At 40.5% G+C, this 70,675-nt stretch overlaps 4 protein-coding genes and 1 non-coding gene across 13 annotated transcripts; 2 read left to right on the plus strand and 3 right to left on the minus strand.

Moving 5' to 3' along the window:
• Window positions 1-2,647: 2,647 nt before the first annotated feature.
• LOC121193448 (deoxynucleoside triphosphate triphosphohydrolase SAMHD1-like) lies at window positions 2,648-23,027 on the plus strand. 4 transcript variants are annotated; one of them, XM_041055821.1, is made up of 17 exons: window positions 2,648-3,590; window positions 4,188-4,343; window positions 6,078-6,105; window positions 6,468-6,628; window positions 6,925-7,040; window positions 7,255-7,328; window positions 7,903-8,061; window positions 8,157-8,257; window positions 8,438-8,546; window positions 8,642-8,733; window positions 8,882-8,997; window positions 9,810-9,937; window positions 10,514-10,570; window positions 11,211-11,264; window positions 21,484-21,588; window positions 21,726-21,857; window positions 22,268-23,027. In XM_041055821.1, exons 1-17 carry the CDS (start codon window positions 3,505-3,507, stop codon window positions 22,271-22,273), a joined length of 1,680 nt encoding a protein of 559 aa, XP_040911755.1. In that variant the 5' UTR covers window positions 2,648-3,504; the 3' UTR covers window positions 22,274-23,027. The 4 variants fall into 4 exon arrangements, with proteins under 4 accessions (XP_040911755.1, XP_040911747.1, XP_040911761.1 ...); XM_041055813.1 differs by lacking the exon at window positions 11,211-11,264 and adding an exon at window positions 21,290-21,343; XM_041055827.1 differs by lacking the exon at window positions 11,211-11,264 and adding an exon at window positions 21,290-21,343 and having other exon boundaries at window positions 10,517-10,570.
• A 325-nt stretch (window positions 23,028-23,352) lies between these two features.
• On the plus strand, window positions 23,353-32,682 carry samhd1 (SAM domain and HD domain 1). The gene is made up of 16 exons (XM_041058651.1): window positions 23,353-23,645; window positions 23,822-23,888; window positions 24,121-24,193; window positions 24,782-24,942; window positions 25,456-25,571; window positions 25,729-25,799; window positions 26,809-26,967; window positions 27,516-27,616; window positions 28,552-28,660; window positions 28,753-28,844; window positions 28,953-29,068; window positions 29,311-29,450; window positions 29,825-29,920; window positions 30,058-30,162; window positions 30,335-30,472; window positions 31,222-32,682. Exons 1-16 carry the CDS (start codon window positions 23,465-23,467, stop codon window positions 31,348-31,350), a joined length of 1,854 nt encoding a protein of 617 aa, XP_040914585.1. The 5' UTR covers window positions 23,353-23,464; the 3' UTR covers window positions 31,351-32,682.
• Window positions 32,683-32,838: 156 nt separating this feature from the next.
• Window positions 32,839-44,336, minus strand: LOC121189239 (NACHT, LRR and PYD domains-containing protein 12-like). 5 transcript variants are annotated; one of them, XM_041049188.1, is made up of 12 exons: window positions 44,137-44,336; window positions 42,230-42,374; window positions 41,091-41,189; window positions 40,018-40,192; window positions 37,944-39,744; window positions 37,427-37,603; window positions 36,392-36,568; window positions 36,107-36,280; window positions 35,348-35,521; window positions 34,631-34,804; window positions 34,270-34,443; window positions 32,839-34,091 (listed from the first exon to the last, which is right to left on the minus strand). In XM_041049188.1, the coding sequence occupies exons 3-12, from the start codon at window positions 41,118-41,120 to the stop codon at window positions 34,073-34,075; spliced, it is 3,075 nt and encodes a 1,024-aa protein (XP_040905122.1). In that variant the 5' UTR covers window positions 41,121-41,189; window positions 42,230-42,374; window positions 44,137-44,336; the 3' UTR covers window positions 32,839-34,072. The 5 variants fall into 5 exon arrangements, with proteins under 5 accessions (XP_040905122.1, XP_040905114.1, XP_040905107.1 ...); XM_041049180.1 differs by lacking the exon at window positions 41,091-41,189 and having other exon boundaries at window positions 34,270-34,414; window positions 34,779-34,804; window positions 40,018-40,253; XM_041049173.1 differs by lacking the exon at window positions 41,091-41,189 and having other exon boundaries at window positions 40,018-40,253.
• A 14,756-nt stretch (window positions 44,337-59,092) lies between these two features.
• Window positions 59,093-61,566, minus strand: snai1b (snail family zinc finger 1b). Of its 2 annotated transcripts, none has more exons than XM_041056490.1 (3): window positions 61,331-61,566; window positions 60,441-60,995; window positions 59,093-60,088 (listed from the first exon to the last, which is right to left on the minus strand). In XM_041056490.1, the coding sequence occupies exons 1-3, from the start codon at window positions 61,410-61,412 to the stop codon at window positions 59,907-59,909; spliced, it is 819 nt and encodes a 272-aa protein (XP_040912424.1). In that variant the 5' UTR covers window positions 61,413-61,566; the 3' UTR covers window positions 59,093-59,906. The 2 variants fall into 2 exon arrangements, with proteins under 2 accessions (XP_040912424.1, XP_040912415.1); XM_041056481.1 differs by having other exon boundaries at window positions 60,441-60,998.
• An 8,548-nt stretch (window positions 61,567-70,114) lies between these two features.
• On the minus strand, window positions 70,115-70,186 carry trnaa-ugc. The gene has a single exon. It is a non-coding gene; the product is annotated as a tRNA-Ala (tRNA).
• Window positions 70,187-70,675: the final 489 nt, after the last annotated feature.

Genomic DNA, 70,675 nt, shown 5'->3' on the forward strand with positions numbered 1-70,675 from the left:
CCCAAACACTGGTAAGATTGCAGATTGTAGAAAAGGAGCTAAAGACTTTACTGACCTGATAGGCTGAACGGATTCTGCATACATGGTATCAAATCATCAGCATAAGGATGTATTTAAAGGATATGTTCGCATTTTTTAAAGTTGTTACTAAAACATTAGCAGAGTGTTTTAAATGTAAGTGATCAGGAACAAATCCATAGTCCTCTGCCTTTGTAAAAATGTACTCTAAACTTCACCTGAAGACAAAATGAGGCTCCAGCAGTGTGTCCCCTGAAGTGGCAGCACTAAGCTGGAGGTTACAAAAAGGTACAACGCCCTAATAAAGGTTTTGCATATCTTTTTTTTCTCTTTTCAACTTAAGCTTTACTATACCTGTTTTTTTTTTTCAGTTTCTCTAGACATCTTGAAGACCATGTGGAACGAACTTGTGCTGGATCACAGAACACGGCAAGGTAATAGAACATGTACCAGATTAACCCTCACCCTAAACAGGAATGATGAAGAGTAAAGAGCTAGGGAGTGAGAGAAAATACCATCCTCGGTTAATGAACTTTCACAACCACATAACCAGGACTGTGTCTCTGCTGTGAAGTCTATTGCAAAACAAAAAGGGAAAAAATGAGAATGAGGTGAGAAATGCAGACCAACTCGTTCCCTGATCACTCAGGAGATATGTTTTTGGATCATTAATAGATTGGGTGCGTCTGTTTTATTTTTCTACCAGGTGCTTATTGATTCCACAGCTGGGTTTTTAAGCCACTCCTGTGTTATGCTTGGGCTCATTATGTCTCATGCAAGAAAATTTTCATATTCTTACTGTTGCAGCCACAGACTCAGGTCAATGCGGAACTGTCATCGAACAGGCAGTAAGTTTATTTTTTTAGTACTCTCAATTCACAATCATACAGCAGTCTACACTGCTACAGTCTACTAGATTGCTTACATTCACTGCACAGGCACAAATGCAGTTTCTACTAAACTCACAAGAAGTTTCTACTAAATTTCACAAGAAAATACATGGGGGGGGGGGGGGGGGGGGGTGTCTATGTCAACAGTTTGGAATGCCCACCATAACCATTACATAACCTCTCACATTATCCTAAATCTATTTTAATTTTTCCTGTGAGATTTGCTCTTACACAGGTTCACCACTTACCTGGACCTTTCGGATAAAGATGTATTTATACTACAGTTAGTTAAAACAGCTACACTGAGTATTGTGCCTCATGCAAAAAACTTTTCAAATTCTTATCCTAAATCTTTGTTACTTTCTTCTATGAGGTTTGCTCCTATGAGTGTTCCAAGCCTTCTTGACGGCACAAACTTTTTAGAAATTTATTCGTGTTTGTGAGCATGACATGTTACCAAAAAAGAAAAAGAAAAACTTCATACAGCAGGAACATTGATTCCTGCTGGTGAAAATCAAATTTAGCACCATGTTACAAGTCATATTGACCTGAAACAAGTATAAAATATTAATAAAGCCAAAGATGCGTCATTAGAGCAGAACTGTACAATGACAGAAAGGATGGATGGTTTGACCTGAAGCTAGTTGTTGTATTGTTAAAGATGGAAAGAATCTGGTATGAGACAGACACAGAGACATTGCTGTTATAAATAGGTTTATGCATTATCACTGCCAAGTCAAAATGTTGATATTGAACATATTTGCAAAATACTCAATATATTTAATTTGGTTTGTCCTGGCTGGTAATTATAGAACAAAATGAGAACCCCAGTCCTCATGTGCTTTCAGAGACACAGCAGGCCTAACATCCCCAAACACTGTTAAGATTGCAGATTGCAGAAAAGGAGCTAAAGACTTTACTGACCTGATAGGCTGAACAGATTCTGCATACATGGTATCAAATCATCAGCATAAGGATGTATTTAAAGAATATGTTCGCATTTTTTCAAGTTGTTTTTCCATAGTCCTTTGCCTTTGTAAAAATGTACTCTAAACTTCTCAAGACAATATGAGGCTCCAGCAGTGTGTCCCCTGAAGTGGCAGCACTAAGCTGGAAGCTACAAAAAAAAAAAGATACAACACCCTAATAAAAGTTTTGCATATCTTTTTTTCTCTTTTCAACTAAAGCTTTACTATACCTGTTAATTTTTTTTCACAGTTTCTCTAGACATCAGAAGACCATGTGAAATGAAGTTGTGCTGGATCACAGAACAAGACAAGGTAATAGAACATGTACCAGATTAACCCTCACCCTAAACAGGAATGATGAAGAGTAAAGAGTGATTCCACAGCTGTGTTTTTAAGTCACTCCTGTGTTATGCTTGGGCTCATTATGTCTCCTGCAAGACAATAAATCTCTGTTTCTTTCTTCCGTGAGGTTTGCTCCTATAGGTGTTTCAAAACCCTCTTGAAAGCACAAACTTATTGTAGATTGTCAGTTTGGTCATGTTTGTGAGTGTGTTTTATTCACAGACGTTACCCAAAAATAAAAACTTCATACAGCAGAAACATTGATTCCTGCGGGTGAAAATCAAATTTAGCACCATGTTACAAATAATATTGACCTGAAACAAGTATAAAATATGAACATAGCCAAAGATGTGTCATTAGAGCAGAACTGTATAGTGACAGAAAAAAAACATACTCTAATTTAAATTTAAATGTAATTTAAAAGACAAAAGTACCCTTCTCAAAATTTAGAGATTTGTTTTTTGGGGAGGTTTGTTGATTGTTAGTTTTTATCTCTTTGCTGTTGTAAACTGGTTTATATGGCAACATAACCTTTGCCAAACCAAGAAACAAATGAGAATGAGAAAGATTGCAATATGACTTGCATACATGAAACTGGTTCCCTGGTGACTCAGGTTAATTGGGGTTTTGTTTTTTGTTTTGGTGCTATGGGTCCTATGGGGGTAGTTATAAGCCACTCCTCTGTTATGGTTGGTGATTCTCTGGTCATGTTTGTGAGCGTGTTTTATTCACATACATGTTAAATCCACGTCTGGAACAGTCCTTTCAGCTTGTGGATAGAACTCCTGAGCTGTGGGGTTGGACACAGGTGGACTTTGGGGTTCCGCTGGAGACCAGGTGACTGTCACTGCAGGAAATTCCTCATCAAATTGGGTGCGTCTGTTTTTATTGTTCTATCAGGTGCTTATTGATTCCACAGGTGGGTTTTAAGCCACTCCTGTGTTATGTTTGGGCTCATTATGTCTCATGCAAAAAAGAGTTTATTTTTGAGTATAGTCATACAGCAGTCTGCCACTATATTGCCTTTGCTGCTTAAAAACGACATATGTACACGTCTTTTCTGCTCTAGAACCTACTAGATTGCTGACACTCATGGGACAGACACATGCTTAAGCAGTTTTCTAATGAATTAATTTGATGAACTAAATTACACAAGAAAATACATTAGGGGGGTCTATGTTAACAGTTTGGAATGCCCACCATAACCATTACATGACTGCTCACTTTATCGTGGTTTAGAGTTCGATTCAGATTAAGATTCAGAGAACTTTATTGTCATTCACTTTATGTCCCAAGTACATATAATGAATGGGATTTCATTTTACAGGCTCGGAAGATCACAGAAGTTAAAGGCAAAGAAAAACACAATAAGGTACAATAAACTAGAATAAGGAATGGACTGAGAATAAAGAAGGAAAAATAAATTACCGTAAGATAAAATAAAATAAAATAAAATGAAATAAAATAAAATAAAATACAAAAGTGCACCTGTGCTCTTTTTCAACAAAAACTGTGTATGCCTGATATTGGAGGTTGAGGATGTCAGAATACAAATATAATATACAGTTGGCCATTAATATTGCACTGTACCGGTGGTGCTTGTGATATATTATTGAAACTACGAAAGTATAAAAATACAGTACAATGTGGTATGCTGCACTTAGGGTATGGCAGATATGGATAGATAGATATAGATATGGTGTGCCCATATATACACAATTATAAAATTATTATTATTATAGATACTATAACTGTATTATATACAGTTATGGTTATGTTATACTGTATATATATTATAATAACTGCACATGCCAGACATGAACTAAATAAATATAAATATAAAAATATAGTTCCTGAGAGATGACAACAGAGTATTGCAGAGCATTGTATGGAGCAGCTGTACAGATAAGTATAACAATGTAAAATGTAAGTACCAGGTAATGACAAGGTGGCCATTTTTTTATTGCAGTGTTACAGTGTCCTTGTCGAAAGGCTACAAAGCATTCAAGAGCCTGATAGCCTGGCTTAAAAACACAGCCCGTTTCCAGTGTCCTGGACCGAAGGAAGAGATGATTTTCTCCAATGCCCTCACCACCTTCTGGAGGCTCTTCCAGTGTGCAGCTGAGTAAGTACGCTCTCTATGGTGCTTCTGTAGAAGGCGATGAGGATGGGAGGGGGGAGGTGTGCTCTCCTCATCCTGTGGAGGAAGTGTAAACGCTGCTGTGCTTGTTTCACCAGAGACATGGTGTTGTCAGTCCAGGTTAGTTTGTCATTAGGTGCACCCCCAAGAACTTGGTGCTCCCCACCACCTCCACTGCTGTGTTGTCAATTAGCAGTGGGTGACAGGGCTTGTTCTTCCGGTAGTCCACAATCATCTCCTTCGTTTTATCAGCGTTGAGGATTAGACTGTTTCTTCTGCACCAGTCCACCAGCTGCTCCACCTCCTGTCTGTACACTCTGTCATCGTTGTTATCGATGAGGCTCACTACTGTTGTATCATCCGCATACTTGATGATGTGGTTGGTAGTGGACCTGGAGACGCAGTCGTGGATCATCCTGAGTGGAGCCAGTGCTCAGCTTGATGACTGAGGAGGTGTTCTTCCCCATACGGACAGACTGGGAACAGTCGGTGAGGAAGTCTAACAGCCAGTTGCACAGGGTGGTGTTGAAAGGGGAGTCAATATGCTCACCATCTTCTGGGTGATCGTGTTGAATGCTGAGCTGAAGTCCATGAACAGCATTCTCACGTGGGTGTTTTTCTCCTCTAGATGTTGTAAGCTCAGGTAGAGTGCCAGGGAGATGGCGTCCTCTGTGGAATGGTTAGCAAACTGACAGGGGTTGAAAGTGGGAGGGAGTTTGGCAACCATATGCTGGCTGATGAGCCTCTCAAAGCACTTCATCATGATGGGGGTGAGTGCGATGGGGCTACAGTCATTTAAACAGGAAACTGGGTTTTTTTTTTTTTGGTACTGGCACGATGGTGGCTGTTTTGAAGCATGATAGCACAATTCGCTGGTTCAGGGAGGTGTTGAAGATGTCTGTCAGAACCGGGGCCAGCTGGTCTGCGCACTCCTTAAGCAGCCAACCAGGTATCTTGTCTGGCCCCGCTGCCTTCCGGGGGTTAATATTTTTTAAAGACCTGCGGACTGCCACTGCTTCAAGCTTCAAGTGCCTGCTCATCTGGGTGAGGCACTGCCTTCTGTGCTGGTGTCATATTCAGTGGCTCAAACCTGCCGAAATGTTTGTTCAGTTCATTGAGGAAGTCAGTGTCATCCTTATAGGGCGTCTGGGCTGCCCTGTAGTTTGTGATGGCCCAGATACCCTTCCACATATTCCTGGTGTTGGTGGAGTTGTGAAAACATTCCTGAATTTTCCGTCCATGTGCGTGCTTTGCTGCCCTGATGGCTCAGTTGAGGTTGGCTCTGGCTGTTCTGAGAGCTGTTGAATTTAAAAGCATTCCGTGCTCTCAGCATAAGGCACACCTCTGTGGTGATGTTTCTGATGACTCTGACGTCCTCCATGCACTTCTGTATGGACCTGCACCTTCCATATAAAATGTATTTATAGTACAGTTAGTTAAAACAGCTACAATGAGCATTGTGCCTCAATCAAAAAAATGCTTATCCTAAATCTCTGTTACTTTCTTCTATGTGGTTTCCTCCGGTGAGTGTGAGGACTGCACAAACTTTTTGTAAATGTATTCATCATGTTTGTGAGAATGTTTTTTTCAAAGACATGTTACCCAATGTTTCAGCTAACTTCACTTTTCTCACCTAATCTCATTCCCTAATATGTTTTTCTGTGTTTTCTTGTTTTTTGTCATTTTGCAACTTGGTGACCATCTGAAAATCCTGTGCAGTTTCAATAAGCCAAAAAATGAAAGCAAGGTAGGTAATGTACCTAATTATAGTCAGCACTACACAGTGATGAGACTAAACAGAGAAAAGATGAAGAAAAAATAATTGTTGAATAAACAAGAATGGAGTGTATAAGATGCTTTGGTACGAATGAATAAACCTTCACAACCACATAGTTAAGATTGGGCGTGGTTACTCTCTGTTGCTGAGTCAGTTGTCCATCTACAGAAAAAGAGACATGGAAGGCTGAAGAAAATGAAAATGAGAAAGATAGAGAAATGAAGACTAGGTCACAGAACTCTTAAGAGAAATTGAGGTGTGTTACTAGTACTCTATTGAACTGGACTGGACTGAATGTCCAATTTGTTTAAATTTCCATTGTCTTTTGCCAGGTGTTTAATGATCCCATTCATGGGCATATGGAGTTACACCCACTTCTCGTCAGAATCATAGACACACCTCAGTTCCAGAGACTGCGAAACATAAAGCAGCTTGGAGGAGCCTACTTTGTTTTCCCTGGAGCCTCCCACAAGCGCTTTGAACACTCGATTGGGTATGTCTGCATGTTTTCAGATAGGCCAAGTTATGTGTCTAACAGTAATCACAATCCATATTAATAGGGAAACTGATTTGCACGTAATAAAACAATAAAAGTAAACACATTGCTTGCTACAGTAGAGGTATAATAACAGCTCATATATTCAGTGTTGCAGTTGTATCCTTAAACAGTGATTATAGAATCACTTTTCTGTGTGTGTGTGTGTGTGTGTGTGTGTGTGTGTGTGTGTGTGTGTGTGTGTGTGTGTGTGTGTGTGTGTGTGTGTGTGTGTGATGTATGTGGTGATACAGGGTGGCATACTTAGCAGGAGAGCTTGCGAAAGCTCTGCAAACAAGGCAGCCCGAACTCAACATCACTGATGAAGACATCCTTTGTGTGCAGATTGCAGGACTTTGCCATGACCTGGGTGAGTGACACACACCTGTCCACTATTACATGTACCAGGTTTGAAATGGTAATTTCTGGATGTAATTATCCATAGACTGTCAAATAAATGCTGCTGCTGATAAAACGACGTTTCAAACAAAACACGTCTCATAAGATATAATCACAAATGGCTCAGTCTGCAGTTTGCACACAGTCATGATAACGTTACTTTATATTTACTCCTCCATATTTAGGACATGGGCCCTTTTCTCATCTGTTTGATGGAATGTTCATCCGCAAAGCACGAAAAGATAGAAATAAGTGGAAGGTAAGAAATAACTGAAATAATTCTATTGTTCTTGATAAATGGCATAATAACAACCACAAAAATGACTGCAAAGCCATCACAACATGACATCAGAAATATGTTCTCTGGCACTTAAACCAGAGTTTGTGCAGATTTTGGAGGGAAACAGTCTTAGAGTCTCTGTTGCTTTTTGGTTTTATGGCAGAGGCATGTGACCAAGGGATGCTTTTGAAGCCAGACTCTTAATGTAAAATAAATCATCCAAAAAGAGGTTTGTGTGTGTCATCGCCTTTCACACACACCAACATCCTTTGGGTCACTATCAAGTGTACAGTATAGGAATGCTGACAGAAGTGAAGAGGTTAGATGTCAGGTTTAGGGAGCAGCAGGCCATATGAACTACACGGCACATGGTCATTATGTTATGTTCTGTTATGGCCACAGAATTATCACCTGGCAAACATGAGAGACAAGAACTCACATTCTGTGTATCCTTCCATGTTTTGTAAAAGATAAACTCATATTCACTTTGAAAATGTGACCATGTACATTCTCATATTAACTCGCTACTGTAATGAGTCTGTGTGTCTTGCAGCATGAGCAGGCTTCTCTGGACATGTTTGAACACCTGGTAAAATCTAGGGGTCTGAAAGACGTGATGAGGCACTATGGCCTGAAGCTGCCAGAGGACATGGACTTCATCAAGGAGCTGATTGAACGACCTCTGGACACTACTGAAGCTAAAGAAAAGAAGGTACCACTCAGTCCTGCCTATTGTGAAGTCAGCCAATATCATCATTACTACAGAAGCCAGTGTCTAATGCCACAATTGTGCTCTCATCTCCACAGTGGCCATACAGAGGTCGCAAACAGGAAAAGTCCTTTCTCTATGACATTGTGTCCAACAAAAGAAACGGCATTGATGTGGACAAGTTTGACTACTTAGCTCGGTGGGGCTTGTTGAACAGCTACTGTAGAATGACTCATTTTTTGATGTAGAGTGATGAAGTACTAAGTATTATTTCCCCTGAACAATTGCAGTACTCTCCTGATTATCTTAACATCGTGCACCATTTTCTGGGGTGATTTGATTCCTTCTCCACATATTTCCTCTCTCTGTCTCTTCTCAGGGACTGCTACCACCTGGGAATCAAGAACAACTTTGACCATCGTCGCTTCTTTGTGTTTGCCAGAGTGTGTGAGGTGGACGGGGTGAAGCAAATCTGCTCAAGAGAGAAGGTGGAGACAATGCTTTTGCTTTTAGTTTTTGTTTTAAATAACATTTTAAACAGCAATCCATTTATTTGATTGGTTGTGGCTAATACTCTCAATAGGAGGTGCACAATCTGTATGAGATGTTCCATGCAAGGAATTTTCTCCACAGAAGAGCCTACCAGCACAAAGTGAACAAGATCATTGAGGTTATGTAAGTACCAACCCTTCATATGTTGGTACTCTTCAACATTTAGCTTGGTCTAAATAAGCTCTGATGTAGCTTATTTCCATTTCCATTCATGGTTTACTCTTTTGCATGGTATACAGCAAGTGGTAATATGTGTGGTGTGTGTGTACAGGATCACAGATGCCTTCTTAAAAGCGGATCCATACATCCAGATTGAAGGCTCAGGAGGGAGGATGTTCACTCTCTCCACCTCCATAGATGACATGGAGGCCTACACCAAGCTGACAGGTCAGCAGATACAACTGTGTGCTGGAAAGGATACAGGAATGAATGGGCAGGATACAGTCAAGCCTCTAACAGTCATTGTACTGCAGCAGAAAACACACAAGTTTTTGACCCCTTATGTCGACCATAAGCCCAGTTTTATTCATGCACTTTAGTTGCAGTTTAGTCACAACAATAAAAGTACAGCTAACTAGCTAACAACTAACAAACTGCATGTACAAATGCATGAGAAAGTTGACTGATGCGTGAGACAAATATTGTCTCTATGGGCTCTCTTTTACCATTCATCCAAGTTGGAGAGATGTAAGTAAAAAAACAGCCTTATTCTTGCTGGTCCTTACATATGATAAGGACGACTGTAACATCAGACTGGTGTCACAGTCATGACTGCTAAATGTCAAAGCTCGACAGAAGTGAAAAGTCCATGAGGGAGCTTATACATGTGTATAATAACAGCAGATGCCAGGTGTGCGTGAACATTGTTTGAACTCGTGGAGAGATTCAGGCATTGACACACTTTCTGTGTCTAGTTACAGTTGCTAAGCTATGACTGGACATTTGCTTTTTTATTATATATTATAAATTGTCAACAATGAGAACAAGCAACGTGTTGATCTTTAGAAGGCACCTGTTTTTGATTTTGTAATCACAAAAAGTTTTTATCTTTAAGAAAAAAATTAACAAAAAGAAATTTATCACAACTCTGTTTTTCATTATGTATTATGACACAGTGTCAATTATTTGCTTGTGAAACACTGAATGAATTTGGTTTGTTCTGACTGACCTGTCTTCCACTCTGTCTGTTTTTCCTGTAGATGGAGTGTTTGAACAAATACTCAACTCTTCCTCCCCAAAGCTCCAAGATGCCGGGCAGATTCTCAACAGGATCGGAACTCGAGAGCTCTACGAGTGTCTGGGCAAAATGACCAACATTTTCACAGAGGTGTGCACTAACATCTTTGTGTTCCTGTTCTGCATTATACATCTGTCAATGTCTGTCTTCTCTATCTATGACTGGCGTGTGTATGATAACAGTGAATATTCAGACAATACAGCGAGAATGAAATGGCTGTGGCTCAGGCTGCATAGCAGGGTTGGTAGTTTGATCCCTGGCACGCAGACAGGTTGAAAGAGTGCTGACAAACACACAGTAAAAGTGCAGACCTATCATTTTGCAAAAGCTCTTTAAATGTATTGGCTTAATGTGGACAGATATCCAGTGTCTGTATCTCTAATCTCTAGTCCAGAGGTCTTCAACAGGGGGTCCGTGACCCCTAGGGAGGTCCGCGGAGGTACTGCAGGGGGGTCGTGAAATTTTTGGTTGATTTGGCAAGTTTTTATATATGTTTTTTTTCCTCCATTTTTTCCCACAAATTTAAATGTCTCTTAAAACACATTAACATGCATCCAACATAGGCTTTTAGTGAATGGATAAATGGAAGCAGAAGATATTATCTTAGATGGATCTAGTCCATTTCACTTCGCTCCCTTTCTCCTCTTCCATCATGGGCTAATTCAGGAGTCGAAAAAAAAATTGGCTGAAAAAGGGCTGACAGAAGAGAACTTGGAAGAAAAGGTAAGTTTTTAGTCTAATTACTTTTCATTCACCTTTCTTAATTTCTTGGGTTTTGTTGATTATCACTGATTTGGAGGATGTTTCTAAACTTCTGCTGTGGCAGAATGGCAGCTCCAAAGAAGTAAACAAAGCAAAAACTCAGCTTTTTAGATAAGAAGAAGAGAGCAAATGTCCCTCTGTTCCACATTTGGTAGATGAGACACTGTTGAGTGAAAATTATATTTCAGGATTTTAACTCAAGACCTCTACAAGTTTCTGGGTAAAATAACGAACAATTTCACCAAGGTGTGCACTAACATCTGTGTGTTCCTGTTCTCATTACACATCTGCTAATGTCTGTCCTCTTTGTTTGACTAGTGTGTGTACGATAACAGTGAATATTCAGACAATACAGTGAGAATGAAATGGCTGTGGCTCAGGCTGCATAGCAGGGTTGGTAGTTTGATCCCTGTCATACAGACAGGTTGAAAGAGTGCAAACTTTTTTTTAAACCTTACTGCAACACAGTAACAGTGCAGACCTACCTCATCATTTTGCAAAATTTCTAATGTGGACACACATCCAGTGTCTATATCTCCGATTTCTTGTCCATTTTGCTTCACTCCCTTTCTCCTCCCTCCATCGGGCAATGATCCTGCAGTTGAAAAAAGAATTGGCTGTAAACGGGCTGACAGAAGAGGACTTTGAAGTTGTGGTAAGTTTTTAGTCTAATTACTTTTAATTCACCTTCCTTAATTTGTTAATTATCATTGATTTAGAAGATGTTTCCATAGTTTCACTGTGGTATCATTTTACTTGTAAACACAAGCTTATCTCTCACCCTTCTCTTATAGAACACTACTTTGGACTATGGGAAGAAAGATAAGGACCCCATTGAAAATATGTATTTCTACAAAAAGGAGGACCCTGACAAAGCATTCAGGATCCCCAGAGACGAGGTCAGAACTAAAGCAATGACAACAAAAACATTTAACCTCACTCTGTATTTGCATGAACTGTTTGTTCCTTGTGTATATTTCTGAATAAGGAAACCTCTGTCACTCCTTTATTATCTAATTTATGCTGCCGGTATTCTTGCCAGGTGTCCAGGCTTCTCCCACAGCACTTCTCTGAGAAGTCATTCAGGGTCTACTTGAAGAAGAATGATCCAGAGAAACTGAAGGAAGCCAAGACACAGCTTAAAGAGTGGGGTGAAAGAAACAACATTAAAGTCCTTGAGGTAATATTTAGATCTAAGCTGTTAAATATAGTATAGGTAAGGTGCCAAGCCCTCAGGCTGGAAGTTCTATTAAATGGCACTGATAGGTTTTATTGAGTTATGAGCATGAGGATGGGAACATGAGTAATTACATGATGTACATTATATCTTATCAGAGCTCCAGGATCCGACTCCAGTTCTATTACTCTGACCTTGGATTTGGAGCTAATGATTATTTCCAACATCAATTTACCTGCTGATTTTTTTGATGAATCAACTAATCAGTTGGTCTAAAAATGTTTCAAGGCCAAGAAAACTGATCCCTGTTTCAAGAACTGCATCACTCACCAGGTACACTCTGCACTGTTCTTGTTTATACTAATGCACTTGTCTGTGTTGTCTTTGTTTACATACAGGACTGAAAAACCAGAGCTCATCACTTTAATCAGCTTTGTTTTAGACTACACTCTCCATCTGCAGCTGCATATTCCACATCTAAACTGAATCACTCTTTTACCATGTTTGTACAAAAAGCATGCCCTGTCTTTTCCAGAATTCCATCTGGAAATCTATTGTGTACAATCAAACATGGTTAAAAGAGGTACATCAAACCTGCAAGCAAAAGTACAACTATGTAGCTAAGCTGTAAAACGCTACCTATGTGTGTAATGGAGTCTGTCATTTAAAGTAAACACTTATTTTGTGGTGTGTGGATTTCAAATATTTAGTACTATTTGCTTTTAATTGTGTGAGTTATCAAACAAATCTTTACTTTGAATGATTTTTGAACAGAGGTTGTATAAGGTGGTTGTGGTTCTTTAACTGTATCTTTCCTCTCAACAATTATTGTTACCTAGTCACTGTGTATTTTTCATGTGTTGCTGAAACTATTTTATTGGTGGTATCTTTTATTTTATCTTATTTCATTTGAATGATTATACCTTTTGAAGTTGTCTCAAACTATATAAAAGAAGAATCTGAATTTAATCATTTTTGACAAATCGTTTATTGCTGTTATGATCACGTTATATATATATATGAACATTTTTCATTGCAGTCATACTATCGAACCTGTCAGAGGTCAGTAGAAACTTTCAACTATAATCCTACTGAGATGGTCTGATATCAGATTGTGCCTGATATATTTGAAATAAAGGGTTTTTTCCCCTCTATGTTGTGTGTTGTACTGCTGTTAAATTCCTTCAACACCTGAGAAAATCATAAACTCCCGTTTTCTGCTGTGGCCCAGGAATGGAGAGACTGTTCAGCTATAAATATAGCAGCACTATAATGCACCAATTGTTTACAGTATGTACGACATGTCCCTAAAGTCCTGAAATATTTATTGCCAAAAACAGGTCATTTGTGTGATTCCTGTAGATCTGATGAGTTTTAGAATGAAAGTTTTTGAATAACCATGACAATCCTTTATTTATTTATATAAGATTCAGTCTAAAACTGAATATTTTCCCTTTCACTTCAAGTTAAAAGATGATTTATGGAGTGTTTTCTTGTACACAAGTTATTTAGTGTCATTCAAGTGTTAATCACCAACACGTTGTGTATTTTCAAGGTGAAACAAACGTGTTGAAAGTCCGCAATGCACCAGTCCTACCGCACCTTCCACAGGTGGTGAACGCATGGGAGGTGGTGCCGTCCGGAGTGAGGCTCAAACCCACAACCCCAAGAGACAGAGTCTCATGCGCTACCAACTGAGCTAACCGGGCGGCACTAAGTGTTTTGTTTGTAAAATAAAAGCATAACACCTGCTCCCGTGTCCACTGGGACTGGCATCAGCGTCAGTGGTGGAAGAAGTTCTCAGGTCTTGTACTTTAATAATCATTGCTCTGTTTTTACTCTCCCTGTTTTTGTGACTGCATTTTTGTCTGTATTGAGTATATGATGATTTATTGATTTCTGTTGTGTCCTGTGGATCGTGTGTTTGAAGGAATACTCCACTCATCCTCCGTGGAGCTGGCTGAACTGAGACAGACAACCCTTTGAATGTCACGCAGGTGTGCCACATTGTGGCCACTTTTCAGGAACACTACACAGACTGAGTAATCGTTTCTTTTTTTTTTTGTTATGTGACTTTATTCTACCACTGTGATGAAAAATCCAAGAGTCAAATCTCATGTCATTTCACTGCTTTGATAAATTTCACTGCTGTGTGTATTTTCATTTCAGGCTCACAGTAAACTGCTGTCAATCTTGTCAGGTGTCCAAACATCTTCCAGAGCACTTTGCTGAGCAGCTGATGAAAAAGGAAAAAACCTTCTTGGTGAGTACTGCAAGTAACTGTGGAGCTAGATGAGCTAAAGAGATAGATGTTTCCCTGAGAGATAAAAGAGAGTGAATGTTGGACTTATATCCACCAGGTGGACAGAAACACCACTCCAACTGATAGTGTTGATAGTGTGATCATGTTATATATATATATATATATATATATATATATATATATATATATATATATATATATATATATATATATATATATATAATTTAGCATTTAATGGGTAGATTTCCCCTCCAGTCCACATGCATTATTGGGCTGGAAAGGAAGAATTATGTTGAGCCCCAGGGTTCTTTGCTGAGTCAGGATTAGGAGTTACTGCAGTGTTGTGCCTTGCATCAGTAATAGTGCTGTGTACTGTTAACACTGCCTTGTTAATACCAGTATCTTGTGTTTTTATTCACACACATGCACAGGATGGAGACTGAAACTCCTCTGAAACCCAGCTGGTCAGACTACAGTGAATGGTCAAGATAGTAGCTCCAAAGAAGTAAACAAAGCCAAAGCTCAGCTTTTTAGATAAGAAGAAGAGAGCAGATGTCCTTCTGTTACACATTTAGTAGATGAGACATTGTTGTGTGAATATTATATTTTTTGAATGAGGTGAGTGTGTTGATGAGCACAGCAAAGCTGAAAATTAATCGGATTTTACACAGAGAAAGAAAGGATTTCAAGGTATTAAAGAAGAGGATACACCACAGGTTAACATTTAGCAGGTTAACATTTAGCATAGAGTGACAGGTGGGACAGAGAGACTGTTAAGCAGGAGAAAAGATGGCGGCAAATGCAGGAGCAATTCAACAACCTCAGAGATGCAGGAGCAATTCAACAACCTCAGAGATGCAGGAGCAATTCAACAACTGGAGAAACAGTAGAGGAGTGAACCTCAGGCCCAACCAGGTTCTTCTACAGAGAAGCAGGCAGAGCCAGAGCCAGTTACCCAGGCCCCTGTCAGGAGTGAGTCAGCAGGGAGGGGCTGGGCTCAACAGTGAACAGTTGGACTAAAGAGCTGGGCTCAACAGGATCTGACAACCTGGCCGCAGCTTACGAGTGGCCAGAGGTAGACTGGGCAGTAGGGCTGGGGCTGCACCATACTGCTGCAAACGTTTTTGTTGACAAAATTTCTGATTATACTGTATGAATGCAGCTTGTTTGTGGCTTCCACAAAAATGCAAATGAATTTTGTTGCCGGGCTTGTAGAGAAGTCTGGTATGCCAATTTTATTGTCCTTTAGAGCCTCCTTAAAGATTCTGAAGTCTTTGACTTTATACAGCCATTTGAAGTGGTGTTTAGCCAGTGAATCCAACTTCTTGTTGAAGACTTTCAGCAGATCAGAGCAGGCACCACTTTGCATCATTTTTGCCTTGATTTTCATTGGCAGAAATGACCTCTGCAATGTCCAGGAAATTCTAACTAAATGTAAATAAAGTATTTGGATAGAAGGAAGAATGGATTACTTTGTCAATTCTTCCTTCTATCCAAAGTTAGTCTGAAGTGGTAGCACTAATTTGGTCCAACAACAATCACCTTACTGTATTTAATTCTGAGCACCCTCTGAGCCCAGTCTACCTCAGAGGTAGACTGAGTGCCCAGTCTACCTCTGAGGTAGACTGGGCGGTAAGGCTGGTACCGCAGCTTACTGGCAAGGCACATGCTGCATACATTACCGAGGGACCCGAGATAGATAGATAGATAGATATACTGTATGAATGCAGCTTGCTGAGCTTGTAGAGAAGTCTGCATGTATACCAATTTTATTGTCCTTTAGAGCCTCCTTAAAGATTCTGAAGTCTTTGACTTTATACAGCCATTTGAAGTGGTGTTGTGAATCCAACTTCTTCTTGAAGACTTCAGAGCAGGCGCCACTTTGCATCATTTTTGCCTTGATTTTCATAGGCAGAAATGACCTCTGCAATGTCCAGGAAATTCTAACTAAATGTAAATAAAGTATTTGGATAGAAGGAAGAATGGATTACTTTGTCAATTCTTCCTTCTATCCAAAGTTAGTCTGAAGTGGTAGCACTAATTTGGTCCAACAACAATCACCTTACTGTATTTAATTCTGAGCACCTTTGAGTGCCCAGTCTACCTCAGAGGTAGACTGGGCACTCAGTCTACCTCTGAGGTAGACTGGGCGGTAAGGCTGGTACCGCAGCTTACTGGCAAGGAACATGCTGCATACATTACTGAGGGACCCGAGATAGATAGATAGATAGATAGATAGATAGATAGATAGATAGATAGATAGATAGATAGATAGATATACTGTATGAATGCAGCTTGTTTGTGGCTGTCCAGGAAATTCTAACTAAATGTAAATAAAGTATTTGGATAGAAGGAAGAATGGATTACTTTGTCAATTCTTCCTTCTATCCAAAGTTAGTCTGAAGTGGTAGCACTAATTTGGTCCAACAACAATCACCTTACTGTATTTAATTCTGAGCACCTTTGAGTGCCCAGTCATTCTGGTAGTGTGTGAATACAGCACTCACAATCCAGAAGCTTTTCCTCTCAGAGACATCAGTGTTAAACAGATAGAGCCCCTAGTATGTCACGACCCTGAATCAAGGACAGCAACAAAGAGGAGTTGAATGTCAAATGTAATTTGCAAAATAGACCTGAAACAAGGAAACATAACATGGGCTGCTGATACTGTCAGCAATTTGAATGTGGGTGGGGCTTGAGAGGATTTAAAGGCCATCCAACTTACAGGTGCCAGAAATCAGATGAGAGCTGTGCTGGACATAAGAGTAAGTACCAACAATGAAACAAGGACATCAGATAACATTACTGACAGATACATGACTTTTCAAGGTGTTTCTTGTGAACAAGAAATATTTTGGTTGGTGGAAGAAATAGTTAATCCGGAACTACAATGTGTGATATCACAGATACAGGTTGTTGTATCTGTTGTATCCTTTCACATTACAGTTGATTTGTTATTTGTTGATGAAAAATGTCATATATTTAATAATAGTTCTTGCTTTTAAAGGTTCATTTTGATTTAAGGATCAGAGCATGTACCACTTTGTGTCTTTTTTGCATAGATATTTATAGGTAGAAATGGATTCTGCAATGTCTGCAACAACCACTTTGCTGTATTTCTCTCAATTAACAAGTTTCGACTTTAAACTAACTTCACTTTTATCATTTAATCTCAATATGTTTTTCTGTGTTTTCTTTTTTTGTCATTTTGCAACTTGGTGACCATCTGAAAATCCTGTGCAGTTTCAATAAGCCAAAAATCCAAGAACAACACGACATAATGGAAAGCAAGGTAGGTAATGTACTTAATCATTGATCGCACTACACAGTCAGTACTAGACAGCAATGAGAGAAAGGATGAAACAGAGAACAGAAATAGAGAAAAGATGAAAAAATAATTGTAGAGTAAAAAAGGGAGTGTATAAGATGCTATGGTATGAATGAATGAACCTTCACAACCACATAATTAAGATTGTGCATGGTTACTCGCTGTTGTTGAGTCAGTTGTCGGTCCTCAGGAAAAGACACTTGCGATGCTGGGAAAAAAGTTATGAAATGAATACTAGGTCACTGAACTGAAGAGAAACTGAGCTGTTTTAGTAGTGCTCTATTGGATAATAACTGAACTGGACTGAATGTCCAATTTGTTTTTTCTATTGTCTTCTGCCAGGTGTTTAATGATCCCATCCACGGGCATATGGAGTTACACCCACTTCTCATCAAAATCATAGACACACCTCAGTTCCAGAGACTGCGAAACATAAAGCAGCTTGGAGGAGCCTACTTTGTTTACCCTGGAGCCTCGCACAACCGCTTTGAACACTCGATTGGGTATGTCTGCATGTTTTCAGATAGGCACAGTTATGTGTCTAACAGTAATCACAATCCATATTGAGGGGGAAACCGATTTGCAGAAAAGCACCTACTTAAAAACTATAGTAGTGATAAAACAGTGATTATAGAATCACTTTTCTGTGTGTGTGTGTGTGTGTGTGTGTGTGTGTGTGTGTGATGTATGTGGTGATACAGGGTGGCATACTTAGCAGGAGAGCTTGCGAAAGCTCTGCAAACAAGGCAGCCCGAACTCAACATCACTGATGAAGACATCCTTTGTGTGCAGATTGCAGGACTTTGCCATGACCTGGGTGAGTGACACACACCTGTCCACTATTACATGTACCAGGTTTGAAATGGTCGCTTCTGGATGTAATTAAGGGTGAAAATGAAAGTGAAACTATCCATACACTGTCAAATAAATGCTGCTGATGATAAAACGACAAATAGACGTGGGAAATGCTGAATTTGTATTAACAGCAAACAATAACAACAGCAAGTGGGAACAGGTTTCAAAGGGCTTTTTTATAAATATATATGATCAAATGAATGTTAGGAATACATGCCTTTTTCTTATACTAGCCTGTTTCAAATAAACATGTGATGAGTTATAATCACAAATGGTACACCTTGCAGTTTACACACAGTCATGATATGGTTATTTTATATTCATTCCTCCATATTTAGGACATGGGCCCTTTTCACATCTGTTTGATGGAATGTTCATCCGCAGAGCACAAAATGGTGGAAGGTGGGAGGTAAGAGACAACTGAACTATTTCTGTTGTTCATAGCCAGGAGCCCCCTAAATGAAGTATATCATACAAATGTAATTTTCTGAGCCATATGACCTTCATTTTTTATGTTATTAAGTAACATCATAAAATGACTAGCAGTCTAGCAGAAATGGAAGTTATCTTGATATTAATTATTACTGCAGTAATATATGATGACAATATCATTTTAAAACCAAACCTTGGTAAAATGAACATGCACAACACATTACAATACAAAAACAGGTTCTCTGGCACTTAAACCAGAGTTTGTGCAGATTTTGGAGGGAAACAGTATATATATACTATTAATACACTACTGTAATGAGTCTGTGTGTCTTGCAGCATGAGCAGGCTTCTGTGGACTTGTTTGAACACCTGGTAAGATCTAATAATTTGCAAGAGGAGATGGCACAGAACATGGACTTCATCAAGGAGCTGATTAGAGGACCTCTGGACGCTCATGTAGCCGAAGGAAATGAGGTACCGATCAGTCCTGCCTGCATAAATTGCATGAAGTCAGTCAGTATCATCATTGCTACAGAAGCCAGTGTCTAATGCCACAGTTGTGCTCTCATCTCCACAGTGGCCATACACAGGTCGTGGACAGGAAAAGTCCTTTCTCTATGACATTGTGTCCAACAAAAGAAACGGCATTGATGTGGACAAGTTTGACTACTTTGCTCGGTGGGGCTTGTTGAACAGCTACTGTAGAATGATTCCTGGATTATCTTAACATCGTGCACCATTTTCTTGGGTGAACACAATAAGCTTCTCCACATATTTCCTCTCTCTGTCTCTTCTCAGGGACTGCTACCACCTGGGCATCAAGAACAACTTTGACCATCGTCGCTTCTTTGTGTTTGCCAGAGTGTGTGAGGTGGACGGGGTGAAGCAAATCTGCTCAAGAGACAAGGTGGAGACAATGCTTTTCTTTTTAGTTTTTCATTTTTATCTTAAATAACATTTTAAACAGCAATCCATTTATTTGATTGGTTGTGGCTAATACTCTCAATAGGAGGTGCACAATCTGTATGGCATGTTCCATGCAAGGAGTTGTCTCCACAGAAGAGCCTACCAGCACAAAGTGAACAAGATCATTGAGGTTATGTAAGTACCAACCCTTCATATGTTGGTACTCTTCAACATTTAGCTTGGTCTAAATAAGCTCTGATGTAGCTTATTTCCTTTTCCATTCATGGTTTACTCTTTTGCATGATATACAGCAAGTGGTAATATGTGTGGTGTGTGTGTACAGGATCACAGATGCCTTCTTAAAAGCAGATCCATACATCCAGATTGAAGGCTCAGGAGGGAAGAAGTTCACTCTCTCCACCTCCATAGATGACATGGAGGCATACACCAAGCTGACAGGTCAGCAGATACAACTGTGTGCTGGAAAGGACACAGGAACGAATGGGCAGGACGCAGTCTAGCCTATACAGTTATTGTACTGCAGCAGAAAACACACAAGTTTTTGACCCCTTGTGTCGACCATAAGTCCACCTTCATTCATGCACTTTAGCAGTTTAGTCACAACAATAAAGGTACACATAACTAGCTAACAACTAACATAAACTACATTTATTATATTTTTTTTCTTCAAAAACAAACGCATGAGAAAGTTGAGTGATGAGTGAGACAAATATTGTCTCTATGGGCTCTCTTTTACACTATCCTAAGAAGTCAACATCCTCACTATGATCCAAGTTGGAGAGATGTAAGTAAAAAAACAGCCTTATTCTTGCTGGTCCTTACATATGATAAGGACGACTGTAACATCAGACTGGTGTCACAGTCATGACTGCTAAATATCAAAGCTCGACAGAAGAGTCAAGTCCATGAGTGAGCTCATACATGTGTATAATAACAGCAGATGCCAGGTGTGTGTGAACATTGTTTGAACTCGTGGAGAGATTCAGGTATTGACACACTTTCTGCGTCTAGTTACAGTTGCTAAGCTATGACTGGACATTTGCTATTTTATTATAAAATTAGCCAAGAAATTATTTTATCACAACTATTTTGTTCATTATGTATTATGACATTTACAGTGTCAATTATTTGCTTGTGAAACACTGAATGAATTTGGTTTGTTCTGACTGACCTGTCTTCCACTCTGTCTGTTTTTCCTGTAGATGGAGTGTTTGAAGAAATACTCAACTCTTCCTCCCCAAAGCTCCAAGATGCCAGGCAGATTCTCAACAGGATCATAACTCGAGACCTCTACAAGTGTCTGGGCAGAATGACCAACATTTTCACAGAGGTGTGCACTAACATCTTTGTGTTCCTGTTCTCATTACACGTCTGTCAATGTCTGTCTTCTCTATTTGACTGGTGTGTGTACGATAACAGTGAATATTCAGACAATACAGTGAGAATGAAATGGCTGTGGCTCAGGCTGCATAGCAGGGTTGGTAGTTTGATCCCTGGCATACAGACAGGTTGAACGAGGCAAACCTTTTTTAAGCTTACTGCAACACAGTAACAGTGCAGACCTACGTTATCATTTTGCAAAAGCTCTTTAAATTTATCGGCTTAATGTGGACACACATCCAGTGTCTATATCTCCAATTTCTTGTCCATTTCACTTCACTCCCTTTCTCCTCCCTCCATCAGGACATGATTCCGCAGTTGAAAACAGCATTGGCTGTAAACGGGCTGACGGAAGAGGACTTTGAAGTTGTGGTAAGTTTTGAGGCTGATTACTTTTCATTTCATTTCCTGGGTTTTGTTAATTATCATTGATTTGGAAGATGTTTCCATAGTTTCACTGTGGTATAGTTTTACTTGTAAAAACAAGCTTATCTCTCACCCTTCTCTTTTAGGTCACTAATTTGGACTATGGGAAGAAAAATGAGAATCCCATTAAAAATACATATTTCTACAAAAAGCGGAAGTTTAACGAAGTATCCACTATGCGCAAAGACGAGGTCAGAACTAAAGCAATGACAACAAAAAGGCTTACTCTTTATTTGCATGAGCTGTTTGTTCCTTGTGTATATTTCTGCATAAGGAAACCTCTGTCACACCTTTATTATCTAATTTATGCTGCCGGTATTCTTGCCAGGTGTCCAGGCTTCTCCCACAGCACTTCTCTGAGAAGACATTCAGGGTCTACTTGAAGAAGAATGAGAAACTGATGGAAGCCAAGACACAGCTTAAAGAGTGGGGTGAAAGAAACAACATTAAAATCCTTGAGGTAATATTTAGATCTAAGCTGTTAAATATAGTATAGGTAAGGTGCCAAGCCCTCAGGCTGGAAGTTCTATTAAATGGCATTGATAGGTTTAATTGAGTTATGAGCATTAGGATGGGAATATGAGTAATTACATGATGTACATTATATCTTATCAGAGCTCCAGGATCTGAATCCAGTTCTATTACTCTGACCTTGGATTTGGAGCTAATGATTATTTCCAACATCAATTAATCTGCTGATTATTTTTTTTGATGAATCAACTAATCCGCTGGTCTAAAAACGTTTCAAGGCCAAGAAAACTGATCCAGTGCAGTCTAGTGCCCTTTTTCAAGAACTGGATCACTCTCCAGCTACAACTTTGCTCTGTTGATACTAATGCACTTGTCTGTGTTTTCTTTATTTACATACAGGACTGAAAAACCAGAGCTCATCACTGGGGAAACAGCCAAAACAACATGAACATGTAGATTAAGGTTTTCTGGAGCCCTGGTCAATATTATACATAGATTTTTGTTTTAGACTACACTCTCCATCTGCAGCTGTATATTCCACATCTAAACTGAATCACTCTTTTATACCACGTTTGTACCAAAAGCATGTCCTTCCTTTTCCAGAATTCCATCCGGAAATCTTTTGCGTACAATCAAACATGGTTAAAAGAGGTACATCAAACCTGCAAGCAAAATTACAACTGTGTAGTCTGTCATTTAAAGTAAACACTTATTTTGTGGTGTGTGGATTTCAAATATTTAGTACTATTTGCTGTTAATGTTAATTGTGTGAGTTATCAAACAAATCTTTACTTTGAATGATTTTTGAATAGAGGTTGTATAAGGGGGTTGTGGTTAGTCACTGTGTACTTTTCCTGTGTTGCTGAAACTATTTAATTGGTGGTATCTCTTATTTTATCTTGTTATCTCATTTGAATGATTATACCTTTTGAAGTTGTCTCAGTCCATATGAAATAAGAATTTAATCATTTTTTAACGAATCTTTTATTGCTGTTATGATCACATTATATCAAAATTTTTCACTGCAGTCATACTATATAGGTCAACTGGCTTGTCAAACCTGTCAAAAGTCAGTAGAAACTTTCAACTATAATCCTGTTGAGATGGTCTGATATCAGATTGTGCCTGATCTATTTGAAATAAAGGTTTTTTTTCTCTATGTTGTGTGTTGTATTAGTATTAGTATTAGTATTATCAATGGTGGTAGTGGTATAAATTCTAAACAGCTTTTATTCATAGGTTTGTGAGTACCATTAAAATTATGGACATTTTATCTGTCATTGTGTTCTAAATTGTAGTTTAACCGGTTTGACAGACATGGGCCCTGGTTTTACTTTTCGTAGCTGTCACCAAGTTTCTAACAAAGTTTCAATTAGAGTCTGTAGTTTCAACCGACTTTTATTTTGAAAATCAGTCACAGGAAATGCCGTCTCGGTTTAGCGCGACGCCCCCAGTGGAGATTCAAATCCCGGGTAAACTTCGCCGCTCGTCAGTGTATCCTGTGCAGGGGCAACCCGATCAGCTGTCGCAGTCAGCGTGGGGCGACATTATCGGCTTCACTTCCAACCCGAACAACCGCCTGTTCTCCCGATCAACATGGAGAGTCGAAAGCGACCGTTAGAGGAAGATTCGAGCAACAGTGACAGCTGCAAAACGCCGGAGAAGAGAATGTCACTGGTCCGGCCGCTGGACTCGGACTACACGCGATGGGGAGTCGAGGAAACGTGTCAGTACCTGCGAAGAGAAGAACTGGGAGAATGGGAAAATGCATTTAGAGGTTGGTTTTGCTGGTCTGAATGCTTAAATGGATGGTTTTGCATCTCACTGCTTGTCTAAATGCAGTAGGTTAGTTGAGAGCTGCTCAACGTTATTAACGCTAACCAAACGCGCCTGTGTGTGTGTGTTGTGGCACAAGCTAATCTCAAAACGGTAACGGTCTGCTCTATTATCCAGAGCAAAAAATAACGGGCGTCGGGCTGAGGTACCTCAGAGAGGCGGATCTGGAGAAGATTGGCATAAAGTAAGTGTGCCTGTGTTAAACTGAGTTGTGGGGTTTCTAAAAATTGTCCTCTGGCCAGGAGGAAATGGGACCAAATCCTCTTTCCCCTGAAGTTGTAGCCCTAAAAATAGTATCAAAGAACAGCAAGATCACAATGGTCCTCTTTAGGGAGCTGCTTTGATGTTTCACACTTCACTTTTCTTCAGCTTTTCCACCCATTTCATTCTCCACTTTTCTACTTCACACCATCTAGGTGCCTTGGTGACCGTCTGAAGATACTTCACAGCCTTGGGAAGCTGTGGCAAATAGAGGCTGAGCCAAACAAGGTAACAAAGGCATCACAATGCTGAACTCTCAAGGCTATAGAGATAAGACAGACATAACAAGGATGGGAGTGTGAATCACATAACACACTTCCTTAGTTCCATTCTGTTGTTCCCAGTCCACAGATCAAAGTGAGTCAGTGCTGAGGACCTGGGGTGACTGAGGCTTTTATGTTAGGGTTCAGATACACTGGAACAATCTGCAAGAGGAGACCTGCTCTTCCTCTTTTAAATCACTTTACAAATCACCCTTTTATCATATAATGTTTCCTGATTGTAGTTCATTTTGCACCCTCCAGGTTCTTACCTACTCGTTTCTATTTCCCTTGTTTTAAACCTTTTATTTTGCATTTTCTTTTTATTTTGCAATGACCTTTGTAACTTTTGCTTGTTAAGTTGTTTATTTATTTATTACAGTGTGTTTCCATCTGCGTGTTGCAGTGGAAAAAGGGTTTGAAAACACCCCGCCACACCGAGATTAGACAAAGGGACAGTGCATACTAACACACTTGCTCAACTGCACCGATTACAAACGGTGCAGCAAGTCTCCTTTGTGTTTTCATAGCCATTTGTTGTCCTGTCTTCTGCCAGGTGTTTAATGATCCAATCCATGGGCATGTGGAGTTACACCCACTTCTCATCAAAATCATAGACACACCTCAGTTCCAGAGACTGCGAAACATAAAGCAGCTTGGAGGGACCTACTTTGTTTTCCCTGGAGCATCGCACAACCGCTTTGAACACTCGATTGGGTATGTCCTCAGTTAGATACGGTGTTTATTGATTTGGGCTTACAATGGGTCACCATTGCTTTGTTTATTAAATACACATATAAAGCACTAAAATCATAGTCAAAGTGACAAACGCAAGTATAATAAAACCCTGCCTCACTGATACGAATTACAGTGTTTTCTCTCATGAATAATTTGACTGGGAATTACATGTGGCCTGTACTGCATGTCATAATGCTATATTTATAATGCTACAACTTTAGTTTCACACCCATCAGACCAGGCCGCACAAGAGCAATCATCGTGAGTGCTAGAAAAATGATTGCTGGCAATGTAACTATGAGAAATGTGGCGACATTTTCTACAAGGATTTCTGTGGCAGGAAATGAAGTGCATGAGTGTAGGTGGAAGGCTGCGATATTTCAGCTGATGTGAAATGACTGCAGGATGAAAAAGTTCTTTCTTTCACCTTCCTTTATTTCATTTTTTTTTTCCCCAGTCCATTTAACCGATGTTCACTTTGATTGCAATCAGGGTCGGTTACTTGGCGGGACGACTTGTACAAACACTGAATGTGAAGCAGCCAGAACTCCTCATCTCGCGCAGAGACATCCTTTGTGTACAGATCGCTGGGCTCTGTCATGACCTGGGTGAGTGGTTCGCAGATTCTTACACACAGGTTTTAGTGAGAATGAAAGTGAAAGTGTGTTTATTATCTTCTATTTTCCAGAAGGGAAATAGGTAACTTAGTAGAAAGTTCACACACTAGAGAATCTTTTTTTTTTTTAATGCATTCGTTCCCATCAGGACATGGGCCATTTTCTCATATGTTTGATGGGATGTTCCTCCCCAAGGCACGTCCAGAAATTACCTGGAAGGTAAGACACTGTGATTTAGACTTCCCTTGTCTTTTGCCATAAGAGTATAACAAAACCAGCAGTTTAGGGAGACACACAGTCACATATACAGTATATCATTTTTCAGCACATTGCTCTGCTAAGACAACACATTAGTTGCTAGTTGCCGAGGCAAATTATCTACATCCAGTTTTTCTCAGTGCCTAAATGCAGTGTCATCAGCTGTTTGATTTCCTCTGACTAACTAAATTCATGTGTTGCTGACATGTTCTGTGTTGCTGAGACTGTGATGATTCTTCTGAAAACTATTTGGCACAACCCTTGGGTCCAAAAGAACAGCATGCTTTCCCAGAGGTGCATATCACCTGAGTTGTCGGCGTCTCAGGCCAGTTTGTTTGCTCATAAACCTCAATGCTGTTTAAAGTTTAAAAAAAAAAAAAAGGAACAACTTGTTATGACTGCTGTTTGGAAAAAGTAGACAGCCTTTGGAGTGGCTATTTTTGAAACAAAACTGGTAAAGACCTTGAGCCCTCCCATAGTCCCACTGTGGGGATTGTTAAAGCTTGAGTGGTTTTATCTAACATATATAACTTATAGTCATAAGTTAACTTCTATAGTTCTACAAAACCTGCTCTACCAGATGACATGAAGTAACAGCAATAAACAGATTTGTTTTACAGAATCTTTTTAACTGGCACAGTTGAATTCACTGTAAAACAAGGCTGCTGTACAAAGCAGTTAATGTCACTTGATTTGTAAGCATGACCGTAGTAAATAGTGGTTGCAGCGTTCAGAATGATAAAGATCCCTGATAAGAACTATTAAGCACACGGTCATTATGTAAGCTATGACCACAGACCTGCTGTCTGGCAAACGTGACCAATAAGCAGTGACCTTTGTAGCCTGTAATGTTTTAGCTGAGATAAACTCACTCTGTTTGAGTAATGAGTCATTTTGCTTTCATTTTCGAATTGTGAATTGAATTGTGCACAAGTCCCCGTGCTAAGAAATGAGTCTGTGTATTTTGCAGCATGAGACCGCCTCTTTAGCCATGTTTGACTACCTGGTTGCTGACAATGACTTGAAGCCGGTGATGGAGCAGCACGGCCTGGTGCTGCCTGAGGACCTCGACTTTATCAAGGAACAGATTGCTGGACCACTGGAGACTAAGGCTGCTGAAACCCAGAAGGTAATTAACTGAGATCAGTCAGAAGCATAATTTAGGGCATTTCCATGGCAGTGACTTCCCCGGGGGGGACCAAAAAACTTTTGAGGAACTTGGGAACTAAACCTGCGTTTTGACCAGAGAAAGCATGGACTTTAGTTCCTGTATGGTTGTTCCACGGGGCAAAAAAAGGTTCAGCAACTTCAAAGATGGGGTTTTCAGGGTTGATCACCACAGACTGGTCAAACACACACAGGCACCACATCTTCAGCTTTTGCAGGTCTCCTTTGACAAAACCAGGAAACGCTCTAGAATCGATATTAGAACAAGGGTCACACATTGTTGTTGTAAAACCAAAAATAGGCTCTGTGAAGGAGGAGGGCAAATCTTTGGTTTCCTTTCCTCCTCTGCATGTCTTCCTTTCATTCATTTGTTATATCTAACTCGAATATATCAATCATCCGCAGTGTAAAGACAAACAGGAATGATCAGAAGGGACAGTTCAAGTGAAATCCTTTATTATGTATACACACAGCTGATTCTGGCTCTGCTGTTGTCACTCATCTCCACAGTGGCCATATAGAGGCCGTCCGAAAGACAAGTCCTTCCTCTATGAAATCGTGGCCAACAAGAGGAATGGCATTGATGTGGATAAGTGGGACTACTTTGCCAGGTAAGGTTGATGGATTTTTCAAATCATAGATTGAATATTCCTTAATAACATATATCAACATATTTACTAGGGACGCACCGAATATTCAGCCAGCGAAAATTTTCGGCCAAAAATGGCCCAAAAGTGCATTTTCGGTTTCCGAAAACTTTTATCACAGAAACAACACAGCCGAAACCGGATGTTGTGATGACGCAAGCGAAAACCGCGGCCAGTACGAGCGTGTGTGGAAAGGCCAACGTGTCCGCGGGGTGGACGTGTTTCAGTAAATCTGAGAAAGACACACGGATAGCGATTTGCTAAACATGTAATGTCGAAATTTGAAGAGGAGGTGCATCTGCAAAGAATTTCTCCACTTCGGGTTTAATTTATCACCTGAAATCCAAACATCTCGATCGCTGTGCTGAATATGAGAGGAATGCAGCGCAGAAAAGGAAAATCCCTCCGAGCACGCCCACTCCGTCTGTGGCGGACGTTCTCGAAAAGGCAAGGAAGTTTAAAACTTAACTTAAAGCGCTGCAACTCTTGGTGCATTTGTTGTTGTTAAAGGCCTATGGTTAACATATGGGCTATGGCAATCTTTGTTTTGATACACTATTATGTTGTAGGCCTACAGCAAAATTTTTAAAATGCACTTATATGCACTTTGTGTTTTTATGAGAGAACATGTTTAAATTTACAATCTTCTACAATGTTCTACAATTTTACAATCTAAATTGATTTATTCTTGGAAGAATTCATATTAATTTATGTAATTGCAATGCCTTGCAATTTTAGTGAGGTTAGCACACAGTCATAACCATAAATGCAATGGTACCAATAGTTGGCATAGTAATTTCTTTCGGTGTTTCGGTTTTCGGCTTTGGTTTCCTCATTTTCGGTTTCGGCCAAGAATTTTCATTTCAGTGCATCCCTAATATTTCCATATTTGTTCCCAGGGACTGCTACCACCTGGGCATCCAGGACAACTTTGACTATCGCCGCTTCCTAAAGTTTGCCAGGGTGTGTGAGGTGGACGGACAGAAGCTCATCTGTACTAGAGACAAGGTGCAGGCTTTGTCTGCTTTTTGATCAGCTTTTAAAATATCCGTCTATTTAGATGATAAGTTGTGACTATAAACAGTTTATTCTTTTAACAGGAGGTGGGTAATCTGTATGACATGTTCCATACAAGGAACTGTCTCCACAGAAGAGCTTACCAGCACAAAGTGGGCAACATCATAGAGACCATGTGAGTACCTAACTGCTCTGATGTGGCTTGTTTGGTTTGCTTTGTCTCTATTGCATGATATGCAGTGAAATTCTCAGAAGTGATAATATGTTTGGTGTGTTTAACCAGGGTCACCGAGGCCTTCTTAAAAGCAGATCCACACATCCAGATTAAAGGCTCAGGAGGGAGGATGTTCACTCTCTCCACAGCCATAGATGACATGGTGGCCTACACCAAGCTGACAGGTGTGTAGATGATAACTGATAACTGAATGCACAAACCATTTCAACCCTTGTTTTAAACCCAGTTGAAAAAAAGTGAAAAAGAATGAAAAACATGTTCAAAGGAGAGTTCTTCTTTGTCTTCCATATATTTTGCACTAATTACCACTTTCATTGCACTATTTTTACCCTCCTTGTTTTTGTGACTCTGTTTTTTGTCTGTATTGAGTATATGGTGATTTATTGATTTCTGTTGTGTCCTGCAGATTGTGTGTTTGAAGAAATACTCCACTCATCCTCTGAAGAGCTGGCTGAACCGAGACAGATCCTGCACAACATCGTCTGTCGACGCCTGTACAAGTGTCTGGGGCAAACCCAGGCAGACAAACCTTTGAATGTCAACAAGGTGTGTGTTTGTGTCTTTATATGCCTATATACACACCTACTTGGCAAATAATTTTGGCTGTAAAGTAAGTAAGAAGTAAATATGATGGCTCCATTTATTATTGCAGTGTTTTATATGATATGAATAATCAGTTAATGATTAGAATCATTTAGTTGGGGAAAAAAGTGAAAAATGTCCTTAGTATTCTCCTAGATCTTTCCCTGTTGCTTGTTTTGTCCAGTCAACAATCCTAAAACCAAAGAAATTCAATTCACTATGGTATAAAACAAGGAGAAGCATCAAAACCTCATGTTTGAGAAGCTGGAATAATAAAATATTGGGCATCTTTTGGCTGTATATATTTTAAATATCATGTCTTGACTCCTCCATCTCAGGATATGCTTCGAAGTTGGGAGGCAGATTTGGCCCAGTCCATCCCTCAGAGTGGTGCCCAGGATGTCAATCTGCAGCCAGAGGACTTTGTAGTTAGTGTGAGTTTGTAATCTAATTACTTGTTTTTCTTTTAGTGATGCTGATTTGATTTGACAGCGTTTGATATGTAGGTTATTGCCTTCTCCTTTGTGACCCACTGCACTTGTAGATCTAAAAGCATCCCTTTCTCCGTCAGGTTATTGTTTTGGACTATGGGATGAAGGAAAAGAACCCCATCAACCATGTGCGTTTCTATTGCAAGGAGGACCTAACTACAGCCATCCAGATACGCAAGAACCAGGTTAGAACTGCCATGAAATTCAAGTCTTAATCTTTATTTCTTTTATTTGAGTTACCAACATATTTTAATGGTTGTATGTTCCTTACATGTTCTTCTAAATGCATAGAATCTCTTTGTCACTGCGCCTATTTTCATTTGAGGCTCACAGTAAAGTTGCTGTTACTCTTGTCAGGTGTCAAAACTTCTTCCAGAGCACTTTGCTGAGCAGCTGATCAGAGTCTACTGCAAGAAGACAGATGATAAAAGTCTGGAGGCTGCCAAGAAGCACTTTGTCCAGTGGTGCATGGACAGGAACTTCTCAAAGCCTCAGGTAATATTTATCTGCTACAGTGAACTGTGCGGCTATATGCACTAGCAATGTTGGTTTTTAAATATGGGCTTCTTCCTCCAACTGGAGTAACTTTTGAGAATGAAAAACAAAAGGTAAGGCAACTGTAGAGGGCAAGTAACACTGTGGAGTAATATAATAAGCAAGTATTTATATTATTCATTTGTAGCACACTGAACTGACAGAACATTATCACCTAAATCTACACTTCCCTCGGCTTTACAGAGCTTTATAGTGAGTTTCATCTTATTGTTTAGCTGTCTGGTCCACGGCTTTACATTTTTTGTTCGTTCGGTTCTCACTGCTCTCGTAGCAGCAGGCAGCTGTTTTAAGAGAACAAACTCTAAAAAAAAAAAAAAACACTATAAGTAGACACCGCAAGTAGATGGTGGAGCATCTAAAGAGATAGATGTTTCCCTGAGAGATAAAGGAGAGTGAATGTTGGACTTATATCCACCAGGTGGACAGAAACACCACTCAAACTGATAGTGTTGATGATAGTGTGATTGTGTTGCTGTGTAACTGCTGGCAGTTTGCTCTATCAATTTCCCCTCCAGTCCACATGCATTATTGGGCTGGAAAGGAAGAATTACGTTGAGCCCCAGGGTTCTTTGCTGAGCCAGGATTAGGAGTTACTGCAGTGTTGTGCCCGGCATCATTAATGGTGCTGTGTGCTGTTTACACTGTCTTGTTAATACCAGTATCTTATGTTTTTATTCACACATGCACAGGATGGAGACATAATAGCACCTGAGTTGACTCCTCTGAAACCCAGCTGGTCAGACTACAATGAGGACGGGAATGGTGAAGATAGTAGCTCCAAAGAAATAAACAAAGCCAAAGCTCGGCTTTTTAGATAAGAAGAAGAGAGCAGATGTCCTTCTGTTACACATTTGGTAGATGAGACATTGTTGTGTGAAAATTATATTTTTTGAACGAGGTGAGTGTGTTGATGAGCACAGCAAAGCTGAAAATTAATCGGATTTTACACGAGAAAGAAATAATTTTCTAGGTATCAAAGAAGAGTATACACTGCAGGTTCAAGGGCTTTACTCAGGGTTTTAACAAAAATGGCGCATTCTTCAATCTTATACATCTTTCAAAATCTTTGTTCGATCATTTTAATCAGGTTTTTATTTCAGACTCATTTGGAGGTACGGGTGTCACATTTTTAATTACAGCATGTGCTTTAGCAATAGATTATCATGTATTTGAATTATGAACAATAAATCAAGGTCAATGAAAATGCTTTACTCTGAAACCGAATATGCGCACATTATATTTCAGGGCAGTGTGTTTTTACAGCGTATATAGGTGATGGGTTTCAGGGCATTGTTTTATTCAGATTTCACTTAGGTTTTTTTGGGGGCGTGAGGGATTGTTTAAAAATGTCAAGCTTTCAAAAGAAGTACATCTAATCAAAAGTCACCAAAAGTGACTGTTTGTTTTTACTTGTGGAGTTATTTGAAAAATTGGTTTGATATTACTTTTAATATATTTTTTCTTTTTTTTTTTTTTGAGTGTTATGTAGTCCCTTATTTATTGTTCTTGCGCTAGTAGCACATCTCATCAATGGCTGCCTTCATTTTATAGAAACGTGCTGAATCTTAAATAATTTTTTGATACCTCTTACCAAAATGTTACGCAGCCTCATCAAACTACCCTCGTACAAATCGGTTGTTTTCTAGTGGTGGATTGTGCAAAAAAAACATTTTTGAAACAATGTAAAGGTAAAACTTCCAGAGATCCTGTACACCTTATTCTTGTTGAAAAGATTTGAAAAAAGTTTGAAAATAAAACACTTTCTCTCAGTTGTGTCCTCATGTAGGTAAACTTGTTGAACACCAGAGGGCATTATGCAGACAGTTTAGTCTAGATATTAATGTTATATAGGAGGTTCATCTTGTCCCCTAATGGCATTTTTAGGCCTCCAACAAAATATACATTATTCTGAAATGGGCCATTCTGCATAATGTATATTTTTCAAATTTTGGTTTCCATTATGTTTTGCTGCTAATACTTGTAATTTCACTTGAGTAGCATATTGAAAGCAGGACTTTACAATTTCTTCACTGTGGTATTGCTACTTTTACCTAAGCAAAACATCTGAGTACTTCCTCCACACCAAGTACCACTGGCAGCCTGATACCAAGTGTATAAAGAATTACAATAATCAAGATGTGAAGACGAGGCAACAATCACTGAATATTAAACTGTTTTAAATAGGATCAGTGTCATTCAGTGCTTTCTTTATGGCATAGCTGTTTCAGCTTCAGCTGAGTTGGATTGTTAAGGTTTTAATATGCAGTTACAGAACTACTTCCAATGAATCATGACAGCAATTGTAAGGCTTAGCTCACTTTATTAAAATGTACAAAAATATTAATCTAAGTTAAGATGAGATACACATTTTTTTTAGTCCCACAATTTGCATCCGTCACAGCAGCAAAGAGACAGATTCACCCAGGATTTACAAAAAACAAAAATATAAAGACTCAAGATTTACTGTAGAAAATAAATACTATAGACAAAATGACAGTATACACAGTGTTAGCAGTATATACAATACTGAACCACTGTACACAGTATGGGTATGGTACAGACAGTCTAGACAGCATAGAGAGTGTAAGCAGAAGTGGATTACTTGACAAAGTATTGCACATGTTTTTGTTGAAAAAAGTTTACTATTGTCCTGTGGAAACAAGACTTTGCAGCACATTGGCCAGGGCATGGGTAAAACACAGGGCTTTCTGTGAATCTCTGACTGCCTTATTCAAAATATAGCAGACCTGGGAAGATATAAATAAGTTTGCTTAAAAACAAATAAATAAAATCTGTAGACATAAGGTAAAAACCAGTGAAATAACAAAGTGTTACCAGTAGTGGAGTTACTGTAGAACAGGAACAGGCAAGCTGTTTCCCTTTGTTTCAAGAGTTTGTGCAAAACTAAGCTGACCAGCCATTGGCTCTAACGTCACGTATCACAGACAGACTTTTATTATCTGTCAAATGAACACTGCTTTTTTTCTACTATTCCCTTTAACTCTGAGAAGACCTGGCAACATAATTATGTTCATTAAGCATTCTATTCACCCAGCAGGTTTACACATTATAACTGAAAAAGCACTGAAAAGGAGTTTTATAAACTGACTATATACAAACATTTTAAATAAATTTTTCAGCAGAATTTATGTCGGTTTTGTCAGCTATTATACAGTTAGCGCTAAAATGCCTATGAAGATGTTTTATCCCAAACTAATGAACAGATATGGTTTCAGGAACACAGCCATTACAACCTTCTGCCATAGAACAATAATAGACAAGGCTCCTGCAAGGGTCTTTCAGGTAAACAAGTACTCTACAAATAGGAAGAACGGTTAACTATGATAAAAAAAATCCTCTAAACCAAAATGCAGTCAGTATAAAATCAAAATAGCCTTCTGGCTTCTGAAGAAATGTTTAGAAATACATAACAAATCTCGTGACTGCAGGTAAGACACAGTGGTGCGGGGATTGTAGCAGCCCCAGAGTCAGCAACACGTCATGACGGATGCATTTCAGTCACATGAAAGTGCTCCACGTTTACAAAGCTTCTTCCGTCCTGCAGGGATGAACAAAAATCATCTACAGATTAAATCAAGCACAATGTCACTTTAAGCTTCTGATCTGATTGTGTGCTATTTTTTTCCTCTCTGCTTTTTGTGCAATCCTAAAGTCACCATTAGCTCCTCAGATGTTCACTGGTCAAAGCAGCCATTTTATAAAGTTTTCAGGTTTACCTGAGAGTCTCCAGTCTATAGTGTGAACTCTCCAGGACACCAGACAGCAGCTTCACTCCTGATTCCTGCAGGCTGTTTTTACTCAGGTCCAGCTCTCTCAGATAGGATGAGTTGGACTTCAGAGCTGATGCCAGAAAAGCACAGCCTTCATCCGTGACCCGACAGTTTATCAACCTGTAGAGATTAGTGACAATCTTGTGACATTTAGTACACCTACTGTGTCAGTGAAGCATCTTGGTAAATTATTTTTTTCCCAGTTTCTCCAAAAGTCATTTGATTTCCAGATTTCCATAACTACCTATGCTCATTCAGGCTGTTTGCTCAAGTAAGCTACACACAGAGGAAAAAAGAGATTCCTTACCTCAGAGTCTCTAATCTACAATGTGGACTCTCCAATCCAGTAGACAGCAGATTCACTCCTGAATCATGGAGATCATTTTCACTTAAGTCAAGTTCTCTCAGACTGGAGGGGTTTGACATTAAAGCTGAAGCTAGAGAAGGACAGCAACTCTCTGACAACCAGCAGCTTCTCAATCTAAATAAAAGAATCAGAAAGTAACAACAGTTTAAAACATCCACATGCAACAAGAAAAAACGCTAAATAATCTCTTCAACCATATAACCACAGGTTCACCACTACAGTGCACTTTGCATAGCCAGGTTTTATTGAAACCCACAGTAAAAAAGTATACTCAAGACACCAAGATTTAATATCAAAAATACTGAATATGTATATCTGTCAGCCTCAGTTTTTATTTGATGTGACACTGCAGGGTCTCGTGGCTTTAATAAAGAAATAAAAATTGTGAATTTGCATCTAAACAGGTGTTAATTATGTTGTGCTCATCAGCTCCTCAGAACATCATAGGGTAAGTGTTAATTACTCTCATTTCCTGGTTACAAAACTGGGACAGTTTCAGATGTTAATAAGAATGATAACAGTAAATGTGATTAAATAGAGAATAGTCTTTGTCATTATATAAGTCACCATGAATTGCAATACTATTAACCTATACATCTATCAAAATTGTTAATTTTATATTAATGTTATTGTAAAATTGAAAACATGTTGACTAACCTCAGAGCTTCTAGTCTACAATGTGGACTCTCCAGTCCTGCACACAGCAGCATCACTCCTGAATCCTGCAGGTCGTTGTAACTCAGTTCCAACTCTCTCAGGCTGCAAGGGTTGGACTTCAGAACTGAGGCCAAAGAAGTACAGCAGTTCTCCGTCAGCCCACATCTATCAAGCCTGTAAGTGTGGGATTAACATTAAATCTGATATGCTTTACTGAAAACACACATTTGTTTTCAACCCTTGTTCAATGAATTCAGACAGTGTCCTCTAACTGGCTCTATAGACCTGTTCCTATGGAGCAGTGTACTTAAAATTTCATGAACTGAAATCAGGACAGGCCAACCAAGCCCTTCTCATATTGTATGTAAACTGATTGTCTCATTCTACCCTGGCAGCCTTGAAGACTGCAAGTGTCAAAGATTACATGGCTGTACTTGTTCCTACAGAACTAAGCTTGCAAAGTTATCCTTTGCTCTACCTCACACAGGGTGAGGAACACCCTGGAAGTTTGAAGGAATGGTTCGATGGAACAATCTACAATTGTACTACTACTTATATTAATGGTACAATAAAAACTTTATTGCATTGCTCCACATAATAGTGTACGAAAGCCTATAGAGTCAGTTAAAAGACTACTTAAGTCTACGCAAAATAGAATTTGTACTTTCCTTTTGTTCATTACACCTTCTAGCCACCATTAGTATGCAAAAACAAATATTTTCCTTATTAAAGATATATGAGCTACAGGAGTGAACTCACCTCAGACTCTTTAGTCTGCATTGAGGGCTCTTCAGTGCAGCAGACATCAGACTTACTCCTAAATCCTTCAGTTTGTTTTTACTCAGGTCCACCTCTCTCATGTGGGAGGGGTTGGACTTGATAGCTGAGGCCAGATGTGCGCAGCAGCTCTCCGATAGTCTGCAGCAACTCACTCTAGAGTATAAAGAATGTTTCATTATCTATTTAGAGCTATAGGCATTTTATGGAATTGTATAAAACTTGCATGCTCAGTCTCTGCAAAAAGTTAATAAAAGATTGTCTGACCTCAGAGTCTCCAGTCTACAGTGTGGACTCTCCAGTCCAACAGACAGAAGCTTCACGCCTGAATCCTTCAAATAGTTGTTGTTACTTAGGTCCAGTTCTCGCAGACAGGATGAGGAGGACTTCAGGGCTGATGACAAAGAATCACAACAACTTTCCGACAAACTGCAGTTCCTCAACCTAAGAAAGGCAAAGGAGGACAAAGCACATAGTTAGATCAGATCTCTTTGGGTCTAAATCTGTTGCTCACCATTGCTTTGTTCATATCCAGTGACTCTCAACAACCCAGCCATGACCCGGTACCAGTCAACACTGTTGGCTACTGGCCCGCAAAAATGTCATCTGATAAGGACCAATCATCCAGTCGATTCCCCACCCCTGCAGTGACTGGTAAGTTTAATTTGAAATAAAAATCAAAAGAAACTTGTGTTTTCAATTTCATGTTTCTCTTTCTGTTCATATATCTGCTCTCCTTTCTCTGTTTCACTCTCTCTTTCTTCCTGTCGGTGGTTATGTCACGTTCCGTCTGAGCTACCAAATGTCAGATCAGCCTAATTTTGCAGTGGCATTAAATGAATGAACCTAAGTTTAACTTTTTTTATTTTGATTATTTATCTTGACAGAATGCACTTGTTAAAGTAAAAAAATTTAGTTTTTCTTTTGAGTGATGTTTGAGGTTTATTGTGCAGAATGATGTACATGTTTGTTTTCATATTCATCTTCTAAAGGGGGTAGGTCCAACAGATTTGCCCATTTATACAGCAGATTATGAAAATCCATTATGACGGTTGGCTTTTCATTTCATTTGAACAACTATAAACACTTTTGATTTCCAATGTAATTGGACAGAATGTTGTACAACCTAGTTTTGAGTATAACCCAAACAGCACAGCAAGAATTAATGTGTTGAGCTAGCCCCAGCTCACAGCACAGGAATTTTCATTTGCAGAGAACAGTTAGAGATTTTGAACCTATATCAAAGAGGAGACAGGAAGAGGAGAAGAAGACTCATTGTAAAGTAGCACAGAGCTGTCTAACCTTAGTGTCTCTAGTCTGCAGTTTGGACTCTCCAGTCCGACAGACAGTAGCTTCACTCCTGAATCCAGCAGGTAGTCATTTTCACTCAGATCCAGCTTTTGCAGATGGGAGGGGTTGGACATCAGAGCTGAAGACAGAACTTCACAATGCCACTCAGAGAGTCCACAACCAGAGAGCCTGCACATAAATTTTTAATGTATTACTGCTGACTGCTAAGATATGTTGCTACACACAGCTATAAACACAATCAACTGTTAGAATTAGAATTTATTTAGCCAGTTATAACTGAGATGCAAATTTCTCCAGTTTGTGATGAAATAATCAATTCAAATTTCCACTTGATTCCCCTTTCAGACCTTTCAATTGCAGCTCAAATTTCTCATTAGTGATATAATGGAATTAGCAATTGTATGTATTATGTGCAACATTTTTATAATAACTATATGAGAAACTAGATATCTAGTGAAAAATGGCTAAGGTAAACCTTAAACTGCTGATATTCACGATCTGGACTAACCGAGCATCTCTGCAGTTTCTGACAGCTGGGAGCAATCTCCGTCTTCCATCGACTGATGCGTTGTACTTCTTTGGGTCCAACACATCTAGAACCTCTTCGGACATCTGTAGCATGTAGGCAAGAGCTGAGCAGTGAGTCTTAGTGAGTTTCTTCTCTGATCTGTTCTCTGACTGCAGGTACTCTTGGATCTCCTGATGTACTGAGTGGTCATTCATCTCCATCAAACAGTGAAAGACATTGATGCTTCTGTCAGGAGAGATATCATAAGCATTCATCTTCTTCAGGTTGTTTATTGCTCTCTGGATGCTTTCTGGACTGCAAGCTATCCAGCCCAGCAGACCTCCTAAGAGATGATGGTTGGACTCCAATAACAGACCATGAAGGAAGCGAACAAAGAGATCCAGGTGGCCATTTCCACTGTTGAGAGATTTTTCCACAACTCTGCTGAGGAAGCTATCCAGACCTGGGTCACTGCTGTTTGTTTCCCAGTTTTCTCCCAGAAATGTCGCCAGTACTTCTATGTTCTCGTTCAAGTAACAGTGGACCATGTAGACAGCGGCAAGAAACTCCTGAATACTTAAATGAACAAAGCAGTATATCACTTTCTGAAAGAGTACACGCTCTCTTTTGAAGATCTCTGTGCACAGTCCTGAGAAAACTAAGGCCTCTCTGACATCAAGACCACATCGCTCCAAGTCCTCTTGGTAGAACATGATGTTCCCTTTTTCGAGATGTTGAAATGCAAGTTTCCCCAACTTGACAAGGACTTCCCTGTCAGTCTGCATTGGCTCCTGTTGGATCATTTCATGCCCCCTTTTATACTTCTGGGTCCTCCTCTTGGTCTGAACCAGCAGAAAGTGTGAGTACATGTCAGTCAGTGTCTTGGGAAGCTCTTTTTGGTCTGTAGTCAACATATGCTCCAGAACTGTAGCGGTGATCCAACAGAAAACTGGGATGTGACACATAATGTAGAGGCTCCTGGATGCCTTGATGTGGGAGATGATTCTGCTTGACACTGTCTCCTCAGTGAATCTCCTCCTGAAGTACTCCTCCTTCTGAGTGTCAGTGAATCCTCGTACTTCCGTTACCCTATCAACATAAGAAGGCGGGATCTGATTGGCTGCTGCAGGTCTTGAAGTTATCCAAAGGAGAGCTGAAGGAAGTAGATTCCCCTTGATGAGGTTTGTCAACAGCACATTGATTGATGATGTCTGCTTGACATCTGACACAAACTCATCGTTCTGGAAATCCAAAACAAGTCTGCTTTCGTCCAGGCCATCAAAGATTAACAAAACCTTACACACAACAAGCTCTTCTGCTGTGACCATGTGCAATGTTGGATCAAAATCATGCAGCAGCCTGAGAAGACTGTACTGCTTCTCCTTGATCAAGTTCAGCTCCCGAAACGAAAGCAGAATCACAAGGCTGATATCTTGATTTTCCAAGCCCTCTGCCCAGTCCAGAGTAAACTTCTGCACTGAGAAGGTTTTTCCGATGCCAGCAATGCCATTCGTCAGAACCACTCTAATGAATCTCTTTTGGCCAGATAAAGCCTTAAAGATGTCATGGCATTTGATCGGAGTGTCCTGCAGGGTTTCCATTTTGGACATTGTCTCGAGTTGCCACACCTCATGTTGGACATTAACTCCTTCACATTGTCCCTCAGTAATATAGAGCTCAGTGTAGATCCTGTTCAGGTGGGTTCGAGATCCTGCTTCGGCAGTTCCTTCTATTGCTAATTCATATCTCTTTCTAAGTCTGATCCTATGATTGTCAAAAACATCCTGCAGACTGTCAGTCACTGAAACATAAGGAGGAAAAATGAATAAAATTAGAGAAATATACTGTTTGTCCTGAAAAGAATTAGCGGTTTGGCTGTAACTTAAAGTGTAAAGTGAAATTGCTATGTTGTTACTAGTTAGTTTCACAGTGAACTTGCCATTCTGGTGAATAAGTTTTGTATTTTCTGAAATACTGAGACATTTTAAATGTGCAAAACATGCTGCATATTATACGTAAGAAATAATGAAAAAGTCAACTGCAGGATCACAAAACGTTCTGTGTAGATACCTACAGGGTTCAGTGCTGGTTTGACTGAGTGTTTGCAGTTCAAGACTTTTTCTGAGGCGTTTACCACTCTGGGGACTTGAGATATCTCCTGTTGAATCACATAGTTCCCAGCATGATTCAGCGCATTGCTTGCAGAAGCAATGTCCACTGCTGGTGGAGACTGGATCCCTCAGGACCTCCTGGGACAAAGCACAGCACGGCAGTTGTTCTTTGATAACACCACTAGTCCTTTTCCTGTCTCTGTTAAGATGAAGGCATTTTTCGTTTTAACTCAAAACTTTTTGATTATTGGTGTTAACAAAAACATTTTTGGCAATACTGGGTATATAGTCAAATTCCACAATGCAGGGAGAACATGTTTAAATAATCAGCACTTTACCATGTCAACAATCATGGATAAACTGAATTATGGAAATCCAAGATTGGAATATTTTTGGAATATTTTTTCTCATAAAACCAGTAAAACCAGCATGGAGTATAAACTGATTGGGTTCAGTTCTTTAAATATCTACAGACTCCAGATAGTATCAGATGATCACAGCAATTATTGTGTCTATAAATACTAATAAGTTGCAGTGGAGCAACTGAACTAATATCTACATTGAAGTCAGTCATGCCTGTAGAGGATTTAAGGAGGCTGGTGGAGAAACTAATGGTGCTATCATACACCTTTTCTTCTTTGTCTGTATCACAATGGTAAAGTCATACAGTAGTACAACATCCTGTCAAAACAATTTAGATTGTTATTTCCTTAAAAAAGACGCTGATGCAATATGCATTCACAGCAGGGTTTCCCCTGCCTCAAGAGCCATCTATGATGCAACATTGGAAAGTCAAAAATGATGAAAGTTCAAGTTTTCTGCACTGCTGCTGGAAATGTGCTGCTTCCTGTCCTTTCTACTGACAAAACACACATTCACAATGCAGTTAGCTTTGTGGAATTATGGACAAGAAGAGAGAGAGCACGTCATTTTGCTCGTCAATTCGCAAGTGTGTGTTTGCGTGTCAGTAAACTGAGTTATACTAAATGAGAACTAAGTGTTCTGTCTGTCGTATAGTATTTGAACTATAACTCACTTTAAAGATGTAGAGATACATCAGCCTCATGTAAGAATAGAGCAGCTCCTTTCACTCTGGAAGGTGCTCTCTAGTTGTTCCAGTTTTTGTAATCGACGGCTGGCAAAAGCAGATTTAACACAATTGTCACTTAACAACAGACATGTCCAGACTGAATACTGAGGTGTACACTCCCCGGGCTAAGAAAAGGGTGGTAACCACATTCCAGCCGACTTCACTGACTGATTTAGCCAACGCAGCAGAGTATCAACAGCAGGTATAATGAGAGGGAAACTTTCCATGTACTTTCTTCAAGCATGTGAGTCATGTTGACAACTGGATATAACTGGTCAACAAACCAGTCTGGCTCACACCAACTCTACCCATCTGAAGCAGAGACTGGTGATGGTTTCTCACTCTCTGTTCAAACTGTACCTGCAGGCTGTTTACCCCACCTTGTGGCAACTTTGCCAACAACCAGCTAACCAGCCTACACGGCAGACCTGGGCAAACTATGGCTGGCAGGCCATGTGCATCCATACGTAAAACGTCACGCTTTTGGCTTTTCAAAATAAAAGCAACACAGTTGGATTGCAGGCAGGGCATGAATTTTTTTTCATTTATATTCTAATTTATGATTGGCCGGATGCGGGCCAGGTGTGGCCCGCGGGCCGTAGTTTGCCCAGGTATGCTGTACAGGCATGTGCCACCACGTGCTGCTGTGTTGTGACTTTTACTAGACACTTGTTAACAGGGTCTTGCACACCTGAACACACACGCAGTTCTTAGTCAGTGTTTATTGCTGGCGAAGGCTTCTATGAGACTGCAGAGCAGGACTGTAGTCCTCTTTAGGACTGGAGAAAGAAGTTGCACATGTACGTATAGTACTGGGGAATTTCTTTCCTCTTTCCTTTAAAAGTGTGATTTTGTACAATTTTTTTTACAAGATTTCTATCTTATCTTGAAAACTATTACACATAGAATAGTTTATTCACCACTCTTTTTCCTAGATAATACTCCCAGAGAATGAGACAGACCATTTTCAATTGGGAGTCCATAACAAAATAATTTTAATTTTTTATTTTAATTTAATAAAGATTTTGTGATTCTGATTCTGATTCTGAATTCCACAGAGATAAGAGAACAAGGAGAACTCTTACTTTGTGCTGAATGTTCCAGGTTCTTTACGGAAGGTAAGAGGAATGTCTTTGGAATTGTCGGACAGACAGATGGACGCTGGCGACTTCGCTCTGCCCTCCTCCTCCTCCTTCCCATGGATACTCATCTTTGATCTAACAGGTAAGTCTGTAACAAGAGCACACATCAGACAAGGAAAACAGTGTGATCCAATGCTGTGGCAATGGTGACTAATTTGCTGTATGCATTTACTTTTTGATTAGACCTATTTTCTTAAAACCGCTGTTACTGGTGTTCATAATAATGCTGCCCAACAATGTAATAAGCTAAGGTTAGTTACAAACTGGAAAAGTAATGGGGAAATGTATAGGTAAACCCTGTAATTGTAAAAGTATTGAATCATTAAATTATATTAATTCACATATTCATCTGTTGTTGTTGTTTTCATAAAGCTTGACAAGATTTTTGATAATTCATTCATTGTTATGGTTCCAACTTCACCAATCGATTATTTGCTGGTAGTCTTCTACAATGGCAAACTGGCTATTTTGGGGTTTTGGACTGTTGGACTTTCAGACAAAATCCAGTTATTTGAAGATGTCACTTTGGACTCTGAGAAGCTGTGATGGACACTTTTTCTTAGATTTTACATACAAAACTATGAATGAAAATAAAATGACCAGACGCCCCAAATCTTGATATAAATGAAATTGCCATGTTTTAGTAATCAAGTTTTGGGTTACTGAAATTGTTCCTTGTGTTCATAATGTCTGCAAAGACATCCCTCCCAAAGGTACGTTCAATATAAGGGACGGGGGGCTGAGTTAACGAGAGGCTTTAGCAGTCTGATGTAGTCAAATCAAGAGGGAATCTTCCAGAGTTATTGTTTTTAATATGAGCTTCCTTCTTTGTGCTTCCACAGAGAGTGTTTCCATGCAGAGCTACAGTGGAGGGACCGAGCAACAAAGACGGAATTTGTACTGAAAAGACAGAAAGTCTGTAAGTAAGGACTGTGGATTTTGTCCCTCATCACTTACATTTAAATTGCTTTAGCAACGGTCTGCGACTAATACTGATGAATGGACTACAGAACAAGCCTGTCAGACGCAGGCCCAGGGGTCAGAGATATCAAGGGGTCCCCTGGGCCAGAGCCTTTGTATGAAGTAACAGTTAATATTTCTCGTTTGAAAGTCATAGGGCTTGGTTTAAACACAAAAAATTACCACAAAGGTTCAGTTTCTTATAATAAACTTTTCAGGCGTGTATTTTTATCAAGACAGATTTGGAGAAAAAAAGATGTGAACCTCCTGCCTCCTGTTATGGCATGTGTGACATGACGAGGCAAAGAGTACAGTGTGCCTGTGTGGACTAGGATGATGTAACAGTAGTTGCCTACACTGTGAGAAGGAACGGCATGTGATGATTCACACACACACAAAGAAAGTATAGTTTCGGTCTTAATGCACGGAAGACGGTGGCATCAGCACTCCTTACTGTAAACAGGGATCTTGCCATGTAGGAAACTTTCCAACAATAACGGTAATAGAACAACAGCAGCTTCAGCAACAGTAATAGTCAACCTAAACTAATCTTACAGTAGGATGTTATAGGTAGTGGTGAAGTCTGAGTCCTTTTACTACAAGAGAAGATATAAAATGTCCCTTTTATAATCTTAGGGGTTTTTTTAATCTGCTTTTCCAAATGGCTTCAGTTGCCACTGAGTTTTACACACAGCTGGCAGCCAGTTAACATTTCGTGTTGCATTCATGACATTACATCTTATTAGCTGATCTAACCCCCCATTCCAAGAATTTGATAACAACATATAGTTTAATAACTTTTATATTCTGCAGAAGGGCCTACCATAACACCGCCCGACCCCCCTCCCCCCCATCCCCCCCGGCCCCCCCGGCCATGCCTATTCACTTACCTGCCATTGGCCAAGGACTTTTTATCCACACTTTCATCCGTCAATCCATAACTTACTCGTTTGCATAAGAAGTAGTCAGCTTTAATGACTTAACCTTGAGTTGAGTTTATTCCAGTTCTCATTCCCTTTCAATCCATCTTAAGCAGTAAGAGTCACGCTGTCTTACTTCTTGTTTTCTTTTATGGTGACTGGTTGAAGGACGGCAGGCTACTGTCGTACTTACCCAGTTAGAACCTACCCAGTTACAAACCCCTAAGAGTGCGCATGAATTCTGATATTTACGGTAAAGTGAAATTACACTTCCTTACATTGTGTCATGAGCTCTCGCCCCCTAAAGTCCCAGATACACTACGTATTATTGGTATTATTTAATACATATGTGTACATACGTGGACATATGCATATATATTATGTGATATTATACACAATGGTCTTGACCCTTTTATAAAGGGTTTGTAAACCCTAATTAATCGCTTTCTTAAGAGTTAATAGATCATTTACTAATACTTTAAAGACATCAAAAATCAACTAATGAGCCTTACTGTGCTGAGAGGTGGATTAGTATTCGTGATTTTGCAGCACCTGCACTGACAGTTTAAATCTGTCATTTAAAGCAGTTCTGATTCTGAGGGCGTGAAATAAAGCAGCTGCGAGGTCAGTTGTTTTCTGTGGTTCCACGTCCCTATGGTGTGGCATGATATGCCCAGGTGCTATTTGCCACCGCTACAATATTTGGCAGGTGAGGCGCACGCCTTGTCCACTCATATACCGTAAAGTTGAGAGTACATGCGCGCTCTAATTTTAGCAGTAGTCCCTAAATTTAGAGAGCTCCCGTTCGTTTGCGGAAATGTGACCGCTAACTTGGAAATGCGAAGTCACTCTCTCACCCTCGTGAGCCAGTCTCTTCCTGCAGTTTTTATTTCCTGGTATTGTTTTCCATGCCAAACTAAACAGCCGAACAACAGCCAGTGTATTTCGTGGATTTTAACTGAATAGTTCTCAGTGCCACTTAAAGATATGAGCTTTAACATGATTCTTGGTGATTGCGATTTTTTCAGTTTTGATATTGTTTAGTTTAATTTATGTTTAGAGTCTGTAGGCCAGTTTTTTTTTCTAAAAGTTGCTACTTATATTGTCCAATAATTAATGTTAAAAATAAGACAAGAAAGTAACCTACAGCGCTTCAAACATTTCCTAATCTATCCTGACTTTATGAGAGGGGTCATCAAACTCTGGTTCCCCTTTACAAATGACCAGAAGTGGAGGAAGCATACAGGGGCTTTACTTAAGCAACAATCTCAGAACTACACTGTAAAAAGTACAAATAAATCTTGTTACAGAACTTTGTAAAGGTAAAACTCCTGCATTCAGTCTTTAAATAAAAGTACATAAGCACATAAATATAAGTACATAAATATTTGAAGTATCAAAACTAATATTTTTCTTATTTTCACTTTAAGTATAACAAATATCATAACATGAACAGATGATGTGTTTGCAAAATCATAATCTGAATCGTATCAGACAAATGCAGTTATGTAAAAAAACAGTGCATTTACAATATTTAATGTAACATGACATTTAAATTCTCGTACAAGTATGTCAAAATAAATAAATGTGCGTAGTTACATTCCATCCTGAAAACAGTGTTGTAATTTCAAGACATTTAATTATGTAAACTGAATGAGAGGGTTGAGAGAGGATGTAAACACATTGTACCTACGTCCTCATGCAGTAAGACTTGTTGAACACCAGAGGTCATCATACACTCATTTGTCCCAACCCACTTTATGTACATCCAGGTACTGAGGGAGCTACTGAACCCCTTTCAAGATTAAGTCACGAGGCAGATTTTATTTACACAGCCCAGGATCACAAATCACATTAACTGATCAGTTTATGTTACAATATATCCCTTACAATGAGGATATAGGACATGTATTCATCATAACCTGAAGTACTTTATATGAGAATAAAGCAGACATTTGCTCAGTGCTGTGGCAGAGTGAACTTAAAAATGAAAATAAGGATTTAATTTCTGCATTTGTTTCACTGGTTCACTGTCAAAAACTCTAATTAATCTCCAAATATTCTATAAAAACATAACTTCTGGAAAAATCACTGTGCTTCAGGTTATATATTTAAATCATCTGAACTACTGAGACAACTTTGATTAATAAAAGCGCGGGATGAGCCCTTGTTATTCAACCAGGAAGGTTATCTCACAGGATGTATGCAGAAACACACTGCCCTGATGCACTGTGGGCACACACACACACACACGCACACACACACACTCACACACACACACTCTTCCACATCCTGTGGCACTGAGGCAGGCAAGGAATATCCACCACACACACTCACACTGTGCAGGACCAAGGCCAACTGCCTGCTAGTATTTTTATAATCTTCATCCTCCCTGACCTGTTGCTCCCCTCCTGGCGCCAGTGGTCTCAGCCCTCCCCCTGTGATGCCTCAACCTGACACACACACACACACACACACACACTCATACATACATGCTGCTGTACGCTCAGCAGCTCCTCCACGGATAATTGAGACCAGCTGTTGCAAGGTGCCTCTTCCCTCGACCCTGCACCCCTCCTTCACCCCGCTGCTGCTGCACTTGCCTTTCTGGCGGAAAGCTATTCCAAAGCCCCTCTCCCTCCCTTTCTTTTCCCTCTCCTGACTCACCCCCTCCCCCCCTCCCACATGCCTCTCAGTGTGTTTGCCTCTTCCCATCAGTTGCGCTGATTGACAGAAAGGTGTGTTTTTGTTTTGTTTTCTCTTTATTTGTCTCTCATTTATGATACCTCACAAAAACTGAAATTATTCCCATTTTGCTTGCAAAGGAGTCCCTCTCCATATCTCAGGCCTGAAACACACCAAAAAAATCAGCTATAAAAAGAGTTTTAACAGCTCATTCAGTGACTGACTTGTGTGGCATGCTGCTGTCGACAGGCGTGCTGCATCCAGATTTCTGTCATTAACTAGTTTAATGCACACTTTAGTATACTTTCAGATTTGTCATAAAGCATCTGCATTAACTCTGACACTGTGATCTGGACTGAGACTCAGCTGTGAGGAAAACTAGTGTCTCTCTAGACTCTGAAAATCATTTGAGGTTATCAGTGGACGTTAACTCACAGTTTAAATGAACAGTTGATTAATTGACAGATGGAAATTGACTCAGCAGCTATTTTGAATCAATTACAATTTCTTGTTTCAGTTTCTCAGTTGTGAGGATTTGCTGCTTCTCTTTCTCTTGTGTGACAGTTAATTGATAATCTGCGACAGACAAGCAAACATTATTTTCTGATATTTTATAGAGCATATGATTAATAAGTTGATTGAGAAAATGATTGCCAGATAGATTGACAGTGAATATAATTATAATTTGCAGCCCTACATTAAATTGTACAGTGTGCTCCTGACTTTAAGGCCTCTCTTTGTCTCCCTCCCTCAGGGTGTCCTTGTGGTTTAAGGTAAATTTGGTAGGTGAGACATAACTGAGTCAGTGGTGACTGTGTTGTAGCTGGAATGTGTGGAGTTTGGGAGAGGAATGGAGGAGGCGAGGGGGGAGAAGGAGGAGGAGAGTTGCGACAGGCATGTCAGACTCTCTTTTCCAGCTGGTCCTGAGGGGTCAAACTGTGTGTGGATGTGTGCATGTCATGGCCTCTCATTAGGGGGTGAGACGCTGCGGCTCCAGACCCCCATGGTAGGATTGCTGGGTGAGTCTGCAGCGATCCTGCCACTTTGATGCCCCTGACCCCCACCCCCCACCACCAGGAGGTTAATGAGCCTCAGTGAGCTCTGCAGGCATGCTGTTACTGTGTGTGTGTGTGTGTGTGTGTGTTAGATTTGAGGTGGGGGCATTAAGAAGAGGTAGAAGGATCCTCCAGACCTCTGATATGCTTCACTGTGGTGGTCAGATCAGATGACCAGGCTGTGTTTGTTGTGGGTGTGGAGAATAATGTTAGAATAACTCTGAAATAGTTAAAGCGGCACCTGCTCTTCATGGCGGGTTACCCCACACTGAATAAAGAAAATAACACAAAACATTCAAGTAACTGAATCAGCCTTGAAAACACAGGTTTAAAGATGCATCATATTAGGTCTCATTTAGTAGAATTTAGTAGAACCATTTAGTAGAATTTGTCATCCCCATCTATACTGTGTGTCAGGCTTTAATCAAATCATAGTTACAATGGTGGAAAATGTATCCTAAACAGCAGCTTACTTACATCCATCACTCTGATTTTAAGAGGTAAATACACATTTTCATAATTTAGTGAGATTTCATCATTGTTATATATCATTTTTAGCCCTGTACACGGTTTTTTTTCTTTTTTAATTTGGTTTGAACATGCATTCAAATTTGAGCCCTATTTACTTAGAATTTGTGAAAATGAATGAGGCATACAGAGGACATGTGGTAGATAAGTTATTCATTAGAATTTTCGTAGTAATGAACTTCACCTGCAGTTTGGACACAAATGATGTGGTTACTTCCAATCATTGCAGTTTCTTTGAAATTTCAAACCACTGATTGTCACATTTTTTTCAGACCGGCCAAATTCTCATAACTGGCACAGAAGCTAAAATAAGCCATCTCTGTAGCAGTGCTTGTGATAAAGTTTTCCTGCTCCCTATTTGCATTGCTTACCCATGCATGCCTGCGCTACTGTGAGGCATAATGAAAATTTCTGTGGACCTCTATGGTTGATTTTGATTCACTACCTTAGCCATCAGTAATTGCTGACAGTAATTACAAGCCCTTCTTGACTTCTTTCACCATTCTGTTTATAACTAACCCCTGAAAATTGACCCCAGCACTGCTTCACATAGCTGAGCAGGCAGTGAGACATGAATGTGTTGTTTTGGGCAGGGCAGTGCAAGCCCTGGCCCGCAAAAGGAAGACATGGGAGTCCAAAACAGGTGCTCAGACTCCTTTTTTCTCCTCTCTTTTCATCATGCACTCCCTTTCCCTCTTTCTTCTTCCCACACCTGTTGAAGTGTGAGGACTCATGCTGGTTCAGCCAGCCAAGCCTGAGCTACGCTAAGGCGGTGGGGGTCTGAGGTGAGGTGTGGGTAACTACTTTAGCTTGAATGTATTATCTGCTTTGCCCTCCCTCTCTTGCCCCCCTTAGTCAGTTCCCGCTTTCAATATCAGGTGTTACTTCTGGGATGATTAGTTGTGTGTTTTTTAGCACTGCAGACTGGGCCAAACGGGGGAAGGGACAAATGGGCAAGTTAGAGTGCAAATAGGGAACCTAGTAATTACTTTTATGTATGAATAAACTTACAGACGGATAAATTCTAAACGGTCTCTGCCCCCTGGTGGAGCACCTTGCTGAGCCCACACTGAACCCTCAGCCCCATGTCTGCTGTCACCATGACAGGGATTTTCCCAGCTGTTTGGGATCTGTGGATGTGTGTGTGTGCGTGTGTGTGTGTGTGTGCGTGGTGTGTGTGTTATTAGAGAAAGTTTACTCTACAATTTTGGCCCAACAGAAAATTTTGAATTTTTCAGATAAACTGAAAGATTCCCCCCAAAAATTTCATTGGATTGTCAGTAAAATACTTTGTCACAAAGTCAAAAATGGGGATGTTTTTCTTTCATTATTTATCTCTCTAGGTTGTCTGAAAACTCACAGACTCTTTGTAACACCACACAGATGGTAGCTGAAACACTGAAGTGCAACATAATCACTAATAAGTACAATTTTCAAGGAAGTGAACCCCAAGTATTTAGAAAATAGAGCTGAAATGAATTGTGGGCTGCCAGTAAGCCTTTATATACGTCTCTACATTTGTCTTCATTCTTAATTTCTTCATATTTACATAGGCAGCTCTTCAAAGCCAATTACAGTCATTTCTGAAATTCAAGTTGCAGTTGTTATTCATAGCTGTAGTTGTAGTTTATCATGTTATGTAGAAGTGCCCACGTTGACACACAGATCTAAATATAAATACATTATATTACAAACAAAGAACTCTGTCATAGTCTTTTATCATCGTCCTCCATAATATAGAACTTAGATCATCATTTAGTGAGCAATGAAACATAAAATAGTCTCAGCTAATCATTATAAGCATAGCCTCACGGACCTGAATGTCACTGAGAAATCTTTGACTTTCTTTTAGTATATACTCACAGTGCTGTTTTATAATTTGAAATATTTTGCTTGATGTTCTGCCTACCTCTGCAAGTGCACATTTTACACCATTGCCAACTCCACTCTGCTTACTCTGCAAATGAGAAAATAAACATCGCCAGGTATTTTTGTTTTACAGATTAACTGACTGTGATCAAATTGAATCTCAGTGAAGTGGCGTCCCTGCAGTGAAACTGATTTGGGCACATCTGGAAAAGCTTTATGGGAAGATTTTTGTTTCAAACAGTGAGTTCTGTTTGTGTGTGTGTGTGCTCGGCTGGCTGTCATGTGGGAATCCTCTCAGCATTCTCCACAGGGGGGGCTGTTTTCTTTAGGTTTCAAAAAACAAGCTCTCAGGTAATGACTTCAGTGTGTGTTGGTGTGTTTTCGTTTCATTTGTGTGACACTAAATTCAGCTTCAGTTAGTACAGACTCACCAGGTGGAACCGACATCTTCCATTAATGCGCTGTAGCGTCCAGTGACACAGCATCACACTGAAGTGTTTGTGTTTTCGCGACACAGTGTATGCCTGTAATCCTGGTGTGTGTGTGTGTGTGTGTGTGTGTGTGTGTGTGTGTGTGTGTGTGTGTGTGTGTGTGTGTGTGTGTTTGTGCGTGTTTGGGCACATGTGCGTGCGTGCATGCCACCCTGCTCTCCTCTCATCTGGTCAGGCCCTCTAGCTGGTAATCTGAGCATAGAGATTAGAAAGAAAAACAACAGAGAAGAATGTCTTTGGTTGAGCCAGCGAGGAATTTACAATGGCCTTCAGGCTGCTCTGACCTCTCCCTCCCTTTCTCTCTCCCACTCTCTCTCTGTCACGCACGCACACACACCTACACACACACACGCACAGAAATACCCAAAGGAAAATGATTTTCTTTATAACCTGGGTTGTATTTCATAGTTCTGGCCATCATTCTTATCAGTTATAATAACATGTTACTCACCGGCTTCAGTAAAGATCTGAGGACTTCGTGACATCATTGGAAAGGTGTCTAACAGGCCGAGCGGCACAGTCAGTCATGTGATCACATGGGTTGTAAACAAACCATCAGTTAAGATGTGTTATCTCAGTTCTTTGGGAATAAAACAAACATCAGTGCTGCTGGCCAATTATAATCATGCTCTGCAAGTAAAGTCTGCAGTCTTCAAAATCAGGAGGATATTTACAACACAGGCAGTTTGGGTAATAATTTTATCAAGAGCCTGTTTTCTTCCATCCGTCCCATATGATGTGAACACAGCATGACAGTAAAGGAACTGCATATCCAAATTCCTTTAAAATTACGTCAAAAATTATTTGCTAAAACATGGTAAAAATAAGCATGTCTTTTGGAGTGGGAGGATTACAGTCAAAGTAACCAACAATGTTTTGTACCTGTGTATAATCAACTGAATATTCCCCCCAAATCTTTCCAGAAATTCAGCAAAAATTCAGTTATAAAATAAGTGTATTATAGCAATGATTCTTCCACTATCTTACAAAATGTATGAAATTTTAAATCTCTCAGTCACATGCTTGCTGTGCTGGACTGCAGTCACCGAACCCAATGAAACTGATGAATATAATTCATATCGCAATGGTTGGCAAAGATTAGAAGTAAAATTTAAAAAGATAAAATTTTATTGTTGTTGTTGGACAAGGAGAGAAGATATGTTTTGATACTTTCCCATCTGTTGCCACAGCGATATAATGGTCTGAAACATCTCTCCAACAGCTTGCAGAGATGTCACCATGTGGGCAGAGATGACACCACATTGTCGGGCAGACAGGGAGTTTGCGCCGGACGCTTCAATGGAGTTCTAGTTTCAGAGAGACAGCTGTGTGGATACTCAAGACAAACTGGCCACCGTACCGCCATGATTTGATCCTCCTCGCTCTGTCACAGTCCAGCAACCTGCCTTCCTCCCCGAAGCTGAGACAGTATGTGTGTGTGTGTGTGTGTGACAGGGGTGGGGGGGGCTATGCAGGTCTTTGCACAGACGAAGGGGACAGGTGTTAGGGACAGGAGGTGCCGTGTGGCCTGGGGGTGTGGTCAGGTGGTGACACACCTGTCCCTACTTGCACAAGAGGGTCTAGTTACACAGACACACATACACAAGCATGCACATCAGCCTGACCATGTGTTCTGACATGCAATGTTAGACCAACAAACCTCTCATGCAACTTGGTTCTGCTCAGCACGACAAACCAGGCCTGATTCTTGTTTTGCCAAAGAAAACATGGCAAGCTTGACAGTGGCGAAGTAATGTGATCATAATGTGAGAGGAGAGGGGACTTATGAATTGAGCAGTAGACATGCAACACAAGGCTCTACGTGGGGATTTGGTTACCCTGAAAAAGTGTGTGTGTGTGTGTGTGTGTGTGTGTGTGACAGAGAGAAAGGGGAAGCGGGTAAAGAGTGTCTCTGGATGTGATTAACTGTTCTCTGTGGCTCTCATGTGGCTCCTTGTTCTGTTGAAAATCAGCAAGTAAGTCAGGAATACTGTTCAAGGATCAAATGATGTTTCGAAGAAAACAACTTCACAATGTGTGTCCAGATGAAACATTTCAAGGCTGACTGTTGTTGTCCGGTTCACGGTCTGTGAGGCATGCTGTCCGATCACAGACCGTCCGGAATCAAAAGTGTTTACACCTGATCCAAACGGCCTCGACCAAAGGAAGACATGAACAGTGTTGCACGCAGTTGTTCACTTGAAGAGTGCCACAAATAGTTGTGTAACAAATGAAAAGAGAGTTAGAGAGAGAAGTTTAATCATTTATCAGATTTTGCTCATCTCCCTCTGGAGCCACAAAGGGCAGCAGTACTCCACACGATCTGTGACCAGAGTTTTTATGTGTAAAATTGGTGAAGTCACCCTGTAAAAAAATGTTTGAAGTGATTAGTTGATTTTAAACTTGAATTTCTAATACGCAGAGTAATAATTGAATGTAAATAATTGAATGTCCCTCTGAACTCCCCTTTTAAAAGTGTGTAAGTGGACACCAGTGTGTGTGGCACATGCAGTGTTTCTATAAAACCCTGGAGATGGGGGAGATAGGCGTCTGGCCCTGGGGTGTGGATTTCAGGCAGGTGCATTCGCCTGCCCTGCGGCTCCTCAAGGGACAGGACAGAACGGGACAAGGAGGGAGGAGGAGAGGGGAGGCAATCTGTGCTTTCTGTAGTCACACCACACACACACACACACAAACCTCTAATTCCCCAACTCAAAGGCTGATCTCCGCCCATCTTAGCCCCCCTACCCACCACCCCTCCCTCGTCCCCTACCATATCCTTCATTGACTGGAATGCACTGGGACAATAGAACTGTCCCGGTCCTTCGGCTAGCGCCCCTCTAGGCCCACACAGGCCCTGACAGGAGGACAAAAGTGCACCTTGCACCTCTCAGCACCACCAGCAGCACCCTGGGGGCAAATACCTGAATACCTGTGGTAAATAAGAGGGAGAGAAGGAGAGAAAGAATGACACAACATGAGGTGAGAGAGAGAGAGGAGAGAGAGAGGGATGAATGAAAGAAAAGAAGAAAAATAGTCAGCACAGGCCATTTTCTGCTCTCAGCTGCCAAGCGTAACACAGACTTGTCCAGAGGTCCAAGCAAAACACAGCATCAGTCTTCATATTTTGATACCCTCTCCCCTCTTATTATTATAATTCAGCGTGTCACTCATTCTTTCACATCTATTCTGACACCTGCTTTCTTAGTAACCCCCCCCCCACCAAGTACATACTCTCTTCACATCCCACTCTGTCAGTCCTCCTTTATTCTCTCATGTCATGACTTGCTGGCTTAGCTTACTCTCTGTGTGTGGTTTCTGCACATTCGGCCCTGACACTCCTTTCCTTGCACCACATTTAAGCCTGGTTGGTTAACAACAGAATGTGCAGGATATCACAGATTTCCCCGATTTCTCATGAACCAATCAAACCCCAAAGGGGGCATCCCCCCTCACCCGCACTCCCCACCTCCCCCTTCAGAGTGAAGGCGTGCTAATCAGTGAAATGAAGTGTGTTAAGCCACGGTCACATTACCACTGATGCAACCGCAAACGCTTTGCTCTGTGCAACAAATGTGGGTGTAGCAAGGTTGTGGGGTCATGCAAATGGAACAAGGACTGTGGAAAGTAGAATAACTTTTAATATAAGATACAGATACTTCAACTTTGCACATGTTCCATCAGTGCTCATATTCATGAGTAAGGAGCAGTTATGGAAAGTGCTGAATATCAAGAAAATTATCCTTTGAAGTAGAGTGTGCTGAACGTTATTGCGCCTGTATGCACTTTACCCTTTAGCCTCCCACTATTGAAACAACATGGGAAACTAACAGCCAATAGCCGGGAACTTAGCTGCAAAAACCCTTATGTTAAAACACTGATAAAACAACAACTTCATGGATATGTAAACCATCTCCTCTATTATTCCATCACACAGTAAAACATGCTGTCTCCCTTTTCATTTATATTACATAACGTTAATCAGATAAAGTGTAATTGTACCAAATGGTGAGAGAGTGAAAGATCAGATTTGGACATGTGTGATATTCAACCCCGAGGTCACTGTGGCATGGTACCCCTCTATTTGTCAAGCTTGTGTGTAGTGTAGTGTGTGTATAGTGTGGTGATAGAAGAGGTACTCAAATCTTTAACTTAAGTAATACTCCACTGGAAGTAAAAGTTGTGCATTCAAACTTCCACATATGCTTTATGTTTTGTATTTAAAAACGGGATTAAAATTCAAGAGACTGATACTGTCTCTTAGCAGTTGGTCAATATGATGACATATATCACGTGTAATGTTTATACCAAGATAGATATGTGTCTGCTTAATGTCTTCTTGTTTGAGGCCAGTGTGGGTGAGGTAAGCAGTGATGAACAGCAGTGTGGCAACATCATATCCCTCCTGCATCTTTCATTTTCTCTTTACTTCCCTCTCCTATTGCAAAAAAAAAAAGCCCAGATTATTTTTATTTTTAAAAAAAGAGCTTGACAACAGCACTGACCCATTCAAAAAATACGCATTCAAAGAAAGACACAAATGCCCCCCTAAGAACTAAATAGTATGAATGTAATATAAAGTCACATTTATATTCAGACAGGGCCTGCTTCTCCATTCATGAGAAGATTCTTAACATCACTGTCTTAAATTAGGATTTCTTCATAAACCCAATGCAAATTTGCTTGATGGGAAAATTGACTTTGGCTAAATTTTGCATCGACGTGAGCAAGTGCCTCGACTCAACAAACTGGATTAGCTGCTTATTTTTATTCATAAACTGAATCACCAATTTATATCAATTTGATATAAATTGGTGCCTGATTGCCTGATTTGATCCATATTGCACTACTTTCTCTTGGCCTCTGCGTGTTTATTTCAATAAACAGAGCTCAACAGAGCAGTTCAACAGCCCCTTAACTATTTGGATGTAATGGAAACCTGCAGGCACGCAGCTCTGGATGGCACATTGTTGGAAACCTCTGTCACACACAGTGTATCTCATCTGTTTACTCTCCTGTCCCTTTATGGCTCATCCTCTGCCCTCTGACCTTGTGGCACAGAGAGGGTCTGTGTTTAGGAGGAAACACAGTACCAGTCACATAACACACATACACCATTGAACGGGACAGCAGGAGTGCGGAGGTGGGCAGGAAATGGCGTGTACCCCCTCCTAGAGGCCATATCCTGTCCTTGGTTAAAACTGGTTTATTTGTCCAAAGACCTGAGCTCTTTTTGTGTCACATAGCTGCATATATGAGGATGTCTGTGCGCATGAAACCATCCAGAATTGTAGAAAAAGCCTCAGGAGAAAGGTGTTCACAGTGAGTGAATCTCTCTGCCCTCGCAGCACATGTCATTGATCAAGTCTACATTGCAACATGTGGCATTCCTCTGCAAATTCTACTCCCTACTGATTTGATAAACGGCACAGAAACACTCATTCTTCACCAGACACCCCCACCCACCCCCAATGTCCAATCTCTCTTCTCTCTCGTTGCTTCGTCGTGTCCTCCTCCCATTATTATCTTCCTACTCCCAGTTCACACTCTCCTTCATACCTAAGGCCATTAGTTTCCCCATCCTGCATCGTTCCTTGGAGATTTTTTTTTTTGTGTGTGTGAGCTTGTGATGTTTTAATGTCTTTTAAAGGACAAAGGGAGATGAGAGAGTCTGTTGGGACAGAGTGCCAACCTCCAACTGAGGAGAGAGTCTTTGGGCAGTGACATTGTGTAAGACCACTGCAGCTTGTAAGAGGGTTTGAAACTTTAACCCACTGACTTAACCCCCTTGGCTTGAATCTGATCCTCTAGTGATTCAGCTCTGCAAACGCTGCCAGCTCTGATTTCAGCAATATACTGTATGCTCCCTCTTCCTTGATATGGACCACTGTGAACCTCTGGCAGAGAGAAATCTACACATCACAGACACCTACAGACGCACTCAAACATCCGTGTACACACAAACAGCTGTAGCCGCACCCAGATGCTTTATATCAGCGCTTTTTGGAGGGGCTGTGTTTATACAAGGCTGACAGGCCACTTCCTGTGTCCCAAACATTACCACAAACACATGCGCTGACAGCAAAGCAGCAGGGGGAGAAAACTGCAATTTCAGCTTTCAAAAATGTTAGTCCTATGTGTTGGAAAAGGTTTGTTTCATTGTCGACGTACGCTTTTGTTTCCCATTACTCACATCAAGAGAGTGGAGTTTATGCAGCCCTGTAATCTGTTCTGTTACACACATGCAAAGCTCCACTTATGACTTTACACAGCGTGATTGTTTGGACAGAGGCATATATTTTCCGTTTCCAAGATGACGATACTCTATAACAAAATAAAACTCATCCGGCTGCAAATTGTCAAACATCAGCTTTTGTGTACACAAAGCCAAACTAGTATTATGTGTTTGTGAAGCAACATCCAGGCTTCACTGGGATCTCTGCAAAGAAAAAAAAAAAAAAACAAGCAATTTAATTTTTATTGTTTTCATTTATGAGAACGAGGCAATAATGCTTTGACATTCTTTCCATGTGAATAACATGTGCGAGAAATTAAAATAAATGGAAATCCCATTTTCTTTGTAATTAGGTCAACGTTACATTATCTCCTGTTACAGGAAAATTGAATTATTAGTTTGACTCAAGAGCCGACCATTAAGGACAACAGTCAGACAGAGCACCCCCCCCCCCCCCCCCCCTCCACCTCTCTCTTTTTCTCTTAGACAGCAGTATTGTATGTCTGTCACTAATGGCTCAAGAATGTCACATTAGTCAGGGGCCGCATGCGTGACGCTGCGGACATTAAAACACTTTGAGGAGACCAATATGATATTACACACACACCAACACACGCTGAATAAGAAAGGTGACAGGTCCAGTGATCTCATTGCCTCAAAGCTACAGGTTGATAGACTGCCTCCTACACACTGCAAACCAAAAAAATGTCCCTCTAGCAAGTTGTCAGAGTTAAATTTCAAAACGGCTGAACTGTGTCAGAAACGACAAACCTGGTTAGTGAAATGTTTTTGTACAAATGTGTGGAGGCAGAGTTTAGGAGAAAGTTGAATGTTACCTAACTCTATAGATTTATCAGACATGTCATGTGTCCTCTGAATCTTTTAGCACCATCCAGCCCTGCTGCTCCTTCTCTGGGTCCAACAAAGGTGACACTGTCAACAGTTCAGGCAGAGTTTAGTCCCCTGTGGCCTGCTTCTCTGCCTCTCTGACTCACTGCCTGCGTAGGTGTGCAGCAGCTAAATGACTCTCACCTCTTGCTTCAAAACAGCCCAGAGAGGAACAGGCGGACAAATGAAAAATCCCCCTTGATCAAAGTGAAGACATTGATTCAGTAGGTGTATGTTTGCATGTGTGGGTATGAGTGAGCACATGAGTGAAGTCTTTCGGGTGCTGTTTACACTGGGCAAGCTAAGTCATGCAATCTGATCCCAAGCTTTTTGAGAGCCTCCTCAACCCCCTCCCACCCCCCCCACACACACACACGTGCATCCGCCTCTCAACACTGGGAGCTATTGGAGGAAACGCGCTGTTACCTCACTAAGACATGCTGGCGTCAGTGTGTGTAGGTCAGGAGGGCAGTGGGGAGCGTAGACACATTGCTACCATATGTGCACTCTGGATGTTCACCCTCAGCTGGGCTCATAAGCACAGACTTCCTCCAAAAGTTCCTACAAGGTAACCTGAGTTTCACCGTTATGGAGCAGATGGCTACACAGACTGAGTGGACCCGTGTCAGTGCCGAGGTTCTTTCGGCAGAGTCCAGACCTCGAGTCTCCGGGGTATATTTATTGGTCTTGAGCCTAAAGTTTCCTGCTTCCATCTGTGGCCGTTCCTGCATCAGGAAGTGGGTCAGTGGGATTCCCACACTCAGCTAATTTCACACTGACTTTTTTTCCTGCAGAACTTGCCCACTCTGAACTTTTCTTGCTCAGCATCTTCTTCATCTTTACGTTTTTACTTTTTGTTCATCGTCCTTCACCCACCTGCAGTCAGTGTGAGCAACCCCCACCCACCTCTTTGGCATGTGTTCTCCATGTGTGCCTCTATGTGTGTGTGCTGACAGTCTGGCAGGTGTGTGCAGGTGTTCCCCTTATCACTCAGCATCACACAAACCTGTCCCAGCTCCTCCTAACGCACACACAGCTCCATCTTCCCATTCAGAAACTGTCATGTCTGTCCCGATGAACTCATTTAGAGTTGTGAGCTAATACAATGCATGTTGAAATGCTAATAAATATTAAAGCAACATAATAAGTAGGTCCACAGCAATTTTTTTTTTAAAAACACGGCTTTTATTTACATGAAGCAGAAAAATACACAACCTTAAAAAGGCACAGAATTCCCATTTGAATGGTATGTTCATCAAAATAGTTTGTAAAAACTGTAGGTCAAAATCTTCCCAAAAGAACAAAAAACATGTCAACAAATAAATGACAATATTGATGAAAGAAAGTTGTGGGGGTTTTTTGGTCAACCTTGAGTGGTCCTTTCATGTCCAGTGACACAATGAGTGTGTGTGGAAAGTGTTTGTGGCTCGAGCAGAGGGTCACCTGTCGTCGAGGTCGCGGCTAACACGTCTCTCAGCGCCCTGCCTCCACAGTACACCATACGCAGACAGCTGTCTCAACACACACACTTGCTCATTTCCACACACATGCCATGTATGTATAGTACGGTGAGGAATGACATCCCCGCATGCACCACAGACACACACAAACACACCCAAGCAGCTGCAACATGGCCCGAGTCCCGGACCGGCCGGCACCAATGGAGTTTCCTGGGAATTAACTGCATGTCCAGCTGCCCTCAAATCACACACACATACACACAGTTGACAGGACACAGCAAAAAATGTGCTGCAGATAAACAATATGGCCTCAAAATATTTATAAACCTATAGTCTTGAAATGTTAAAGGCACTTAAAAGTAATTTTATTTAAAAAAAAAACTCCAGCAGTTTTCCTGTCATGGCTTTGGGGTGTGCTGGCATCAATCTGCCAAATGTCCTCTGGGTGTATTGGCTCTAATCAGGGGAGGGGATCAGATCCAGCAAGCAGCTTCAACTGGCTTATAAGAGCAGTCCGGGGAATGTGAGTCTATGAGGCAGGGCAGCATCCAGAGATGTTGTGTTTGTGCAGCAGGGACATGCGACTGAAGGTCCGTGAGCAAGAGCCACACTGGTACTTCTTCACTTCAGAGTGGGTCTGCAGGTGGGCGCGAAGGTTGGAGCGATCAGCAAAGGCACGATTACAGTGCTGACAAGCGAAGGGACGTTCACCTGGTTTGAAGGAGAAAAAAAACTGTTAGCTTCAGGAAAACCCTTCATTAACAGGCCAAAAGGCTTGTCCTCTGGTCATTGTCTTTCAAACAATCTACAGATAACCAACAAAAGAGCAGGAACACTACCCTAACTTACTTAATGCAGATTGCCCTTTTTCATGCAGAGCAACTGTGGGGCTGAGATTAGATTGTGCCATGCTGAGCAATAACATTTGCTCACACGTCAGGAGGAATCAATGAATATCAATAAGCACAAGGTGCAACCAGCTGTTACATTTACAAGCCAACAGAGCTGGGAAATCAATACCCTGACATGATGTGATGATGTGAAGTTGCTCTTTGATGCATACCTGTGTGTGTGCGAATGTGTCCCCTGAGCAGCCATGGTCTGGAGAAGGCCTTGCCACAGGTGGGGCACACACAAGGCAGAGTGTGTGAGCGGATGTGCATCTTCAGGGCTCCCAGGCTGGTGTACTCCTTGGGGCAGTGTTTGCAGTGGAAGGCTGGGCGTGCAGACACCTCTGTGGGCAGAGAGGGTGTCTGCTGTAGTGGGGCACAGTGGGAGAGCTGGTGGTGCGACATCTGATGGTGGGACAGTGCAGACAGGCTGTTGTAGTTCTTACTGCAGTAGAGACAGTGGTAGATGTGTTGGATGACATCTGGACTGGGGGGATCTGAACTACGCCCACCGTCCTCCTCTTCCTCGCCACTGCTGCTGGAGGGTGAGCTGCTGAGGTCCAGAGGGCCCAAGGGTGAAGGGGGCAGAGACACTGGGGTGATGGGGGAAAGAGGTGCAGGCAGGTTGTCCGTGTTGTTGTGGAATGGGTTGGTGGGATAGCAGGTCAGGGCAGAGCTGTTGTCCTGCGTTGGAAGTTCAGCTCGAGGAAAGCTTTCTGGGACAAAAGCTGCTAACACAGAGGAAAAGGAGGTCAGGTGGGTTTTCACACAAATGGACAGATAATCTAATAAAGCACTAAACTTGTTTTCATTCTTGGTGTCTTGTTGCAGCTTGCAGGCCTGACCGGCTGACTTTTCCATTTGCAAATTTTCCAGCTCACTTGAAACAAACACTTTTCTGTATGTTTATCACCAGGGAAGCTACATGCAAGTCCATCTTATCTGCCACATGGGTCTGTTCTGTGTCTGAAGGTAACTTGATGTAGAGCTCATGACTCACTGACTGTGATTGATTCTACATGTGAAACCTAACCACAAATTAAATCAGGGACGAAAATCTTACCAGTCTGACTCTCCAGCTGGCTCTCCCTGTAGTATGGCTTCTTGTTGGAAAAATACTTCTTCACAAGGAATGACCGAGGCATGTTGTGGTCTGGCTTCTCCGGTAAATTAAAATTAAAAAACAATTCCAAAAGGCCGAGTGCGCTCAGATGAATGAATGGATCTGTTCCTCACACAGCTGCAGATTCCAGTCGGACGGAGAGAAAACGCTTGGAGAGATCTACAAGACCAGTACCAAGCTCGCATGTATCTCGTTGAGGGATCGCAAAGTTGCCTCCTCATATAGTAACCAGAGGGGAGAAGCAGCGGGGTGGGTGGGCAGATCTCCGCCCAAAGACACACCCCGTGTGTGAGGGCGCCACCAGCCCTATTCACCACAGGTGCCCAGTGTGCCAAAAGCTGCTGCAGAGCGCAAATCTAATTGTCCATTTCACGGTTCTAATGACCCTCTCTTTACCTGCAGGCGTACATTCAGTACTATTTTCAAATGTAAATAGATGAGTGTGTGAGTGCGCAATTCAACGCAGAATGCGGACAAAATTGGTTTCTTTTTTTTTCCGCATTTTGCTTGTCACTGTGGAAGAGAATCAGGGCAAGGAACATGTTGAGACAGTCATAGAAAACAGATGGAGTCGAATCAAGCAGGATTCAGTGAACAGCCGACTTTGCTACTGTGTCCATTCCTTTACAAAGAGTGTCATGACAAACTAAAGCTGGAGCGTCCTCTGTCGGTTCATAGGCTACTGTAAATTAACTGTGGTGGTGGTAAATGGCTCTACATCAATCTTTTGGATGATACTTATCATGATAGTAGAGAAAAAGGTGCTTTAAAACTAAGGTCTGTGGAAGCCGAAGTCCACAAAACCAATTCTTTTATCGGTAGTTTAAAAAGTCGTTGTAAAAGTAAAAATAATAATTTAAAAAATGCAATTGTTTGAGAACACTGGGACTCTTTCACACACCACGCAGACATTTTATGATGGCTCTGCTCTTTTATGTGCGCGTTGCTCGGGAGGAGCACCCCGGTGAGGAGGAGACATTTTTGCGAAGCTACAGGAGACAAACGCTCTGTTCTCATCTCTCCCTTCAATACAAAACACTCAGTCCATCCTGACCGCATCTCCCTTTGTCTCTCTGCGGGGAATAAGCCCGTTTAGATAAAAGAGGTGCTGTTCTCCAGCTTGCTCACAGCACGATCCGAGCTGACAGGAACAATATGATGATGTAAACTCAGACAGGGTCCCATTAAATCTTGTGCCTTTAGGTGGCATGAAATGCAGCAAATAATGACCCTAGAGAAAATGGGTTTTACACAGTGTTTTATTCTTTTCTTTTTTTTTCTACAAGTACCCAAACGAGTGCGCGTAATTCTGGGCAGTTGCACAGCAAAATTAAACTTTCCAAATGAGACGAGCAAGCGTTTTATTATAAAGATATCATATGAAAACAAAGGGAAAAGGAGTTGTGGACTTTCATCCCATTTCTCACATCTAATATCATTATCATTTCTAATCTATCTTATTTTACTGCATTTATAAATTCATAAGTTTTGTTGTAAATGTCAGATTTTGTCTCTCACTTTTTCATACACGATTTATCTGACTTGTGTATTTTATCAATGAAAACTAAGTAGTGGTGAGTGATTTGTGACATGGTGTTATAATGTGGATATGAGGCATTGTCTTTAATTGTAGTTTAGAATTTTTACTATTACTTTTTTTTTTTTGCACAAAACCTGAGTCCGAAAATCAGGTGCCAGCCATTAGGCAGGAATGTCAGAGTCCTCCGTGGTCCTGTTTAGCATTGCAAAGAGAGTCACAAGTTCCTCAGTGGCAGAGTAAGCGGTGGTGGGTCATGTGGGGGGTGGGGGGTGTGGGGGTTGGCTGTATGCACCTGTCTAAAGGCGCCATTGTCGCGGCATGCCCAAAAGTTCGCACGTCGTTAGGACGCTTGTTGACGCCGACGCCACGTAGACTGGAGGTCACGAGGGCAGGACAGCCGTAAAAACAAAAAGCAAATAGCAAAGACACACGTGAAAGTAATCCGAAGTGTGGGTCTGCTGCTGCTGCTGAGGACTCTGACGGTAAAAATGGCGTTTGGTGGTGGTTTACGCAAGAGATTATGTGTGTCAGATATTAGTAGGGGGGTGTTTTGTTTGTGTCTGAGTTTGTGTGCCTGTCCCCTCACACACAAACTCAGAACTAACCACAAAATGAGGCATCCACCTGACCTGACACACACACACACACAGTGCAGGAGGGTGTAAGAGTGAAAACAGCTGATTACACACTGTTGAATTTGCTCTTAGGAGGAGAGCAGTTTGTCTGTGGGGCTGACTGCAGACAATTTGTGTTACAACAGGGTTAGAGTGACCTCATGACACACAGAAGACGTGAAGACATGAAACGTTTTTCTGCTCAGAACAGATGTTCTTTCCTCTCTGGCCTCAGGGATGAACCAGCCGGTGTTCCCACAGAGGCTCACTCTGTCTGCTGAAACCTCTTCAAACTAAAAATAATGTGGGATACACATCTTCCTTCAGTCTAATCTTGGAAGTGTTTCAGTGGCTAATGCTAAAAAAAAGGGGGGTTGCTGCAACCAGGTGGAGGCTAGAGGAATGATTTCCTGCAAAAAGATATTTTGCTCCCTGGCATTTTGTGAAAAATACCTGAAACAGTTTGTTGATTGTATCAAAGATTTATGCTCACATCAGTTACACAGCTTTTGCACAGCTTCTTTTTTTATTACTTTTCAGGAAACAAGTGCCAAATGTTGCAGATCACAAACTTTTTTGTGTTTTGTGTTATTATATAAACTAAAACAAAACACTTTAGAAGAGAGTGTACGAAGAGAAATAACATGCTTCCTGTAAGTCTTAGACATTTTGAACTGGTCACAAATGGATTTTGTTAAATAGATACAAGTTTTATACAGTTTATCATGACAAAATAGAATAGGGAAGCATTTTGTTCTGTATTGTGTTTGCCATTTGATTGTGCTGGTGTACTGCTGATTATATATTACAGACTAGTACTTTAGGTTTTCATATTTTTATTGGGCGCAGGAAATGAATATAGTTAGGAGAAACACTGTAAGCTGCTGTAAACATGACATCACTGATATGCCATTTCACAAATTTCTGCTAAATGACTTTAGTTTTAATGGAACTGGCAGTTTCAGTTTTTCTTGAGCATGCTTTAATATGTTTATATGCTTCCTTTTTTTAAATTAGGTCAGCTGTATATTTCATTACCTGAATTTATTTTATGTCATGTCTGACCTGATGGGTGGTGGCCATATTGTACTCTGGTGTCCTTTCATGTGTTTGAAAAGAAGCCAACTCCCTAACTATCACCAGTTTTAATTGTATAAATGTTTTTACTCAGGTGAAAAGTACAGTGGCACAGCTTAAATTCAGGTTTTGCATTTTTAAAAACCCATTGCTGATGGCCTTTGAACAATCAGGTGCATTGTTATCATTCAGTACATTCAGACGACAGGTAACGGCCACTTGAGCACATTTACATTTGGCTTTTATGCAGGTTGTTTCCCAGACTGATCCAGGCACAACAACAACAACAGCAACACAGATAAATCAAGTCAATTCAAGTCTCCTTTTGTACATGTGATGATTCAAAGGATACAGTGTATCTCCCAAGATGCTTCTGGTTGAATCTGAAAGAAAACCGATGAGTCTGTGATTAGCAGCTATTGTCAGGGCTCTTTTCCTCCGGTGTCTCTTCGAGTAAAACCAGTTTACTATCCACTTAGATTTGGGAGGGTCTCAAAAATGCCCACTTTGGTCTGTAGATTCTCTGTTTAAGTGATAAAATGTGGGTTCTTTAATCATCAAGTTACAGATGGTCCCATTGTACTGTCTATAACTTGCTACCTGTCCTATGCCTCATGCTTTTATCTTCAACCCACCCACAAAACAAGCAAGTGAAGATATGAACTTGACAGACTATTATTTGTAATGTGTATAAATTACTTCATATGATTTCACCACATCATTTTTGTTTGTTTGTTTGTGCATGTAGACTGGAGTGCGTGTATCTCAGCGTTGCCCTACAGTTCAGAGGTCCATAAGCCCAGCAGGAGAAAGATAAGATTATCCCAAAGGAATGCAGGGTATGGACACACACACTCCCACACACATGCTCTGTAGTCTGTACACACTCTCTGTTCAAGTCTCTCCATTAGATGCAAACACTCACATATTTTAGGGAAGATCAATCAAGGACGCTTTGACATAGAAAGAAGCAGCAGTTCTGCAAGCTGTGTTATAATATTTCAAATACGAGAGCTAAAATTATTGGACTAAAACAAACCAAAATGGAATTATTCTGTCTTTGTTGTGATTGGATGTAAGCATCAGTTAACTGGAACAAAAGGCAGTCTGTCGATCACATTTCAACAGATTGAAATGGCAAGAAAATGCTGTTGATGTTTCCATTTCTTCTCATTTGGTCTCATTTCCAGAAAAAAGAAGGCAAAAGAAAGCCAGAGTTTGTGTGTGTGCCACACGTGCAACCGAAGCATAATACATTATTGATCTAATGCACCTGTGGTTTTAACACATCTATCACCACTAGATAATTAATAAGACGTGATTAGATTTGGTCAGGGTGCTGCTGTTGCGTGATGGTCAAATCAAACAGTTGACAAAACAGCCGATAGAATTGCAGATGAGCAAACACTTTCACATCTCTCTGTCTCTCAAATGGAAACATTTCCTCTTTTGAAATGAAAGCTTATAGCTCAGAACACCTCGCAGAAATGCCAGTTTCCGTCACATGAAACTAACATTTCTAAAAGATTAAACTCATTGGTATGACGCACAAACACACTAAACCTTGTATTGATGCTGACAGAGATGGAATTTAACCAGACGTATGTATGTGTGTGTGTGTGTGTGTGTGTGTGTGTGTGTCTTTGCTCTAACCCTTATCTGGACAGCAGGCAGACACAGCAGTCCAACCACCCTTTGATGTAATATATGGTATCATTAAAAGTCATCTAACAGTCAGTTGTTTACTTTCTGAGGAGAATGAATGCTCTTTGAGGGACCAGATGAAGAGTCAGAAACTTCCCACACTTCCAAAATCACTGGTAAAAAAATAAAATAAAAAACCACGAATTAGAACTGTGAGGAATTTCAGGATTTAAGTATTTTTATATTCTACTTTATTTTACGTGTTTCATATTCATGTTTCTTTACATTTCCTTGTGCAGTCTTATGAAAAGCACTTTAATTTTTCTCTCTCTTTTCTTTTTCTTGTACTGTGTTTTGTCCCCCTTTTGTTAAACATTTTGGATCAACTATATTGTGTGTGAAGTCATGTGGCAGCAGTTCAGTGCAGAACATCATACTGATACAGGTGAGGAGCCTCAGTTAATGAGGTAAAGTAAATAAACAAAAACAAAAAAACAAAAAATCCAGTGAGACAGAGGTCAGAGGAGAATGGCCTGGCTGGTTGGAGCTGGCAGAAAGGCTACAAAGTTGTGGCTCATTGATGTTTTTATTGTTATTGGTTGTCAGAAATACAACATTAGGCTTTGCCCCCACAATTAATACTTATTTGTGGGATCAATTTATTGTTGAATTTGGTCTTTTTCATGGGATTTGCCTACAGAAAATTGAGGGGTTAAAACTACCTTATCACGACTGTAGTATCGACTGTAGTATCATTTAAAATCTGCATTTTTTCCCTAAGCTGGTCAGACAAGAATCCAAAATGTGATAAACCAAACAGCATTGTCTTAAATAAGTTGTCACTTATCTGCTGATTTCAGGACTCCTGATTAATTTGCAACTTTTACTTTTCACTCTGCTAGGATAAGGCTGGGCCAAGAAAAGAACAAACTATGAAGTGACGCCACCCACTGACCAAACAGTGAACAGATCCACCGGGGGACTATTTTGCAAAGAACCACAAGGAGGCAGTCAAAGACCAAGAATGCCATGTTTCCAGGTCAGTGGTTGAATCAGAGGTCAGATACTTTATCATCTTGATTTCACAAATATACAGCATGTTAGTGCAGGTGCAAAGATCATACTCCTTTAGCTACAACATGAGGCTGAGTTGTATCAGCTGTCACAGAGTCATAATACTACATAAACAGGTGTTCACACACAGACGTCATGAGCTAAATTATAGAAACTAGACAGTGTGGAATGTCTGTGTGTGTGTGTGCACGTGTACTGTGCCCAGCCAGTGAAGCTGGATCAAGTCAACAATGTTTGTTGTAATCCAGCACAAGGTGACAGATCCACATCGACTTGTTGTGTCTGATGACTCAGCAACAAAACCTTCAGGTTGGACAATACATTGTGTTCACTAATGACATGGTGATGCACGGTGAAGAGTCTTTTCTGCCACATCAACAGGCAAAAGACACCAGACCTGTTTTCCTTTTCTTTATTTGCATCATGGAAATGATGTTCTCTTTGAATTTCCACTGACAGTCATTTCTTGGGAAACCAATTATGCAAATTAAGCTGAAGACTTTAATGTGTAATTAAACATTTTGACCTGATATTTAAACTTTGGGACATTTCAGTCCTGACTCCGATTGACCTGTGCGGGCATAAATGTGATTTTCTGAATATGCTTGTTGCTGAATTTTATGTTTCTTAAAAAAAAAAGTGGGACAGATATATTTTGCATGCAATGTGACCTGCAGCTAAAGCACAGTGGGCTGTTGGGCCTTCACATAGGAGTGACTGATGTTTCTCCTCCTTTTCCACCTTCAGGAATGTTAGCTTGACATCTGAGGAATGGATACTTGTCATTTATGTAAAGGTGCTTCTTTTAGGTCATAATGTGCAGAAGTATGTGGGTTAAGCAGTTACGGACACCTGAATAGTACATGTGAAGGTTTGACCCTCAGAGTGGTCTTGTTTCATGGCAGATAGTGTGTCCTGCTGGACAACCAGTCTCGACTAACTTGCTAAAAGAAGATGACATTAATACATGTCAGCCTTATTTTTTTTTCTTCTTGGTTGAGGTCTATCTGAATGTGTATGTGTGTGCGCGTTGCTCTATATAACTTTTTACCCACTTCCAAAAAGAGCGTTGCCCTCAGGGTTTTTGATGGTCTTTTCATACCTGCATCTGACAGCAGGCTGAGACAGTAAACCTCTGATTTAAACACCTTCACTGCAAACTGGGTTTCTCTGGCAGTCAATGGTTAACACAACGAGAATGTAAGTTCATGTTTAAGAATCCAGTGTTTTAAAACAATGACAACTGGCCTGGATGTCCATGAAGTATTGTTCTGCACTTGATCAGATTTGTAAGCACAAATTTTTTTCTTTACATGTTAAATAGTGTTTCACATGTGACATGTGTGAAATGTGTTCATATTTGAGTATTTCACATTTTTTTGTTTGTTTTGTTGTTTGTTTGTTTTTTGTTTGTAAGGCATTACGTAACTCACACAAACAGTTAATCTAATTGGCTTGTTTAGTACAATTACCAGCAATGTCAACAAGGGTTGGTCCTAAGTCAGAATATTTTTATGCTACGTAAAGTATTTCATTTGTTTCAACTCATGCTCAAGTACTAAAAGATATAAATGAGCAGGTGACACACCACAACACAATGTAGGTGAGCCAGTATGAACAGCACTGTATGGCAGTTTGCAAACACAAGATGCACGCTCAGCTGCTTTCACCACATTTCTACAAAAAAATCTGCTTGCTAACCACACAGTTCTAGATAGTTCTATCAGTGTGGTTAAAGAAATCGGAGCACCAGGCCAAAGCAACCTACAGAAAATCTAACATAAAAACAAAATAAAAAGTTCAAGAAAGTTGTTCCTCCTCCTGTTTTTCAGAACTTTCTTCCAGGTCTGCTATTAACACGTCTCCGTGTGACCCCTAAAGGTCACACAGAGGCTCTGACTTCGGGGACATGTGACCCCTTGGGTCCCTGGGTGCATTTTTCATGCAAAGACTGATCAAATACCACATCAAGACAAAACACACAAATTAGACCATTTTCACCTAATACATTTTCACATGTCAAGGCAGGAAAGCAAAAAAAAGGAAAAGAGTGGGTGTAAATGAATTCAGTTTCAGGTTTCTGGTACTGTTCATGCTGGTTCACTCACATTGTCATGGCTTTCTGGGACAACTGAATATAAGAGAAAGATTATTGATGTTGTTATAACACCCATGTTTTTTGTACTATGACAATTAAAAAAAAAACATTTCAAAAATTAGTTAATGCTGTGCATCAAATTTCACTCTAATTCTGTTTTAAATAATATATGCTAATAAAATAAGATTACTGAACAGGAGCTTTTAGGGATTTAGACTTTGTTTAGTTGGTTTAAATTAGCCCTATTACGATATTCTTTCAAAATGTTTTGAACAGCATAAATCCTGTTATGAAAGACTACAGTGAACAAAGCTAATTTAAGCAGGTAAAAAAAAATGACATTGATCTTTTTATCAAACTCTAAAAACTAACATAGATAAAAAAAAAAAAAAGAAAAAAGAAATCGGCCTAGATTTGGTGTAACGTTTAACCTTAAATAACATATGTTGAAAAATAATCATAGCATGGGAATTTAGTTTGAAAATAATGTTAATGTCCACAGAAACTGTCTTAGCTGGAAGATATATGGTGTTAATAATCTGCAAAGTTAACGTAGCGGTTTCGTTAAACGCTCCGGTTATGAAATGAATATATATATATATATTTTTTTTTTTCCATTTTTAGGCGGTGTCGGCAGTTACCAAATGATCGAGAAAAAAAAAGCAGTTTAAAAGAAGTGGAGATGCCGGGGATTGAACCCGGGGCCTCATACATGCAAAGCATGCGCTCTACCACTGAGCTACATCCCCGATAGGGGGCTCTTAGCTTTGAACTGTATATAAAGGTAAGCGGGGCTAGAGGAGTTCATCCTTGTAAGAAGATACGACTGCTGAGCAGGATATTTATGTTCTGACTGAGGCCGAGTTATGTAATTTCGGGTCACAGCTTTAGCCCGGGTTCAACCCGTGACCGAGGTACCATATTTTTTTCAGTGTATGCCAGCTATGCATTGGTATTTTTTGAATGGGTTACAAAAAGGTCCCAAACTGCTCCTGCACCAGAGACTCTGTTTTTAGAGCGTTTGTAAGCACTGTAAACAAGAGATGCAGACCCATTGACATCAGGATGAATGAATGGAAAAGAAAGCATTGCATGTGTAGCTCCATTTTCTTTGATTTAATCCTCGCTCTGTGCTATTTTTAGCCTGCAGGTCATGTTTTGGTTTCAACTGAGGAACACATCTGAGGAAAGGCCTCCTCTTCTTCCCACGCTAACTGTAAGGAAATACAAAAATTGGT

The sequence above is a fragment of the Toxotes jaculatrix genome, chromosome 2 (assembly GCF_017976425.1).
Source record: "Toxotes jaculatrix isolate fToxJac2 chromosome 2, fToxJac2.pri, whole genome shotgun sequence".
Lineage (NCBI taxonomy): Eukaryota > Metazoa > Chordata > Actinopteri > Toxotidae > Toxotes > Toxotes jaculatrix.

Bases quoted from the DNA above. Each gene is read 5' to 3' on its own strand.
- LOC121193448 (XM_041055821.1), top strand. From the start codon at position 3,505: ATGTCCCAAGTACATATAATGAATGGGATTTCATTTTACAGGCTCGGA. The intron at 8,062-8,156 runs GTACCACTCAGT...TCATCTCCACAG, and splicing joins CTGAAGCTAAAGAAAAGAAG to TGGCCATACAGAGGTCGCAA. The intron at 11,265-21,483 runs GTAAGTTTTTAG...CTTCTCTTTTAG, and splicing joins AAGAGGACTTTGAAGTTGTG to GTCACTAATTTGGACTATGG.
- samhd1 (XM_041058651.1), top strand. From the start codon at position 23,465: ATGGAGAGTCGAAAGCGACCGTTAGAGGAAGATTCGAGCAACAGTGAC. The intron at 29,069-29,310 runs GTGTGTAGATGA...TGTGTCCTGCAG, and splicing joins GGCCTACACCAAGCTGACAG to ATTGTGTGTTTGAAGAAATA. The intron at 30,163-30,334 runs GTTAGAACTGCC...TACTCTTGTCAG, and splicing joins TCCAGATACGCAAGAACCAG to GTGTCAAAACTTCTTCCAGA.
- LOC121189239 (XM_041049173.1), bottom strand. From the start codon at position 44,173: ATGAAAGTGTGGATAAAAAGTCCTTGGCCAATGGCAG. The intron at 37,604-37,943 runs GTTAGTCCAGAT...ATTTATGTGCAG, and splicing joins AGAAACTGCAGAGATGCTCG to GCTCTCTGGTTGTGGACTCT. The intron at 34,805-35,347 runs GTTAGTCAACAT...TCTTTTATTTAG, and splicing joins TGTAGACTAGAAGCTCTGAG to ATTGAGAAGCTGCTGGTTGT.
- snai1b (XM_041056481.1), bottom strand. From the start codon at position 61,412: ATGCCTCGGTCATTCCTTGTGAAGAAGTATTTTTCCAACAAGAAGCCA. The intron at 60,999-61,330 runs GTAAGATTTTCG...CCTCTGTGTTAG, and splicing joins CCAGCTGGAGAGTCAGACTG to CAGCTTTTGTCCCAGAAAGC. The intron at 60,089-60,440 runs GTATGCATCAAA...CCTTCAAACCAG, and splicing joins ACACATTCGCACACACACAG to GTGAACGTCCCTTCGCTTGT.